General features: G+C 55.1%; 2 protein-coding genes across 2 annotated transcripts; both read right to left on the bottom strand.

The window, feature by feature from the left end:
* Nucleotides 1-3202: 3202 nt before the first annotated feature.
* On the bottom strand, nucleotides 3203-5149 carry MFSD6L (major facilitator superfamily domain containing 6 like). The gene has a single exon (XM_054394003.1). It carries the CDS (start codon nucleotides 5147-5149, stop codon nucleotides 3203-3205), a length of 1947 nt encoding a protein of 648 aa, XP_054249978.1.
* A 6889-nt stretch (nucleotides 5150-12038) lies between these two features.
* On the bottom strand, nucleotides 12039-49226 carry PIK3R6 (phosphoinositide-3-kinase regulatory subunit 6). The gene is made up of 19 exons (XM_054393931.1): nucleotides 49214-49226; nucleotides 43787-43870; nucleotides 43110-43201; nucleotides 38413-38481; nucleotides 37153-37285; nucleotides 34319-34388; nucleotides 32631-32814; nucleotides 31013-31160; nucleotides 29209-29295; nucleotides 28043-28499; nucleotides 27216-27331; nucleotides 25448-25554; nucleotides 23206-23316; nucleotides 19499-19589; nucleotides 18638-18708; nucleotides 18357-18447; nucleotides 17847-17917; nucleotides 15201-15313; nucleotides 12039-12195 (listed from the first exon to the last, which is right to left on the bottom strand). The coding sequence occupies exons 1-19, from the start codon at nucleotides 49224-49226 to the stop codon at nucleotides 12039-12041; spliced, it is 2265 nt and encodes a 754-aa protein (XP_054249906.1).
* Nucleotides 49227-69593: the final 20367 nt, after the last annotated feature.

Below are 69593 nucleotides of genomic sequence, written 5' to 3' on the forward strand. Positions count from 1 at the left end.
TTCCAGCAGCTGATTTTTGTGCTGAAGCAGATAAAACTCACCCTTTTAGCTGGTTTGAAATAAGCAGAGTCACTTCCAGACGAAGAAGTCACCACATTTGAACCCATTTTAACCCATTGCAGCTATTTCTGCAGGGCTCACCTCAGAGAAGCACCCAGGGCTCTGTGAGGTGCCACTTGCAAATGAGTTGCTCAAGACTAAAATGAGACACTGTGTGAGCAGGTAATTAGAGCTCCTGGGGTATTAGATGCTAATAAGGCTGAGATAAATTCTTGACACTTGAAATTGTTCTCAATTTGAGTTTGAATTCCTGGGAGAAGGTAAAAAAACCCTTCCTAACAAGCCCCAGTTATTCTTGGCAGGAGCACAAGTCTACCTCTGGAGTCATTCTATAGAGGGTTCTCCATGGCAGAGTGGAGTTGTGTCAAGGAAAAGATAGAGCTGCAACATTTGATGTGCAGCTAAGATGAAGCAATGCAAACAGAGAGATCGTCTTCAGTGGCATCACTTCTCCTTCACACTCTCTACTGAGTCCAGAACTCATTAGGTGAGTGGGCAGGGAGGTGGTGGGTTGAGAACTGCCTGAATGACAGAGCTCAGAGCGTTGCCAGCAGTGCTGTAGAGGGGAGTTAGCTACAGCCTAGAGTCTGTGGTGTTCCTCAGGGGTCAGGACTGGCTCCAGTCTTGGCCAACATCATCACCAGTGACCTGGATGGAAGGGCAGAGTGGGCCCTCAGCCAGTTTGCTTATAATCCAAAACTGGTTGACACCCCTCAGGCTGTGCTGCCATCGAGTGAGAGCTGGCCAGGATGGAGAGCTGGGCAGAGGGAACCTCATGAAGGTCAACAAGGGTAAGAGCAGGGTCCTGCACCTGGGGAGGAACAACCTCCTGCAGCAGGGCAGGTGAGGGGAGACCTGCTGGGGAGCAGCTCTGCAGAGAAGGACCTGGGAGTGCTGGGGGACAAGAAGTTCCCCATGGGCCAGCAATGTGCCCTCATGGCCACAAGGCCAATGGTGTCCTGGGGTGCAGGAAGAGTGTGGCCAGCAGGGCAGGGGAGGTTCTCCCCACTCTACTCTGCCCTAGGGAGGCCACATCAGGAATTGTGGGTCCAGTACTGGGCTCTCCTTCAGGAGAGATGGGGAACTACTGGAGAGAGTTCAGTAGAGGCTACAAGTTGCTGAGGGGCCTGGAGCAGCTCTGTGAGGAGCAAAGGCTGAGAGCCCTGGGGCTGAGAGCCTGCAGAAGAGCAGCCCCAGAGGGGAGCTGAGCAATGCTCAGCAAGAGCTGAAGGAGCTGTGGGGGGCAAGAGGCTGGGGCCAGACTCTGCTCAGTGGTGCCCAGGGACAGCACAAGGGGCAATGGGCACAGACTGGAACCCAGGAGGTTCCATCTGAAGAGGAGGAGAAAGTTCTTTGTTGTGAGGGTGCTGGGGGCCTGGAGCAGGCTGCCCAGAGAGGTTGTGGAGTCTCCTTGTGTGCAGAGCTTCCAGCCCCCCCTGGGCATTGTGCTCCTGGGCAAGCTGCTGTGGGTGCCCTGCTTGAACAGGGGGTTGGACTGGGTGATCCCTGGAGGTCCCTTCCAACCACACCACGTTGAGATTCTGAGATTCTGTGAAGGCAGCAGGGGGACAGCTTGCAATGCCCTTGGCACATTCCATATTAAAAAGGCCTTTAGATTTCTATTCTGCTTTTTGCAGCCGTCTCATGGCTACCATTAGGAAGATGTTATTAAAATCTATCCCTCTGCAGAGGAATGATGGAGCTCACTGACCAAGGAAGCACCTAAGCACCTGACAGCAGCAGGTGAAAGGCCTATAAGGCTCAAAGGTTCTCTACCAGCCCAGTTTAAGGTCTGCCACATATCTATGAATGAGATCAGGCCACCCATTTTCCACTTGTAAGCAGAGAGGTGTTGAAATCTGTGTGCTTTTGAGGTTAAGGCAAGGCAGATTAGGCATCTTAAGGATCCTTCTGGACTTGGCAGGCCCTGTTCAGGACACAGATAGAGTTCCAAATAGGTTAACACAACAAAAGGGCTGCCCTCAGGCCAGACTGACCTAGCTTCAACCAGATCAACTCAGTCATGCTCCTTCTGAACAGACATTGCCCTGTGTTGCTCTGAGCAGGAGGGCAGGCAACTGAACTTCCTTGTCCCCCTGAATGGGAGGTGCCACCCTAGGTAAATAAAGATGAGGAAGTCAATCTGGACAGCCAGCAGCACTGTGAGCACACAGGGTGAGTGTTTCACAGAATGGGTTGGGTTGGAAGGGACCTTCAGGATCATCTAGTTCCAACCCCTTGCCATGGGCAGAGACACCTCCCACCAGCCCAGCTTGCTCAAGGCCTCATCCAGCCTGAACACCTCCAGGGAGGGGACATCCACAACCTCCCTGAGCAGCCTGTTCCACTGTCTCACCACCCTCACTTGAAAGAATTTCTTCCTAATTTCCAGCCTAAACCTACCCTCCTGAAGCTTCAATTGACTCATTCCATTTCATTTCATTCACTGCTTGAATCCCCAAAACATCCCCAGACAGTAACAAAACTCCATGCTACAAATCAAAGCAGAGCAAATGAACCATTGGGTTTTTTTGGTTTTTTTTGTTTTTTTTTTTTAATTCACATCCCTTATTCAGTGAAAGGAGTTGCCAGACACAGCACCTTGAGGAAGTTCAGTGTGCTCTGAGCGCTGCAGAGTTCTTCACTGGGTTGTGTGGAAGCACAGGTCACAGCTTCTGCTCAGCTCACAGCTTCTGCACAGCTCACAGCTTCCACAGTATCAGCTCTGGGCAGCAAGAATTCCATCCAAGTTTGCCCTTCTTTTCAGCAAATGTGATCCTCAAGCACTTTGTATGATTTTTGGAAGCAGAAATCATGAAGTTCAAAAGGCAAAATTACCACAAGAGTGCTGTAAATTAAGAATTTTTTTCAAGTCCTAAGGGTTTTGTTAAATTAAAAAACCCTTCCCTGCCAGACAGACACAGTTTATATTTAGCACTTCAGACTTAATGGCCATCCCTAGAGGGCTTTAAAAGAGGCAGAGATGTGGTGCTGAGGAGCATGGTTTAGCACCAACCTTGGTGGAGTTAAAAGGTTGGCCTGGAGGACCTGAAAGGTCTTTTTCCAACCCAAACGACTCCCTGACACCACCTTCCCACCCCTGACATTCAAGCCCAGATCAGCTGGTCCCATGCTGTTGTTGTTACCAGCTCCTGTGAAAGCTTTCCTCCCTCATAGCTTTCACCAGCCAGTCCCTCTCGTTCTCCTCATCAGAGTCACTCACATCACTGGAATCAGCAGCCAGCAGCCGAGAATAGTTAATTTTTTTCTGCCGTGGCAATTTGGATTGGACAATTAGGAAGAAGAAGAGCCACAGCACCAGGGCCACGCAGCAGGCCCTGTACAGGACTGCCAGGCCAAAGTGCTCCACGATAAATCCCCCTGCCACGCTGCCCAGGCTTGCTCCTCCACCGTGGAAAAGGTCCCGGAGAACGGCGTGCAGGGACCTCTCCATGCCCGGAGTGCTGATGTCATCCACGGTGGTGTTAACCACCCACCACAGAGCGCCGCCGCTGAAGGCAGACAAGGTCTGGAGAAGGAGAACTGGCCAGGCAGCCCGCAAGAAGGAGTAGCAGAGAAGCTGCACCGCCAGCAGGCTCAGGCTGGCCGCGACGATCTTGCTGCTGGAAAAAGTCCTCAGCAGCTTGCCTTTGAAGAAATAAAGCAGGAGTTCTGCAAGCAGCCCCACGGCCACGGAGAGCCCCATGTACAGCTCGCTGCTGCCTCGGTCCTCCAGCTGCCAGAAGAGGAAGTTGTGCAAGGCAGAGCCGGCGGCGCCGGTGAGGAAGACGGTGAGGGCGCAGAGGAAGGCTCGGCCCTCGCTCCAGAGCAGCGCCAGGGCTTTGGCCGCTCTGTTAACGCGGTCGGGCTTCTTGGGAACGTGGATGGGGAAAAAGGCACTGACGAGCAGGGAGAGCGGTACCAGCACAGCATAGCCATAGAAATGGACAGCCAGGCGGGGGGTGGAGCCGCTGAGGAAGCAGTTCAGCCGATCCACCACCACGGAGATGCTGCAGGCACCTACAGACGCTCCCACGTAGCTCCAGATCCACAGCCTGCCGTACCTGTCGGTCGCGTCGACAAAGTCGAGGTATTGGTAGAGACTCTCGTCCACTGCCCGTTCCAGAGAGGTAGCCAGCAGCTCCCAAACCACCACAGCACCCAGCACCAGAAGAAAAATCTGACTCTCTCTGTCCTGGAAGATGTTTTGCAGTGCCTCGAAGCTGACATCTGCAGCGTCCTTCTGGTGGTCTGAAAGGTTTCTAGACACGTAAGCAGCTCCAAGAGTAGGAAGAGTTGTTGCAAACAAGGAGAGTTCATCCCTTTCAGTCCCATAAGAGCTTTCTTCAGCGCTCTCAGCAGGATCCATTGCAGCAGAACCCAGGCTGCTCACTTCCTTCTCAAGCCCATGCTCTGGAGGTCTGGGGGCAGGAAGCACTTCTGGTTGGTGTGTCTCCCAGTTAACTGCTTTCACAGAAGCTGTCCAGCCGGAGGGGCCATCCAAGTAGCCATTTGTCTTTGCATCACCTTCACCACCCCCTTTTTTCTCAGGGGTATCTGTCAGGCCAGCTAATCCCTGGAAGGCAGCACTGGTTAGCGCTGGCTCCCTGCTCGCTAGCAAGAGGACACCAGCAGTTGTCTCCATTGCTTCTCTGGACGCAGCTCGGGTGCTGCTCACAGCACTCCTGCTTAAAACACCGTCGCTACCTGTGCCCGGACTCGGCCCCGCGGTGGCCGCCGCTCGGTGCCCCGGCTGCTGGCTGGCGTTACAGTACTTGAAGGCCGCGCCGCGGTCGGCGGGCGGGATGAGGGTGAGCAGCAGGCTGGCCCCCGCCGAGCCCAGCAAGGTGCCGGCAACCAGCAGCCGCTGCTTGCTGCGGCCCCTGGGGCAGCGGGAGCAGAGGGGAGTCCAGAGAGCCGCCGCCAGCTGCTGGGCCCCGGCCACGACCCCTACCAGCGGAGCCGGCAGCCCCAGGTGCCGGAGGTACAGCGTCAGGAACGGGGCCGCGCAGGCCCTGCCCGCGCCCTGCAGGACACGGAACAGGCCGGAGAGAGCCAGGGCCCGGCCGACATCCCACTGCTCGTTCATGGCGCCGCAGCATGCTCCTCCCGCGGGCACCGGAGAGGCGGACACGTCCCTCCGGCTGCCCTGCGGGTCGCGGTGACCGTACCTGCCCGGTGCGGGTGTCCGCCGCCGCCCGCCCGGTTCCTGCCCCGGCCGTGCACCTGCCGCTGCCGGCGGAGCCGCGCCCCGGCCCCGCCCCGTTACCAGGACACGGCGGACGGGAGAACAGCGCCGCCTGCCGGCCAGGAGGCGAACGGCCGCGACTGCACTGTTCCCTCTCCACCGGCTCCCCAGCCGCGTGTCCCTTCAGCCCCGAGTCCCTTCAGCCCCGGTCCCTTCAGCCTCGGTCCCCTTCAGCCCCGGGTCCCTTCAGCCTCGGTCCCCTTCAGCCCCGGTCCCCTTCAGCCCCGGTCCCTTCAGCCCCGAGTCCCTTCAGCCCCGGTCCCTTCAGCCCCGGTCCCTTCAGCCCCGGGTCCTTTCAGCCGCGGTCCCCCTCAGCCTCGGGTCCCTTCAGCCCCGGTCCCCTTCAGCCCCGGTCCCCTTCAGCCCCGGTCCCCTTCAGCCCCGGGTCCCTTCAGCCCCGGGTCCCTTCAGCCCCGGGTCCCTTCAGCCCCGGTCCCCTTCAGCCCCGGGTCCCCTCAGCCCCGGTCCCCTTCAGCCTCGGTCCTCTCAGCTCTGATCTCCACAGTCTCGGTCCTCTCTGCTGCCATCTCCTCTGCACGGCCACCTCATGCCTGACCCCCGGCCATGGTCCTTTCTGCCCCAGTTCACTCAGCCCGGGTCCCTTCAGCCCGTTTTCTCAGCCTCAGCTTCCTCAGTCCCAGTCTTCTCAGCGTGGTCACCCCAGAAACAGAGCCTTCAGCCATAAGGCTGAGCCCCGATCTCCTCAGCCCTGGCCTCATGATCCTCCTTCCCCTCAGACTCAGTCCCCTCAGTATGGCCACCTGAGCACCAGTGCTCAGCACAGTTCACCTCAGCTCGTGTCTTGCTCAGCCCCAGTCCTCCTCAGCCCCAGTCCTTCTCAGCCCCAGTCCTTCTCAGCCCCAATGCTCCTCAGCCCCAATGCTCCTCATGAGGCCCAATCCTTCTCAGCCCAGGTGTCCTCAGCCCAGGTCTCCTGAGCCCAGTCCTTCTCAGCCCATGTCTCCTCAGCCCAGGTCTCCTCAGCCTCAGTCCTTCTCAGCCCAGCTCTCTTCAGCCCAGGTCTCCTCAAGGCCCAGACCACCATGGGACAGGACACAGATGCCCATGGGATGCTCATGGTCTTTCCAGGATCTTTCCCTTCAGGCCTTCCCCAGGCAGGTGGTTTGCTCTGGAGCACCCCAGCTGCTGTGAGAAGGAGCAGAGCAGCCCTGCTGCCTCCCACACAAATTAAGAGACTTTTTTTTTTTTTTTTTTTTTTTTTTTTTTTTCCCATAGAGTTTTTCTTTTTTTTCCCCTGAGGTGATGGCAGCAATGTTCCAGCTTGGTTCAGGTCACAGAAGGAGATGTTGTTTGCTGCAGCATTTCCCCATGTGTGGCAAAAATAAAGTTAAACTCTTCAATGCAGAGTTCAGAATGGATTTTGAGAATAAAAGCTTCCATGGTGGTCATGAAGCAGAGAGGAAGAGCTTTCTGTGCTGGGGCACACCCATCCTGGATGGGGCTGAGAAGAACCCAGCCCCAGCTGGACAAAAGAAATTTAATCTGGGGAGGGCTTGGCCCCTCCCCTGCTGGGAGAAGGTGGTCCCCTGACTCAGAGGTGGTCTATTCCACTTCCCCTTCCTGTCCAGCAAGCCTATAAAAAGGGGGGACATCTTGCTGCTCTTCCCTTTTTCCTGCCTCGTCTGCTCGAGAGGACTTCCTGCTGCTGTTGCTGTCTCCTGCACCGGGCCACGTGGCTGGGGCCCTTTCTCTCTCTCAACTGAATCCACGACATCCAGGGGAACACAAGGCCATCCAGGCTTGGGTTTGTATATTTTTCCTTCCCACTTACCCTCATCCCTCACCTCTGTGAGCCCCCCCCCCGTTACTGATATATATATATATGTATGTAAAAAAATTATTTTTTTTCCTTTCCCTTTTGTGTAAAAAGAAAAAAAAAATTTACTCCTACTTCCAAACCGACTTCAGAATATTTCTTTCACGAGGTTTTTTTTTTTTTTTTTTTTTTTTTTTTTTTTTTTTTTCTTCTTCTCTCTCTCTCCACCCTGCCAAGAAAAAAGGGAGAGGGGCAGGGGGAGGAATTTATATCTATTATCATTTGAGCTCCTAAACTCAGAGCTCAAACCACCACAATATTTCTTTTGGCGCTTCCAACGTGAGGCTTGGGAAATAATATTTTTTTTCTTTTGCTTGAAAATAACACCTGATTGGGAAAGAAGGGTTTGGAAGTAGAGATGGTAATTTTACAGACTCTTATGGTTCAAGTTTTTGGATGGGCTGTCGGCTGGATCTTTTGGACACATGTGTATAAACTACTGACTTACCGTGTGCTTTGGTTAATTACAGAGATGCTGCTTGACTGGATAAAAACTCTGCCAATGCAGTTTTGCATGTACCTCTTGAATTCCATCAATCTTACTGGCGGTGGGCACTTCTCAAACTTTTCTGACATAAAGGATTTCTCTGAAACCTATTATGAAACTAAACGTGTGGATAAAAATATTGCTGAAGGAGAATGGGACTATGTAAAAATATGCTCTGTAGGCTTAAATGTAATCTTGATAATCATACTCGCTCTGGCCATGTGGGGAAGGGGGTGCCCCAACCCATTAAGAGCTATCTGTGGAGGGACAATGGGCTTAGGGAATTCTTTGTAAACCTTAATGGCCCAAAGGTGGAGAGCTGTAAGCACTGCAGGCACTGTGATAATGTTTATGAAAACAGGAGGGAGGGGTCTGGCTGCTGTGAATGCTGTCCAGCCCGATGGAGGCTGGCCAAACCTGAGTCCCAGCCCCGAGGGTTTGATCCCCCACCAACAGCTTCACACATAACCCCTGATGCTCCTCCACCTGTAGTTTCCCTAGCATCAGTTACCACACGCAGGAAAAAGATGCAAAAATCAGCTCCAAATACAGATGGTGAAGAAGGCACCTCAGCAGGACCCAGCACACTTCCCCTTTTTCATAGAATCATAGAATTGTCAGGGTTGGAAGGGACCTCAAGGATCATCTAGTTCCAAGCCCCTGCCATGGGCAGGGACACCTCACACTAGATCAGGTTGCTCAGAGCCACAACCAGCCTGGCCTTAAACACCTCCAGGGGCTTTTGATGGTCATGAAACAGAGAGGCAGAGCAGTCTCCTGAGCACCACACACATTCCCAAGCCCATGCTGGGGTTACAGACTGCTGCTTCCACGTTTCTGTTGCTTCCATGTTTCTGCTGCTCAGCCATTTCTGCCCAGCCCTTCACAGGAGACCTCTTGGACCATGAAGTCTTCTGTCCATGAAGGCATCAGCCAGAGAGGGCCAAATGACACTTGATGTCTTTCTATTCCTACCACCTTGCTCCCCACCCACTCCAGCCACATGCACACATCAATCCCCCCAACCAAACTGACACTTTTTCTTGATGGTTTATTTTCTCATTATGCTTTTAATTGGCATTCAAAGGATTGCACTTTCTGCCACAGCTCCCCCCCTGACACCTACACAAATAACTTAGAACCCATCTACAGCATTTACAACTCTACAGAGTGAACTCTGGACACTGCAGACCACACTCCAGCCCAGGACAGAGTCTCTTGGCTTTGTAAGCATTAACCTGGAGGTGCCAGGTTGTGTGAACCCCACAGTGAAGCTCCAAGGTTTGAAAAGCCACTGGGGACTCTTTGAACCTCCTGTTCCCTGATGCAGCAGCTCACAGAGGAAAGCACTTACGGCAAGAGGTGTCTCCTGTCTTGTTTCTGAGCCTTCTGTCTAGCTTCAGCTTACTTCAGGGCCAAAATGTTTGCTGCCTGTCTGGCACTGAGGAGCATCAACTGTTTTTTTTTTTTTTGGCTTCTGAGGTGAAAAACAGCACTGAAGAATCACAGAATCTCAGTGTGGTGGGGGTTGGAAGGGAGCTCTGGGGATCATCCAGTCCAACCCTCCTCCTAAAGCAGGGCACCCACAGCAGCTTGCCCAGGAGCACGATGGCCCAGCTGGGCTTGGAAGCTCTGCAGACAAGGAGGCTCCAAACCTCTCTGGGCAGCCTGCTCCAGGCCTCCAGCACCCTCACAACAAAGAACTTTCTCCTCCTCTTCAGGTAGAACCTCCTGGGTTCCAGTCTGTGCCCATTGCCCCTTGGCCTGTCCCTGGGCACCACTGAGCAGAGTCTGGCCCCAGCCTCTTGCCCCCCACAGCTCCTTCAGCTCTTGCTGAGCATTGCTCAGCTCCCCTCTGGGGCTGCTCTTCTGCAGGCTCTCCCCAGGGCTCTCAGCCTTTGCTCCTCACAGAGCTGCTCCAGGCCCCTCAGCACCTTCACAGCTGTTGCTGAGATCTTGCAGCCTTGTGTCTCCTGTGGGGCTGTGTGAAGGCTCAGGGACTGTGCTTGGCTCAGCTGGGGGCAAGGGGCCACCTCTGCCAGCATTCCAAGGGAATTCCTTCACAAATGGTCATGCCAGAGTTGCCCAACATGATCTTCCTTGGTGCTGGTTTGGGACATAATATTTCTTGGCACCTGAAGGCTTTTTATGCTGTTAATTCCCTCATCACCTGCCAACAGCTCCAGAGTTGCTGTGCCTCCAGTAGTGTATTTCAGAGGTTGTTCTGGACTACAGGGTTGAGAGTCAGGATGGATAAAGCTCCAGCCTGGGAGCAGGAAGGGACAATGGCTGCTGTGCCAGGTGACAGTGCAGGACAGGAGCTTGTGGGCAAGGAGAGGGACCAGGGAAGTCTGAATATTGAACCCATAAAGAAATGCAAGGAAGATTTCCTTGGGGCCTCACCAGCCAAGACAAGCCACAAAGCCAGAGCAGTTCTGGGGAAGGGAAACTCCTCTCCAGCACCCCAGACTGGGATACCTGGAGGTGAGCTTCCTAATCCAGCTGGTTAACCAGGACTGACTTCCATAGCTGCATCTCCCCAGGGCTGGGCTGACCCAGCACAAACAGGACAGGGGGGTGGATTCATCCCCAGCCATCAGGACTAACAGGGGTTCCCAAGTGTCACCTGCAGCACAGAGCTGTCTCCAGGGACCCCCCATCAGTGACAGCCAGAGCTGTGCACAGGTACAGAGCTAAAGGACACTTCCTCTGGGCTGCTGCTCCAAGCAAGCACCCCTGAGTGAAAGCAGCCCAGGTAAGGAGCCAAGAGAGTAAAACCACAATCATGGCACAGAAGGAATGTTCCCTGATCCCCTCCAGTGTGACTGTAGGGAAGACTCTCCAGAAACCAGGGATCCCATCCAGAAAGTCACTAAAGGCTTCCCCTTGTTTCAGTCAATCACAAACTGGAATGAAGCCAGGGTCCTCCTACCCAGTCCTCCACACTGCTGGGTCAGTCTGAGCCTGGGTGGCAGCAGGAGCTGGCACTGCCCAGCCTGGCCCGTCTGGAACTAGGAAAGGGTTTCTACACATGGCAGCAGCAAAGGAAAGGAATGGAGAACTCTTGCAAGCATCCTTCCCATCCATCAATCCCTGGACCAGTGCTACACTCTTCTACACAGCAGACACGGACTGAACCACAGAATCAGCTGTCTGGAAAAGACCTTTAGGACCACCAAGTCCACCCTTAATCCAGCACTGCCAGGGCACCACTAAACCACAGCCCTCAGCACCACATCTACATGGCTATGAAATCCTTTCAGGGATGGGGACTCCACCACTGTCCTGGGCTGCCTCTTCCAGGCCTTGCCAACCCTTTTGGGGAAGAAATTGTTCCTCATGTCCAACCTAAACCTCTCCTGGTGCAACTCGAGGACATTTCCCCTTGTTCTATGACTTGTTCCTTGGGAAAAAGGACCCCACCTGGCTCCATCTTCCTTTCAGGGAGCTGTAGAGAGCAATGAGGTCTCCCCTCAGCCTCCTCTTCTCCAGACTAAACCACCCCCAGGTCCCTCAGCTACTCTTCCCCAGCCCTGTTCTCCAGACCCTTCTCCAGCTTTGTTGCCCTTCTCTGGACATGCCCCAGCCCCTCAATGCCCTTCTTGGAGTGAGGGTCCCAAAACTGAACCCAGGATTCGAAGACAACCTCACCAGTGCCCAGTACAGGAGACAACCACTGCCCTGCTCCTGCTGGCCACACCACTGCTGGTCCAGGCCAGGATGCTGGTGGCCTTGTGGCCACCTGGGTACACCCTGGCTCATGTTCAGCCGCTGTCAACCAGCCTCCCCCCCAGGTCCTTTTCCACAGGGCAGTTTCCAGCTGCTCTGCCCCAAGCCTGGAGCCTCCATGGGGTTGCTGTGACCCAAGTGCAGGACCTGCTGAATCCCCAAGCTCTCCCAGGTGTGGTTAGGCTTACAGTGAGGTTTTGCTAATCAGCCAGGGCAGTAACTGCTGCTTTGCCCAAAGACATCCAGCACCCTGTGCCAGAACAAAGACTTTGCTGTGCACGACTCCACCCAACAGGCCCTGATCTCTGCCAGGCTGTGGCCATCACCAGAATAAATATTACCCACAGCAAACAGCTCTGTGATCCACAAGCCCAGCAAGCACCATCACCTCAGCTGTGTTTTCCCTGAATGGAAGACACTGAAACGTTCTTCCCTGACTTGTGCAAAGGGTTGCAACTCAATTCTTCAGCATGGCTCTGTCCCTGGGCAGGAGATGGCATCTGTAGTCATGGCTGTCATTCAGCAGGGCATGGCTGTCCTCCCTCAAGCCTCAACACCTCTGCTCTTGCAGCTTTTCACACCATCACTGTTGGTGGCTTTTAGTGTGTTCTCTTCTTCCATCTCCTCTGTGCTGACCCAGTGGCACATCTCTTCACCTCAGCTTGTTCTCCTTTTCCTCACTGGATGACACCTGCAAAGGTGTTGATGGGCAACAGCAGAGACTTGGGCATGTACTTCACCAGCCCCACATCTTCTGTTTCATGCAGGCTGAATTTTGTTGTCCTTGTCTTCTGCAAGCAGTAGCTGGGCTCTAGGCAAGGAGACACTTCCATGCTGCAAGAGCACAAGCAGAGTTACTACCTGTGCCAATCTGCTCTTGATGGCCACAGCCTGGTCTCAGATCCAACACCAGGGTCACTCCACTGGCTGCTGAGGGAGGCTGCTGCCGTGTTGAGCTGTGCAGCTGCTTTTATGGCTTTTAAACTGGTTTTGGCTGGAAAGATTCATAAATTTGTAGAATGATTTGGGTTGGAAGGGACCTTAAAGGTCATTCAGTTCCAACCCCCCTGCCATGGGCAGGGACACCTCCCACCACTGAAGCCACTGAAGCTTAGTGAGTAACCATCCAGCAGCAGCAGCTGGCCCTGTGCAGTGCCTGCAGTGATGCCAGTGCAGAAGAAGACATCACAGCCTCATCCAACCTGGACCTTAAAGCTCATCCAGTTCCAAGTCCCCTGCCATGGGCAGGGACACCTCCCACCAGCCCAGGTTGCTCAAGGCCTCATCCAGCCTGGCCTTGAACACCTCCAGGGAGGGGACATCCACAACCTCCCTGGGCAACCTGTGCCAGTGTCTCACCACCCTCACTGCAAAGAATTTCTTCATCATCTCCAGTCTCAATCTCCCCTCCTAAGTTTCAGTTCATTCCCTCTCATTCTATCACTCCCAGCCTTTGTCCAAAGTCTCTCCCCAGCTCTCCTGGAGCCCCTTCAGGTACTGGAAGGCTGCTCTAAGGTCTCCCTGGAGCCTTTTCTTCTCCAGCCTAACCAGCTCCAACTCTCCCAGCCTGTCCCCATACAAGAGGTGCTCCAGCCCTCTGATCATCTTCCTGGCCTCCTCTGGACTTGCTCCAGCAATTTCTGAGTTGATGTGAATTAGATTCTGAGCATGAAACCAGCAATCCTTAGCCTGGCTCAGCTGAGGTCTCCACACTGCTCATTTGATGGCTGTTCCACAGGGACTTTGAACCACCTGGCTGTCTGCAGCCAACACATCATATCTCACTGCAACTCCTGCAGGGACATTGATCCTGCTGCTTTCACAGGGCTGAATTAGAATCATAGAATTGTCAGGGTTGGAAGGGACCACAAGGATCAGCCAGTTCCAAACGTCCTGCCATGGGCAGGGACACCTCATACTAGATCAGCCTGGGTAGAGCCTCATCCAGCCTGGCCTTAAACACCTCCAGGGATGGGACCTCAACCACCTCCCTGCACAACCCATTCCAGGGTCTCATGGTGAACCCCATTCCAGGGTCTCCCGATGGGGAAGAATTTCTTCCTCATGTCCAGTCTGAATCTCCCCACTTCCAGCTTTATTCCATTCCCCCCAGTCCTATCACTCCCTGACACCCTAAAAAGTCCCTTCCCACCTTTCTTGTAGCCCCCTTCAGATCCTGGAAGGCCACAAGAAGGTCTCTTCAAAGCCTTCTCTTCTCCAGACTGCACAGCCCCAACTCTCTCAGTCTGTCTCCAGAGCAGAGCAGCTCCAGCCCTCTGCTCATCCTCCTGGCCCTTCTCTGGACACCTTCCAGCACCTCCAGATCCTTCTTGTACTAGGGGCTCCAGAACTGGACACAGAGCTCCAGGTGTGGTCTCAGCAGAGTGGAGCAGAGGGGGAGAATCTCCTCCCCTGTCCTGATGGCCACACTTCTCCTGAATTCACTTCCCCTACCTTCCTATGCTCGAGATATCCTGGTGAGGAATGCTGTCAGTGGAGAGAGCAGCAGCTCCATTGATTATCTAAGGAGATCTAAGATTAGTTTGTCCCTGGAGGTATCTATCCTTCTACTGTCTCAATGACAGCACTTAAAATGGAAGAACCATTTTGTTTCTCACCCAAAACTACCAAGGTGGGAGAGCTCCATCCGGCCCTGCTTTCTCTGGAGAAGCAAGATCACAGTCTCACAATCTCACAGTATATCAGAGGTTGGAAGGGACCTCCAGAGCTCATCCAGTCCAACCCCCCTGCCAGAGCAGCATCACCCAGGGCAGTCTGCACAGGAATGCATCCAGGTGGGGTTGGAAAGGCTCCAGAGAAGGAGACTCCACAACCCCCCTGGGCAGCCTGCTCCAGGGCTCTGTCACCCTCACTGGAAAGAAGTTTCTCCTCCTGTGGAGCTGAAATCTTCTCTGTTCCAGTTTGTCTCCATTGTTCCTTGTCCTATCACTGTGCACCACCCAGCAGAGCCTGGCCCCCTCCTCCTGCCCCCCACCCCTCAGCTATTGATAGACATTGATCAGATCCCTCTCAGCCTTCTCTTCTCCAGACTAAACAGCCCCAGGGCTCTCAGTCTCTCTTCACAGGGGAGATGCTCAAGTCCCCTAAGCATCCTCCTGGCTCTCTGTTGGACTCTCTCCAGCAGGTCTCTGTCTCTCTTGAACTGGGGAGCCCCAAACTGGACACAGTACTCCAGGTGTGGTCTCAGCAGGGCAGAGTAGAGAGGTAGAAGAACCTCCCCAGCCCTGCTGGACACCTTTCTTGCTGTACCCCAGGATCCCATTGGCTCTCTTGGCCACAAGAGCACATTGCTGTTCCATGCAGAACTTGCTGCCCACCAGCACTCCAAGGTCTGTCTCTGTGGAGCTGCTCTCCAGCAGGGCAGCCTCTAACCTGTCCTGGTGCCTGCTGTTATTCCTCCCCAGATGCAGGACCCTGCACTTGTCCTTATTAAACTCCATGAGGTTTGCCTGCAGCCAGCTCTCAGCCTGCCCAGGTCACACTGGATGGCAGCACAGCCTGAGGGGTGTCAGCCACCCCCCAGTTTTGTATCATCAGAACTTGCTGAGGGGACTCTCAATGTCCTCAGCCAGGTCATTGATAAAGATATTGAACAAAACTGGACCCAGTACAGATCCCTGGGGACACCACTGGCCACAGGCCTCCAAGTTGACTCTGTGCCAATGATGATGACCCTCTGAGCTCTGTTGTGGAGGATGGATCCTTTGTCATCTCTGGGTCAGGATTGGAACTCCCTAAGAAAGAGCTTTGCCCCCCTGGGAGCCCCCCCAGGGAGGGCTGAAGCTCCCCGTGCAGTCTGGCAGCTGTGGCATTCTCACCTGATCACGTTCCTGAAGGTTCTTCTGCTGTCCTTGTCCAGGCACACCGTGAAGGGCCTCTGCTCTGTGCTCCTGATGGTGATGTGCTGAGTCCTCAGCCTGTTTGCCACAGCCTGGGTTGAGAGAGGAGGAAGAGCCCAGTGAGACTCTCACCTCCCTTCCTCGGCTGCCTGGTGCTGGGGGGTGGTGCACAGCAGGTATGAAAGGCACACATGGTGATGTTTCTCTGTGACACCAGGTGACTTCTTCAGGGAGAGAAGAGTCTCTCTTGACCTTCTGCTGTCATCACAACCTGCTCACATTTGGCAAGAGCGAACATTAACTTGCAGAAGGGGAGGCTGAGGGGAGACCTCAGTGCTCTCTGCAGCTACCTGACAGGAGGCTGTGGAGAGGTTGCTGCTGGTCTGTTCTCACAGCTAATTAGTCATAGAACAAGAGGGAACAGTCCCAAGCTGCCACTGGGTAGGTTTATAGAATCATAGAATGGTCTGGGCCAGAAGGGACCTCCAAAGCTCATCCAGTCCAACCCCCTCTGCACTCAGCAGGGACATCTCCAACTGGATCAGGTTGCCCAGAGCAAGCCTCACCTTGAACATCTCCAGGGATGGAGCCTCAACCACCTCCCTGGGCAACCTGTTCCAGTGTTCCACCACCCTCATGGTGCAGAACTTGTTCCTCACATCCAATCTCAATCTGCTCTGCTCTAGTTTGAAGCCATTGCCCCTGGTCCTGTCCCTGCAGGCCTTTGCACACAGTCTCTGTCCATCCTTCTTGTAGCTCCCTTCAGGTCCTGGCAGGCTGCTCTTAGGTCTCCCTGGAGCCTTCTCTTCTCCAGGCTGAACTCCCCCAGCTCCCTCAGCCTGTCCTTGTAGCAGGGCTGCTCCAACCCCCTGATCATTTTCATGACCCTCCTCTGGACCTGCTCCACCAGGTCCATGTCCTTCCTGTACTGAGGGCTCCAGACCTGGACACAGTGCTCCAGGTGAGGTCCCAGCAGAGCAAAGTGGCAGAATCACCTCTCTGATCTGCTGGCAATGCTGCTTTGGATGCAGCCCAGGCTGTGATTTGCCTTCTGTGCTGCAAGCTCATCCTGCCTGCTCCTGTCCAGCTTCTCATCCATCAGCACCCCAAGTCCTTTTCACAGGGCTGCTTTCCAACACCTCATCCCCCAGTCTGTATTGGTAAGGAGGATGGCTCCAGCCCAGGTGCATGGTCCTGCTGAAAGCAGTGCTTTCTGTTGTGCCTGTACTGTGCAATTAAATCTCCTCATTGACCTTGTCCTCCTGGTGACTCTTTATATACTCATCCCTTCCTTGCTAATCTGCTTCTCTTTGCTCACACTGCCTGCTCACACTGTTTGGACTGGACAGTAGGAAACATTTTTTCACTACAAGAGTGGTCAGGGGTTGGAATGTGCTGCCCAGGGAGGTGGTGGGGTCACCAAGCCTGGAGGTGTTTGAAGGTGGTTTGGATGTAGTGCCTGGGGCTATGGTTTAGGGGTGACCCTTGTAGGGTCAGCAGTTGGACTTGGTGATCCTGAGGCTCTTTTCCAGCTTGAATGTTTCTGTGATTCCAAACTGGTGATGGTTGCACAGTCTGCAAGGTTTGGGATGGCTGCTGCAGGGCATGCTCTGTTCTCCAGGCCCAAGGTGTATCTTGGTGGGCAGCATAGGCTGCAGTGTGTTGGGGTTTCCAAAAGCCAGGTGAAAACAAGCAGAACTATGCTGGGCAGCTAAAGATACCAGCTGAGAGGATGGAGGCCTCAGAGCCTAAATGACCAAGCCACAATAATACTTCATGTCATCCCAACTGCAGTGACACATTCCCATGGGGCACTGTCTCCTCTGGGGTCTTCTTGAATGTAAAAAGAAAGAGGACATGAGACCAAGTTTTCAGCCCCAGCTCTTGCACATCCATTTTCTGAGCTCATGATTACACAGTGCCACAGTAGGGCAGGGGTTGGAAGGGACCTCAGGAGATCACAGAGTCCAAACCCCCTGCCAAGGCAGGGTCACCTAGAGAAGGACACACAGGGACATATCCAGGTGGGTTTTCAATGTCTCCAGAGATGGAGACTCCACCACCTCTCTGGGCAGCCTGTTCCAGGGCTCTGTCACTCTTGAATTAAAGAAGTTCCTCCTCATGTTTAGATGGAACTTCTTAATGAGGTTCACTGAAGTTCCTGCTTCTTGTTTCTACTTTGTGAAAATATTTCTCCAGTGGCCTCTATTCTCCTGAGCTCTTGGGATGTCCAAGACACTGCAGCTGGAGGTGTGGAGCTAATGGAGTTGATGACAAAGCTCCAGACCCTCTCCTATACCAAATTGCAGCCACACTGACTGGGGCTAAGTTCTATTTCTTCTCTTTGTCCCTGGGGCCACAGAATAACCCCAGCAGCAGCTCAGTCCCTCAGGGGCTCCCAAGACAGGATTCCATGTGGTATTGATGCACTCAGGGGTGGCATCTGGAGCCCTGGCTCACAACTGAAGACTTCTCCATGGAAAGTAACTGCAGAAAAGTCTCTGAGCAGGGTGGCCCCAAAGCCTTCTCCTCCTCTCAGAGTGTTTCCCCTTTCACTGTTGTCTTATGGGGGTCACCATCCATTGGCCAACCCCTCCAGGGCCATGAGCATCCACAGCTACTTACTGAGAAGGATCGTCCTGACAAGTTGTTGATCCTGATGATTTCAGTGATGGTCACATTCAGGCACTCCAGGTCTGCAACAGAAGCAATATGTTGGCCTTAGACCATGGCATGATCTCAGCTCAGCTTTGGGTGCCAGGGCCCATATCTGGGTGCACTGCCAGGTGTAGGACAGCAGGAGAGGAGGACTCCATGGGCTGGGGGTTGGTGTGGGATCACACCCAGGGTGGAAACCTCAGAGGTTATGCTAAGGGCAGGGAGAAAGAGGAAGGCTGCAGCAAGAGGAAGCCTAGACCATGGTATGCTGAACCCCATGTTCCAGGGAGCCCCAGGCACACCAGTCGCTGCAGAACACACAGCCCCACACTGCTGGCACCAAGCCATGCAGGGCACTGCTTCAGCCCCCACAGCCCAGGCACAACTGGCACTGAGTAGCAGGGTCAGATGTACTCTGCTGAGCAGCAGGAAGCTCAGCAAACCCTTTCCACATGGTTCCAGGCAGGAAGGACCTACCTTCAGCCTCATCAGCAGGGATGGCTTTCATCACCAGCCCTGTGGAGCGCAGGGCCAGGGCCAGCTCCTTTGCTCGGTCGCTCACCACAACCTGCAGGAAGGGCTCTGTTAGTTCACCTTGGACACAGAGGGCAGCAGCTAACAGGCTTTTCAACTTCACCACAGCATCTCTGACCTCTGGAGTGCAAGCCCAGAGGAAAGAAGGAGGGTCAGAGATCTGTGCCAGGCTGGGGATCCCTCTGAGCAGAGGCATTTGGGGCTGTTGAGGGCCCCACGCTTACCTTTGTGTATGTCACTGTAAGATCTATGCCAGGGCCATCCAGGGCTGCTTTCTTCTTGGTCAGGCTTAACTCTGCAAGGAGGGAACCAGGCAGGATTGAGGTTTCACCCACCCTACCTGTCTGTGGTCAACAGAGAGGGGTCCTCCCATGGGGTGAGCTACCCCAGCCATCATCCAGCAGTCATGGTTTGTCACACTGACCCTTTTGAATTGAATCCAGCCAGGGAGGTGAGGTGAGACCCCACCTGGAGTACTGCGTCCAGTTCTGGAGCCTCTGTTACAAGAGGGATATGGACATGCTGGAAGGTGTCCAGAGAAGGGCCATGAGGATGAGCAGAGGGCTGGAGCACCTCTGTTATGAGGACAGACTGAAAGAGTTGGGGCTGTTCAGTCTGGAGAAGAGAAGGCTCCCAGGTGACCTTCTTGTGTCCAAGAAAGCTGGGGAGGGACTTTTTAGGCTATCAGGGAGTGACAGGACAGGGGGGAATAGAATAAAGCTGGAAGTGGGGAGATTCAGACTGGATGTGAGGAAGAAGTTCTTCCCCATGAGAATGGTGAGAGCCTGGAATGGGTTGTCCAGGGAGGTGGTTGAGGCTCCATCCCTGGAGGTGTTTGCAGCCAGGCTGGATGAGGCTCTGGCCAGCCTGCTGTAGTGTGAGGTGTCCCTGCCCACGGCAGGGGGGTTGGAACTGGATGAGCTTGAAGGTCCCTTCCAACCCAACCCATTCTATGACTCCATATATCTATATTGCCTCATGGCATGGCCTTGACTGCTGCAGGCTGAGTGGGAGCTGGAGCTGGCAGCCTCCCCCCAGGGTGGCAGCTGAGGCTGCAGAGCTCAGGGAGGGGGTCACAGACACACCTCTGGGGGAGGTGCTGGCCTGCACCTGGGTGCGCAGCTCCGTGAGGAACACATCCTCGGCTGGCTCCTGGGCTGGGTCGTTGAAGAACATCTGAAAGAGAGGAAAACCTCTAAGAGCAGCTCCTCTGCACTCAGCCTGTGCTGTCACCCTGGCCTTGTGGCTTCAAAAGGGTCTCTGGAGCACCCAGGTGTGACATGACCCAAGGGACCTCAGCAGGGCAGCCGGGGTGCTACAGGCTGCAGGCAGCTGCTCTTGCTCTGCTCTCTGAAGCTAAGGTCACAGAATCACAGGGTCAGAGGATGTTAGGGGTTGGAAAGGACCTCGGAGATCATGGAGTCCAAACCCCCCCTGCCAGAGCAGGACCATAGAATCCAGCACAGGTCACCCAGGAATGCACCCAGATGGGTGCAGAATGTCTCCAGGGAAAGAGACTCCACAACCTCTCTGGGCAGCCTGTTCCAGTGCTCTGTGACCCTCACAGGGAAGAAGTTCTTCCTTATGTTCCCATGGAACCTCCTCTGCTCCAGCTTGCACCCACTGCCCCTTGTTCTCTCATTGGCCATCCCTGAGCAGAGCCTGGCTCCCTGCTCCTGGCACCTGCCCTTCACGTGTTTAGAGATATTCACAGAATCATAGAATCAGCCAGGTTGGAAGAGACCCCCAAGATCCTCCAGTCCAACCTATCACCCAGCCCTAAGCAATCAACCAGACCATGGCACCAAGTGCCCCATCCAGGCTTCTCTTGAACATCTCCAGGGTCTGCCACTCACCAGGTGTTGCCAGGAGGCTGCCGGAGCTGTCAGCAGAGGCGCGGGCGGTGTCCCCTGCCGCTGGGTGTCACTGCGCACTCACAGAGGAGGCTCAGCTTCCCACGCCGGGCTGCGGCTGCTGGCTGAGCCTCAAGGCACCTAACTCCCCTGTAGCTAAACCAGCTGGTCATTCAGACAAGGGAGCATTTGCTGTTCCTAGGCTTGCATCGAGCAAAATGCAAAGACAACGTCCTGGGGAACCTCTCCTGGCCACTTCTAGTCCTACATCCAGCTGGGAGTTGATTCTCACTTCTAGCCAAAGTCCTGCAGAACCTCTCCTGGCCACTTCTAGCTCTCCATCCAACTGGGAATTGATTCTCACTTCTAGCCAAAGTCCTGCAGAACCTCTCCTGGCCACTTCCAGCTCTCCATCCAGCTGGGAATTGATTCTCACTTCTAGCAAAAGTCCTGCAGAACCTCTCCTGGCCACTTCTAGCTCTCCATCCAGCTGGGAATTGATTCTCACTTCTAGCAAAAGTCCTGCAGAACCTCTCCTGGCCACTTCCAGCTCTCCATCCATCTGGGAATTGATTCTCACTTCTAGCAAAAGTCCTGCAGAACCTCTCCTAGCCACTTCTAGCTCTCCATCCAGCTGGGAATTGATTCTCACTTCTAGCAAAAGTCCTGCAGAACCTCTCCTGGCCACTTCCAGTTCTCCATCCAACTGGGAGTTGATTCTCACTTCTAGCAAAAGTCCTGCAGAACCTCTCCTGGCCACTTCTAGCTCTCCATCAGCTGGGAGTTGATTCTCACTTCTAGCAAAAGTCCTGCAGAACCTTTCCTTGCCACTTCTCGTCCTACATCCAGCTGGGAATTGATTCTCACTTCTAGGAAAAGTCCTGGAGAACCCCTCCTAGCCACTTGCAGCGCTCCATCAGCTGGGAGTTGATTTTCCCCTCTAGGAAAACTCTCTGCAGCCAAAGAGGAGCAGCAGAGTAATAATCAGAAAGGCCCAAGAGGTTCAGTGCTCCCAGCACAACCTGCATGACAACAGAGTGGGTTAGCTGCATCTATCTGAACCCCAAATTTGGAGCCAGTTCCTCTTTCCCCTCCTTGAAACACTCACTCTCTTTCTCTCTCTCATTTGATTTTTAACTTGGAGAAGAAATGAGTGAAATAAAAATTCACCAACCCCCCCCCAAACTCCTGAGCCACACAAGCTGAGGCCCAAGATCTTTGTGTGTCCCCAGGCTATGTGTCTTCAGATCTCACTGCTCTCTACAGCTCCCTGGAAGGAGGTTGGAGTGAGGTGAGGGTTGGTCTCTTCTCTCTGCTATCAGGTGATAGAAGCAGAGGAAATAGCCTGGAATTGTGCCAGGAAAGGGTTAGGTTGGAGATGAGGAAAAACTTAGCTGCAAGAGTGGTCAGGGATTGGCAGAGGCTGCCCAGGGAGGTGGTGGAGTCCCCATCCCTGGAGGTGTTCCAGAAGTGTGTGGCCATGGCACTTGGGGGCCATGGTTTGGTGGCCATGGTGGTGCTGGGTTGCTGGTTGGACTGGATGATCTCAGAGAGCTCTTCCAACCCAAACAATTCAATGATTCTCAGATTCTAAGTCCTGCTGACGTTCCAGCAGTATTACCAAAGCTTTCCTAGCTCTTTGCAAGCCACATGGCAGGTTGTCCATGCAGTGGCTGCTCCTCTGCTGCAGTAGGTTGCCACATGGGCTGTGGGCAGATTCAAGGCAGATCTTCATCAGTGCCAGCCTAAGCTTTTAAAGGGGGGAACCTGCCAGAGGAGCAGATGGGTGGGTGATGTTACATGACCACAATGCAGCAGCTCCTTGCTCTCATATCAAATGCCAGGTCTCACTCTGATACCATTTCTGAGAAGAGCTGGCAGGAAATAAATCAGAGGCTGTTTCAGGAAGCCCTGCAAAGCCCCTGCAAGGTACAGGAAGGTTTTGCCAAGGCCACTGAGAAAAATCCTCTTTGCTCACAGCACCGAAAGCAGCAGGAGGTGCCAGAGCTCCTGAGCAACCCCAAATCCAGCAGAGCAGGAAATCTGTGTCCTTGCTGATTTCAAGGCTCACTTTGCTGTCGTGTGTGATCCTGAAATAGCCATTCCAGCACCACTGCCACTGGCTGTGCTACAATGGAGTCACTGGGGCTGGGAGGCTGGCAAGGGGGAGACTCATTGAGCAACAGAGAGGTGCAGGCTCAGATCTGCTGAAAGCCCCTAACCCCTCTTGACTTGGAGCAGCTCTGCCTGCAGTGGGGCAGCAGTGTGCCCAGGTGGCCAAGAAGGCCAATGGCATCCTGGCCTGGATCAGCAATAGTGTGGCCAGCAGGAGCAGGGAAGTCATCCTGCCCTGTGCTCAGCACTGGTTAGGCCACACCTGGAGTCCTGTGTCCAGTTCTGGGCTCCTCAATACAAGAAAGATTTTGAGATGCTGGAAGGTGTCCAGAGAAGGGCAACAAAGGGGAGAGGGTCTGGAGCACAGCCCTGTGAGGAGAGGCTGAGGGAGCTGGGGGTGTTTAGCCTGGAGAAGAGGAGGCTCAGGGCAGACCTCATTGCTGTCTACAACTACCTGAAGGGAGGTTGTAGCCAGGTGGGGGTTGGGCTCTTCTCCCAGGCACCAGAACAAGAGGACACAGTCTCAAGCTGTGCAGGGGGAAGTTTAGGCTTGATCTTAAAAAGAAATTCCTCACAGAGAGAGATATTGCCCATTGGGATGGGCTGCCCAGGGAGGTGTTGGGGTCAGCATCCCTGGAGGTGTTTAAGAAGAGCCTGGATGAGGCACTCAGTGCCACGGTCTGGCTGATTGGATAGGGTTGGGTGATCGGTTGGACTGGATGATCTTGGAGGTCTCCTCCAAGCTGGCTGATGATTCTGTGATTCTGTGGGGGTCTGCATGCCCTGGCAGGGCCATGTGGAGGCACAAGGGCTGTGTCACCTACCTTCACAGCATAGACCTGGAAGCAGACAGGCTGGCTGCCCATGCGAGCGTAGTAAGCGATGACGTCGGTGATGAACAGATCGGTCACGAGATGTTTGCTTGGAGAGGAAGGCTGGGGGGGTGCAAATCACATCTTGGATCAGCCACAGCTTCTCAAGAACACTGCCACCAACCCTCCCACCTTCCCACATGAAGAAGGAGCCAGCAGCTGAAAGGAGGTTGGAGCGAGGTTGGGCTCTTCTCCCTAGTCTCAGGTGACAGGAGAGGAAGTGGCTTCAGGTTGTGCCAGGGGAGGGTTAGGTTAGCTCTGGCTGTGCTCAGTGGGGCATCACGTTGGCATCAGTTGTGACTCAGTGTCAGGAGTGCAGCTCTTTGGCTGAGCCCAAACAGGGATCCAGGTGAGGCTGCTGAGGGCTGCTGAAGTCCATCAGTGTCCTGACACCTGGTTAGGGCTCAGAGCCATTTGCACCTTGTCCTTCTCCTTCTCCCTAGTCTCAGGTGATAGGAGGAGACGAAATGGCCTGGAATTGTGCCAGGGGAGGGTCAGGTTGGAGATGAGGAAAAATTTCTTTGCTGCAAGAGTGGTCAGGGATTGGCACAGGCTGCCCAGGGAGGTGGTGGCATCACCATCCCTGGAGGTCTTCCAGAAACCTGTGGCCATGGCACTTGGGGGCCATGGTTTAGTGGCCATGGTGGTGTTGGGTTGCTGGTTGGACTGGATGATCTCAGAGGGCTTTCCAACCTCCATGATTCTGTGGTTCTATGTTACTTGCTGAGGGCAAAAAGGCAGGAGCCTGATTCTAAGTCCTGGTGATGTTCTCCCAGCAATTATCAAAGCTCTGGTAGCTCTCTGCAAGCCACATGCCAGTTTCTTCATGCAATGGCTGCTCCTCTGCTGCAACAGCTTAATGGTTTAAGGGCCATGGTGCTGCTGGGGTTGCTGGTTGGACTTGATGACCTTTGGGCTCTTTTCCAACCAAAGGGATTCTATGGTTCTATGACTCTATGCCATCCTGCCCCAGCTCTGCAGCACACCCAAGCAACTTTACCATAACTAGTCAAAGGCAAAGGGAGAAGCCAAGGCTTGTGCCGACCCACCAGGCTGTCCTGGAAGCTGTGGAGGGTGGCTCAGAGTGCCCAGAAAGCAGAGCTGGGGGGATTTCAGGAACTGACTCATTTACATTTGCTTTCTTGAAATCTGCCATTTCCTGTCCCTTGGTCAAAAAAAAACTCTTCACAGCAAATGGCTCTTGTGGGCTGGGGCAGTGTTAACCACAGGAACCTTCCTGGCTGCCAGGGCTGCTGGGGTGACTTTGTCAGAACCATAGAATGGTTTGGGCTGGAAGGGACCTGGGAGATCATTTACTCCAACCCCTTGCCATGGGCAGGGACACCTCCCAACTAGACCTTGTGGCTCAAGGCCTCATCCAGCCTGGCCTTGAACATCTCCAAGGAGAGGGCATCCACAGCCTCCCTGGGCAGCCAGTGTCTCACTGCTGAAGAACTTCTTCCTCAGCTCCAGTCTAACCCTGCTCTCCCTCAGCTTGAAACCATCTCCCCTTGTCCTGTCACTGGACCCCCTTATGAAAAGTCCCTCTCTAGACTTCCTGTAGGTTCCCTGCAGGTATTGGAAGGCAGCTCTGAGGACCCCTTATGAAATGTCCCTCTCTAGATTTCTTGTAGGTTCCTTGCAGGTATTGGAAGGCAGCTCTAAGGTCCCCCTGAAGTCTTCTGAATAGACCCAGCTAACCTCAGCCTATCTTCATAGTAGAGGTGCTTCAGCCTTTGGATTATCTTTGCAGCCTCCTCTGGACTCATTGCAACAGCTCTGTGTCCTAGGGACACCAGAACTGGAGGCAGGATTGGAGGTGAGGATTGGAGGCAGGATTGGAGGTGAGGATTGGAGGCAGGATTGGAGGTGAGGTCTCAGCAGAGCAGAGCCCAGGGGCAGAATCCCCTCTCCTGCCCTGCTGCCCACACTCCTCTGGCTGCAGCCCAGCACACAGCTGCCTGCTGGGCTGCAGGAGGGCACTGCTGGCTCCTGGAGAGCTGCTCAGCACCCAACACCCCTAAGTCTCTCTCTTCAGGGCTACACTCTGCACCCAGCGTGGATTTGTGCATTTGTATTTTAGGCTCTATCTGGGGCAGGGAGGAGCCCAGCAGGGCATGAGCTTGGCCCCAGATACAGCAGATGTGTCTGGGAAATGGGCCAGGCTGGCAAGGTGGGAAGGTTTCCCTCTTACCATGGTGGCCAGCTTGGGAATCATGTGGCACAGAGTGTTGATGTTGCTCTCATACCATGGGTCAGCTCTGCCCAGGTACGTGGCCACCTCACAGAGCTCCTCCTGGCCTGTGGCAGGCTGGTCCTGTTGGAGAAAAACACAGCTCAGCATGGTCCTGGCTCAACAGCAGGAGCCAAAGAGGAGGCAGAAGGAGCTGGGGCACAAATGCCATGTGAGCAGCTCCCCTATACCTCCCCCTGGCAAAACATTTCTGGCAGCACTCATCTAGCAGGTGCTCAAGAACAAAAACCAGTTGAAGAATGAAAAGAAGAATATCATCCCTGAATCCCAGCATGGTGGAGGGTGGAAGAGACCTCTGGGCATCACCCAGTCCAACTCCTCTGCTCAAGCAGGGCACCCACAGCAGCTTGCCCAGGAGCACAATGGCCCAGCTGGGCTTGGAAGCTCTCCACACAAGGAGACTCCACAACCTCTCTGGGCAGCCTGCTCCAGGCCTCCAGCACCCTCACAACAAAGAACTTTCTCCTCCTTTTCAGGGAACCTCCTAGGTTCCAGTTTGTGCCCGTTTTACCATGTTCTATCACTGGGCACCACTGAGAAGAGCCTGGCCCCAGTCCACCAGAAATGCTCCTTCTCACAATGACAGAGTTGTCAGGACTCACAGCCAGCTCTGGGCCAGCTGCAAACGTTGGGAAGACTGCAGCTGTTTGTTTATCACAGTCCTGAGGCTGTCAGAGGGGATGAGATGTGCTCAAGACAAAGTGTGAGGTAGTGACTGCACAACTAAAACTGGGGCCACAATCAAGCAGGCAAAGCCCTCAGCAAGAGGTGACTGCTGCTTGCTCTGTGCCTCTAGGAAGTGTGAAAAGCATCAACCCTTTGCCAAAGCTCCCCAGATGCTCCTATAGCTGGAACGTAGAAGCAAAACTATGAGCTATCACCTTGGAGCAACCTGAATGTCTCTGGATCTGACAGATCTCATGGATTCATGGAATGGTTTGAGTCGGGAGATCTTAAACCCATGGCAGGAGGGTTGGAACTGGATGAGCTTTAAGGTCCAGGTTGGATGAGGCTGTGATGTCTTCTTCTGCACTGGCATCACTGCAGGCACTGCACAGGGCCAGCTGCTGCTGCTGGATGGTAACTCACTAAGCTTCAGTGGCCCAAATCCCTTTCAATATCTGACTGCAGGGGGGTTGGACAAGACGAGCTGGAAAGGTCCCTTCCAGCTGGATGCAGTCATTGATTCTGTGAGTCTGGAGGTGTCTTTCACACTCTGTACCTGAGGGGAGAGTTGCTTGCAGCACTAGCAGAATATTTCTTAAAAGCACAAAATTTTTCCTTGTGCACAGAAGCTTCTGTAGGACTCCAGCACTTACAGAAGCATTCAGAGACTCACAGAATGGGTTGGGTTGGAAGGGACCTTCAAGATCATCCAGTTCCAACCTCCCTGCCATGGGCAGGGACACCTCCCACCAGCCCAGGTTGCTCAAGGCCTCATCCAGCCTGAACACCTCCAGGGAGGGGGCATCCACAGCCTCCCTGGGCAACCTGTGCCAGTGTCTCCCCAACCTCTCCCTAAAGAATTGCTTCCTAATCTCCAGTCTCAATTTGCCCTCCTCAAGCTTTCAATTCCCACAGCCAGCCTGCAACCTGATCCCCACCACCCTGTCCTGGCTCCCATCCTCCTTGTTCCAGAAATAGGGCATTTCCTGTCAGCCCCCCCTGCTCTTCCTCCAAAAATCCCCTCAGCCGCTGGCAGCCGCACCCAGAGCTGCCCAGCCCAGTCTCACCGAGGTGCTTGGCTGCTCTGCCACCACTGGGATGTAGTAGAACTGCAGGTTCAGCCTGGGAGTCAGGAAAGCTCTCCGTGTCTCTCTCTTCCTTGAGATGGGAAAAGAAATAGCTGAGTCACATGGGGAAGGTGGAAGAACGTGGCTCTTGGCCAAGGCTGGCAGTGCCAGCAGGTGCAGCTGCTCTGCCATAGGGGCACAGGTCCTCCTCACCCTCCTCCTTCGCCCAGTGTGAGGGGATGGCTGTAATACCCCTGGGTCCCCACATCAAGTAGAAGGAGATGAAGTGGGCAAGGGGTGTGCAGAGAATCACAGAATGCCAGGTTGGAAGGGACCCCAAGAATCCTCTGGTCCAACCTGTAGACAAGCTCTTGGCTGGGACTGGTTGTCCTCTTAGCACCAAACCTGCTCCCCAGGCTGCTGCCTGCACAGCAGCCCAGCCCCAGCCCACACTGCTCTGCTGGCCCAGGTGAACCAGCTGGGAAGATCCATCTGGGAAACAGCTTTGCTTTAGGATTTTTAGCTTTTGACAGGAATAATCTCTTGCCTCATTTCTTGTTCGTTGACCCCATCCCATGGGCAGAAGGGCAAAGCTCACCCTGGGCACCCCTTGGGCCAGCAGAACCAAACCCTTCCCTGCAGTCGGTCAAGTCAGAGGCATTGAGGTGCACAACAACTGAGCCCCAGCTCGCCCCAGGGCATGGGGTGAGGATGGGCTCCCATCTGGGCTGCTTCAACAGGCTGAAGAGCAAAGCCCCCACTCTGTGCTGCCTTCCCCCAGTGCCCAGAGCCACCAAGGTACCTCAGAGAGTGGTAGGCTTGTGCCAGGCGCCCCAGGACGCGGTCGTCCCCCAGCAGCAGGATGCGGGCAGTGTGCAGCCTCTGGAGCAGGGCTGCAGGCCCCGGGGGGGTGCCAGGTCTCCTCTGCAGCTTGCCTGGGGGCTTCAGCCCAGCAGCGTTGCAGCCAGCCTGCAGGAAGGCCACGCTCTCCAGGGGAGATGGCTTCTTTTTGATGCCCCCCTTCCTGTGCAGCCGGGAGTGCTCCGGGTCCGTGCCGCACGGCGGGAGGGACTCCTCGGCTGGCAGGGGCAGGTCTCTCTCGATGCCGCTGTCGGTGGAGAGCACGGAGAAGCGAGGCTGCCGGCAGCACTCGCAGCCAGAGAGGATGTCCTGCGTCTCAAAGGTGTCCAGCTCCTGGCTGAGGCACTCAGGCTCGCAGCTCTGTGCCACTGGGCGGATGAACAGCACCAGCTCCTTCCCTGCACGGAGAGGGCAGCCTCAGAAATGCAACCAGAGCCAGGCTGAGCCCCAGTCCTGCTGCAGCTCCCCTCTGCTTATGCAGACCCTAGGGCCAGCACCTCCAGCAGCAGCTCTAAGAGTCAGCTCTTCAGTCCCATTCCCCATTACAGCATGAAGAGAGCTTCACTGTCACTGAGATCAGCTCCTTTGGACAAATCCTGCTGCAGCCTGCCCCACACACTCCTCTCCACATCTCCTTCACCTCCCCACTGCTGCCCAGAGACAAGACAAGGGGCAATGGGCACAAACTTGAACATAAGAAGTTCCATCTAAACAGGTGGAGGAACTTCTTTGATTTAAAGTGGCAGAGCCCTGGAGCAGGCTGCCCAGGGAGGTGGAGGAGTGTCCATCTCCAGAGACTTTCAAAACCTGTCTGGATGTGTTCCTGTGTGACCTTCTCCAGGTGACCCTGCCTTGGCAGGGGGTTGGACTCCATGATCTCCAGAGGTCCCTTCCAACCCCTACCACTCTGTGGTTCTGGAATGCCCAGGTCTGAGCCCAACCCCCCACAAGAAGAAAGGTTGCTGCAGTCAGCAGGAGCCTCCTTGAGCTTGGCCCTTGGCTGATGTGAAACTCACAGCTCAAGAACCAAGGCTCAATGACAAGTTTTGCACAGGCTCCCCAGCTCAGGAACCATCCCAACCCCCCACAGGCCCCCTGGGCACTCACAGAGCTGCTCATCTTCTGTCCAGAGGTGAAAGCTGATGTTGGGGTTGGGCAGAGGGGTGCCCTGCAGCCCTCCCAGGGGAGCATTGCCTGCAGGAACAAGGAAACTTGAAGACTCTCAACACTGTTTTCACATAGTTCATTCTGCTCTCTGAGACCACACCTGCAGCACTGCATCCAGCTCTGGAGCCCACAACACAGGGAGGACATGGAACTGCTGGAGAGTGTCCAGAGGAGGCAACAAGGATGATCAGAGGGATGGAGAATCTCTTCTATGGGGACAGGCTGGGAGAGTTGGGGCTGTTCAGCCTGGAGAGGAGAAGGCTCCAGGGAGACCTTAGAGCAGCCTTCCAGTACCTGAAGGGGCTGCAGGATTGCTGGGGAGGGACTTTGGACAAGGCTGGGAGTGACAGGATGAGGAACAATGGCTTTGAGCTGGCAGAGGTGAGATTGAGACTGTAGGTGAAGAAGAAATTCTTTCCAGTGAGGGTGGGGAGAGACTGGCACAGGTTGTCCAGGGAGGCTGCAGACTCCTCATCCCTGGAAGTGTTCAAGACCAGGTTGGATGAGGCCTTGAGCAACCTGGGCTGGTGGGAGGTGTCCCTGCCCATGGCAGGGGGAGTTGGAACTGGATGATCTTCAAGGTCCCTTCCCACTCAAGCTATTCTGTGGTTCTATGCACACACAGCAGCAGTTTCCCTGCACAGATGCCCAAAGCCCTCTCTGGTGCTGTGCTGAGACAGCCCTGCTGAGCTCCAGGGGCTCTGCTACCCTGGCTGCCTTCTGGTCAGATGTGAGGATGGAATCACAGAGCTCTGCTGTCAGACTGAGCCACAAGGAGGTACCTGCACCATCAGGGGAAGGCAGAAATGAAGATGAGGAACCTCAGCTATGGGCAAGTGAAGGACTTTGCCACAGACAGCAGAGGGGTTACAGAACAAATGGAACTCTTCTAGCATTGAACCTCCACCACCCATGGGAGGACCTCCCTTGATGATCTCAGCTGGGATGCAAGGGAGCCCTCTGCCCCCACCATTGCTGGCTCTTTTAGACCCCTTTTGGCTCTTGGAGAAGCACTGAGACAATTTGATAGCTCTCTGCCACCAAAAGGAATTGGTTCCACTCCTCTGCCCTGCACTACTCTCTGCTTCTTGCCCCAGGACAGTCTCCAGCTCTTTTGGGAGATGGGGTTGGGCTGTAGGGACCTTCCTCCAGGAGCAGCCATGAAGAGAAAAACATGACCCCCATTTCCCTCTGGGAAACACCTCGGAGTTGTGTGAGGAGCTGGGATGGATGGAGATGTTTGGTACAGTCAGTGCAGGCCTGGTGACACCATCCTGGGACAGAGGACTGAGAGGGGTGGAAGGAGATGGTGGTACCACTGTCCACCAGAGCAGTCCAAGGAGGTTTCAGGGAGTGGTGCACAGTCTAGGCCATGGCAGGAGGTATCTTACACCAGCAGAGCACTAGAGAGTCTGTTCAGCCTCTCCTGGCTGACATCTATGGTCTCCTTTTCAAACAATGAAGGTCTGTGGGCCTCAGGGCAGCTGAATTAGCAGCAGAGATTGCCACAGTCCCTTTTGTCAGGGGACAAATCTGCCTTCCACTGCCAGGTGCAGTCTGGCATCCTGCACCAGAGGCCACTGCAAGGAGCCAGGCTGAGATGCCCTGATCCCGGTGATGAGTGCTGCTGAAGTGGAGGCAGATGGGGATGGATGGACAGCTGTGGGAGGGCAATGGGGAGGACACAGCAGAGAGGCAGGGCCCTGCCAGCTTGTGCAGCAGCCTCAACCCACCAGGAGCTCACCTGCCTGCAGGGAGCTGAGGACATCCTGGTGAATCTTTCCCAGCCTGGCTGCGTGCTGGCCGCGGTCTGCGCTGGCCTCGTGTCCTGCAGACTCCACTGCTGCCACCACCTGCTGGAACCAGTGCTCCACCTCGCTCAGGGGCATGTCCTGTGGAGAGGAGCAGCCATGAGCACCTGTAAAGAGGACATGCTCCACAGGCAGGGTTGTGGAAGAGGGCAGAAAGAAGGCAAATGAGTGCTGCAACAGGGCACACAAATGCTCTCCAGTCCCCAGGGCAGGCTGGAGGGGGAGAGGTGTTGGCTCTGCTGTCTTCTTTACATCCTTTTCTGGCAGGTTTGCAGCAGGTGGACACTGTGCAGGTTTGCAGCAGAGCTGGCAGGTTTGCAGCAGAGCTAGCAGCTCAAGTGGTCCTCAGGAGGTGGAGACAGCAGACACACAAAGGTGTCCTTGGAGTGGGAAGCACCGAGACCCCCTGCCAAGACCCAAACTTTGGTCTTACTGTGGTCTCACAGCTCCTTACAGGAGATTTTGGAGCTAACCAGTTGAAACATGATCTTAGAAGTCCCTTCCAACCAAAACAATTCTATGATTTCCACTGAGATGTTTTTGCAGTGTGCTGGTTGTTTTTGCAGAGCCCAACTCTGCTGTGCAAAGCTGAAGACTCAGCCTGAAGATTCTGAATCCCCTGGCTCCTGCTCCTGCAGCTTCTGTGTATGTGAAGGATTCTTTCATGGAACACCAGCTCTGTTCCTGGCCCAGCCTTGCAAGTATCTCTGGGGCTGCTGGGGATGGAGACCACCAGCAAGGAGCTGGGGATGTCTCCACGTGCCATAAAAGCTTCCCTTGCTCCAAGGTGCTCAGCAGGAGCAGGACCATTGGAGCACCATCCGTGGTGGTGCAGAGGTGCTGCTGGTTACCTGTTGCAGCCATTGTTCTGAGGGCAGCTGCTGGCTGTGTGCAGAGTGCAGGATTCCTTAGCTGACCAATTCCTTAGCACACTGTACAGAGCAAGACAGTCACATCCCATGGGTGCCAGGAGCAAGACTCTCACCTTGGCACCCTTGGATTGGAACATGCTGCAGAAGCCTCCTCCCTGACATGCTGGCACCTCTCACTGGGAAAAGATTTCAGCTTAGATGTGTGGTTGGGTTTTACTGGTGAGGTGATGAATAGCAAAGGGAATAGAAACAGCCACTCTGAGCAATAGGGACCTTTGGTTAGGGACCTTGGGGTTAGGGACTTAGCTTAGGAATGGCTTGGGGGGGTTATGGCTGCCAGGGACTTCTGCTTCTGTCTGTTAGCTACTTCTGGCCAGGGCTTTGGTGTGGGGATGCTGCTAGGGATGTGCTCAGGTCTTCTGTTAGCTGCTGGGTCTGCTAAGGGCTTCTGGGACTTGGGTTAAGGACACTCTGAGAGTCTGTAACACTGGGGATTCTACAACACAGCGATAAAGGACTTCTGGGAGGACTTCTGAGCTTCTCTGCTCTCTGCATGTCTGGACCCTTGTTGCTATATGGCAGCAGGGTGCCTGCCTTCATTCCTCGCGCAGTGGCCCCTCGTTAGAAGGGGTCTACAACTGCATTCAGCTCCCCCTGCACCAGGGGGGGTGATAGTTACCTGCAGGCTTGCCTTCAGGCCACTGCTATCACAGCCTTCCCCCAGGGCTGCCTGCATGGCATGGATGATGACAGAGCACATGCAGGCCCGGGGGCTCTGCGACACCTGAGCTGCCTCCGTGTCGGTGACCAGAGCGTTGCAGATGGCTTCAGAGAGCAGCTCAGGATCAGCAAAGATGAAAATCCTGTGTGGGGCAGGAAGGGTGAGAAAAGAAGGAGGTGAGATGAGGAATCCTCATGACTGACACCAGGGCTGGCACAAGCAGCTTGTGTCTGCATTATGCTCTGCAGAGAAAGGGAAAGAAAGACACCGAGGTGCTGGAGCAGGTCCAGAGAAGGGCAATGAAGCTGGAGCAGAGGTCTTGGAAGGAGCAGCTGAGGGAACTGGGGTTGTTCAGCCTGGGGAAAAGGAGGTTGAGGAGAGACCTTCTGGCTCTCTACAACTCCCTGAAAGGTTGGAGCCAGGTGGGGCTTGGTCTCTTCTCCCAAGGAACAAGTGATAGAATGAGGTGAAATGGCCTCAAGCTGCCCCAGGGGAGATTTTGGTTGGACAGGATTAACACTTTTTTCCCCCAAAAGGGATGTCAAGGCCTGGAAGTTGTGAAGTTCCCATCCCTGGAGTGGTTTCAAAGCTGTACAGATGATGCTGAGGGACATGGTTTAGCAGCAGGTTTGATAGTGTTGGGTTAATGGTTGGACTCAATGACCTTAAAGGTCTCTTCCAGCCCAAAGTATTCTGTGATTCTATGATACTGCTGATATTCCTCTCCTTTTCTGCCCTGTCTCCCCACCTAGGGAAGCTCCTGCCTCCCAGCATCAAAGAAACCAGCTGGGACACAGGGGAGGAATGCTCCTTCTAATACAAAGCTCATTAGAGCCAGCTGCTGGATTCCATCAGCTTGTGTCTCCCATACCCACAAAGAATCACAGAACTGTCAGGGTTGGAAGGGACCTCAAGGCTCAGCCAGTTCCAACCCCCCTGCCATGCCCAGGGACACCTCACACTACAGCAGGTTGCTCACAGCCACATCCAGCCTGGCTGCAAAAACCTCCAGGGGTCAGACTTCCACCACCTCCCTGGGCAACCTCTGCCAGTGTCTCACCACCCTCATGGGGAAGAATTTCTTCCTAACATCCAATTTGAATCTACCTACTTCTAGTTTTGCTCCATTCCCCCCAGTCCTATCACTCCCTGACACCCTCAAAAGTCCCTCCCCAGCTTTCTTGGAGCCCCCTTCAGATACTGCAAGGCCACAAGAAGGTCTCCTGGGAGCCTTCTCCTCTCCAGACTGACCCCAACTCTCTCAGTCTGTCTCCAGAGCAGAGCAGCTCCAGCCCTCTGCTCATCCTCGTGGCCCTTCTCTGGACACCTTCCAGCACCTCCAGATCTTTCTTGTAATAAGGGCTCCAGAAATGGACACAGTGCTCCAGGTATGGTCCCATGAGAGCAGTGTAGAGGGGGAGAATCCCCTCCCTGGCCCTGCTGGCCACACTTCTCTTGCTGCAGCCCAGGATGGGGTTAGCTTTCTGGGCTGCAAGTGCTCACTGCTGGCTCATCCTGCAGCCTGCTTCATACTCAAACTGTCTGCTCCATCTGGCATTAATTGAGAGCACAGGCAAAGGAGACATTGCACTGGGAGACAATGAAAGAAATGAAAGGCAGAAGACATTCAGAGAGGTGCTACTCACTTCTCCTGGTAAGGGTAGGGGTCACTTTTGAGGCTCTGTTCAGAAATGACCATTCTTTGGTACAAGGTACCTGGCAAAGGCAAGAGGACAAAGACACAGGGATCAGAGAACTAATGCCACAGCTCACTGGAGTTGCTCCCTCTTGCAGAGGTTGATGGTAGGTCTGCCAAGTCAGCAAGCAGCCATTGCTGGAGAGAGGATGAAAGGAGCCAAGAATGGAGCCCAGAGTTAAATATAGGCAAGGACAAAAATAGGCCATGCTACATAAAAAGAAGCTCCTTTCTATTCAGGGATCATTTCCTGTGTTTCCCTTCCTTTGTTTAGAGGATTATGAGCTTGAGAGCAGTGTCAGAAGCAGGAGGAAGAGCCTTGCTCCCAGCCTCTGTCCCCAGGTCCACAGCAGGGACAGCATTTGGGTGGATATGAAAAGCAGAGCACACCTCTGAGCCAGGAGAGATGGGTTTTGTCCTCACCCACCTCTGGTGGCCTGGGTAAGATACCTCTGTCCTGCATTGCTCAGCTACAATCCCAGAATTCCAGCATGGTGGGGGTTGGAAGGGACCTCTGGAGATCATCCAGTCCAACCCCCCTGCTAAAGCAGGGCACCCACAGCACCTTGGGCCTGCCTCCTCGTCATGCTGAGGTTGTGAGCAGTGTGTGTCCTGGTGACAGATCCACTCTGCCCGCCCTGGTGTCCTGGGCTAGCCCTGCCCCCTTCCCTGGCACTGCCTAGGTGGAGGGGGGTGCCCAAAGCTGTCCCAGCAGGGCTGAAGGGCTGGCTACTTGCTTCCCAATGAACACCTTCAGTGCCAGGAGGAGGAGAAAATACAAGAGGCTGCAGACAGAGGACAGGGAGGGCTCCCTCCCCAGATACAGCCCTGGGGAAAGAAGCCTTGAGTTGGGGAACCAAAATCAAAGGAATTGATACCAAACCACCACCAATGTATAAGTGAACCAGAGCAGGACAGTGCTAAACACAACTGGATCTGAAACACAACCTTTCCCCCAGCCCCTCCCTTCTTCCCAGGACCAGCTCTGCCTCTCCTCCCCACCAGGGGTGGAACAGAGGCAGGCAAAGGAGGTTCTGGTCAGCCCCAAGCCATTCCATGTCGTTTCTGCTGCTCCTTCCTCCTCAGGAGGAAAACTCCTCACAGTGCTCTCCTGCAGCATCGGTGCTGTCCCTGCCCCAGGAGCCAATCCTGCACACTCTGCTCCCGCAAGCAGCAGTCCCTGCCGTGGGCTGCAGTGCCCTCAGCCATGGAGGCTCCAGCAGCGCTGTCCTCTCGGAGGTGCTGACTGGCTCGGCCTTGGCCAGAGGCAGCTCCAGTCTGGAGCGGAGGAAGCTTCTGGAAGCTTCTTCCCTGAGCCATGCCACAGCCCCAGCCTCACTCCCCAAGCCCTGCCGGACACAAGCCCAACACTTCCATCCAAGCACAGAAGTCTGCTGGATCCCTCTTGAGGGGCATGGAAAAGTTCCCTGATGTCCCCCACGGAGCTGCAACTGCCTGAGGTGCTGTGCCCCTGCCCACTGGGCAGCCAGGAACGGAGCCTGGCAGCTGCCCCTGCCGGCACCTGGCAACGGGCACCACACAGCCCCTGTGCCCTGCTCCCGGGGCAGCCTTTCACTGCTGCTGCTGGCCCAGCCCTCTGCGCCCAGTGCCTCAAACCCAGCCCCAGCCCTTCTCTCCCAGCACCTTCCCATTTGCCTGCTGACATCCCAGCGAGTGAGGGAGAATGGGAGAAAGAGGAAACTTGCACTGCCGGAGGTGGGCAGCCTGCAGCTGGCTAGGCAGGCCTGAGCATGCCCCCTGGGGATGGCATGGGCTGGGGACCCTCCTCTGGGGCGATTGTGGGGGCAGGAGCCCTGAGTGCCCCGGGCTGATGGCACAGGGCTGCTTGCCAGGAGCAGCTGCCTGCTGCCCACAGCCTGAGCTGCTGCCTTTGCTGCCCCTTGCCAGGCTGGGCCCTTGGCATCCTGGGCTGCTGGCCTAGGGCACTGCCTGTGACAAGCTTCACCAAGACTGCTGGGACTGTGTCCTCAAGCTGGGGGAAAACATGGCCAGGACAGATGGCATCGAGCTGCAGGGGCTGGGGTTGGAATCTCTCCACACAAGGAGACTCCACAACCTCTCTGGGCAGCCTGCTCCAGGCCTCCAGCACCCTCACAATAAAGAAGTTTTTCCTTCTGTTCAGATGGAACATCCTGGGTTCCAATTTGTGTCCTCTGCCCCTTGTGCTGTCCCTGGGCACCACTGAGCAGAGTCTGGCCCCAGCCTCTTGCCCCCCACAGCTCCTTCAGCTCTTGCTGAGCATTGCTCAGCTCCCCTCTGGGGCTGCTCTTCTGCAGGCTCTCAGCCCCAGGGCTCTCAGCCTTTGCTCCTCACAGAGCTGCTCCAAGCCCCTCAGCAGCTTTGCAGCTTCCAGTGGCCTGTCTTCAGTAGTTCCCTGTCTCTCCTGAGCTAGGGAGCCCAGAATTCCCAAGCACTTGGCCAGCTCCCTGCATCAAACTCTGCCACTGCTCACTACATAAGGCAAAGGCCAGCCCAGTCCCTCAAGCCCCCACTACTATCACAGAATCCTAGAATCAGTCAGGGTTGGAAGGGACCTCAAGGCTCAGCCAGTTCCAACCCCCCTGCCATGGGCAGGGACACCTCACAATACAGCAGGCTGGCCAGAGCCTCATCCAGCCTGGCTGCAAACACCTCCAGGGATGGAGCCTCAACCACCTCCCTGGACAACCCATTCCAGGCTCTCACCACTCTCATGGGGAAGAACTAATGCCTGGAGGAGCCAAGCCATGCACCATGCCATGCACAGGCATGGAACCTTCATACCTGGTGCTGCTCTTTCCATCTTCAGCCTGGCAGCATAATCCAAACCAATTGTGCAGAAGGGCTTGGGCAGGGTAAGCAGCTTCTTACAGAAGTCATACACCCTGCCACAGAGCTCATCTGAGACACAGGGAGCCTGCAGGGAGAGAGGGGCACATCAGGAGATGCTGCAGGCAGTGATCACTGATGGTGCTACCCCCACAACAGAGAGAGCAGAGAACCACCCCAAACCCAACAGGGGTTCAGATGCCAGATCACAGAATCATAACATCCCAGCATGGTTTGGGTGGCAAGGGACCTCAAAAGCTCATCCAGTCCAAACCCCCTGCAGCCACCAGGGACATCTGGAACCAGAGCAGGCTGCTCACAGCCCCAAACAACCTGACCTGCAATGCTTCCAGCCATGGGGCAGCTCCCACCTCTCTGGGCACCTGGGACAGGCTCTCACCATCCTCAGGGTCAAACATTTCTCCTTCTCTCCACTCTCAATCTCCCTCTTTCAGTTTCAAACCATCCCCCCTTGTCCTGTCACATCAGGCCCTGCTCAAAAGTCTGTCCCCAGCTTTCTGCTCAGCCCTTGAAGCACTGCAAGGCCACCTGAAGGTCTCCCTGGAGCCTTCTCCTCTCCAGGCTGCCCAAGCCCAACTCTCTCAGCCTGGCTCCCAGCAGAGGGCTTCCAGCCCTGCCAGCATTGCTGTGGCCTCCTCTGGCCCTGTTCCAACAGGTCCCTGTCTGTGCTGTGCTGAGGGCTCCAGAGCTGCCCCAGCACTGCAGGGGGGGTGTGAGCAGAGCACAGCAGAGGGGCAGAATCCCCTCCCTGCCCCTGCTGCCCACACTGCTGGGGATCAGCCCAGGCCAGGCTGGGGCTGTGCTGGCAGTGCTTGGTGCCAGCTCATCTCCAGCTCTGCACTCCCAAGTCCTTCTCCTCAGGGCTGCTCTCCAGCCTTTCATCCCCCAGCCTTCAGGGGATCCTTCAGGGGCCTGCCCTCACCCAGGTGCAGAATCAGAACCTGAAGCAGACTCAGGCTCACTGTGGACACACATTTGGCCAGGTTGTAATCTCCTGCACCTAAACTCCACCAGCTGAAGTGGTCAGCTAGAAGGACCTCCCCTCACTCCCAGTCATGCCACAGATGATAGAGTTGCATCCAGCCATGGCTGTCCCATGGCTTTGCTGGGCTGCTGCTGGGACATTGCAGCACAGAGCTGGGTGCTGAGGGACTCTCACTGGATCCTGCCCCAGCAAAGCCCACTGGAGGTTACCTGTATCAAGGTGTACATCAGTGTGTGCAGCAAGGGGATGATGTAATGCCTGAAGTCACCTCGCTCTGCCTGTGGAAAGAAAAGGCTCCATCAGTGCAGGCAGAGCCTGGCAGGGTGCTGGGATGGGCAGCAGCACTGGGAGCAGCAGAGACCAGAGCTGGAGAAGCCACTGGAGCTGCCAGGATGTGCTGGGTTCTGTCTGCCCAGCAGCTCAGACACAGACACTGAGCACAGGCTTCATCCTGGCTTAGGGGTGATGCTCCTCAGGTCAAGGTAGGGTTTGGGATCCCTCCACAGGTCTTCAGGGTGGGCAGGATGTCCCTGGGACAAGCAGGTCCTGTGTGGTGAGCATCCCATGCAGGAAGGGTGTGGGGGATGGACCATGCTGCCATGGACACTGATGGATGTCCAGGAGCTGCTCCATGAGCACAGAGCCATGGAATCAGTCAGGGTTGGAAGGGACCACAAGGATCAGCCAGTTCCAACCCCCCTGCCATGGGCAGGGACACCTCACACTACAGCAGGCTGGCCAGAGCCTCATCCAGCCTGGCTGCAAACACCTCCAGGGATGGGACCTCAACCACCTCCCTGGACAACCCATTCCAGGCTCTCACCACTCTCATGGGGAAGAACTTCTTCCTCATGTCCAGTCTGAATCTCCCCACTTCTAGTTTTGTTCCATTCCCCCCAGTCCTGTCACTCCCTGACACCCTCAAAAGTCCCTCCCCAGCTTTCTTGGAGCCCCCTTCAGATCCTGGAAGGCCACAAGAAGGTCCCCTGGGAGCCTTCTCCTCTCCAGACTGACCAGCCCCAACTCTCTCAGTCTCTCCTCATGCATGGTCTGCACCCCCAGAGCCCTGCAGCACAGAGACAGGAGCCATGGCAGGTCCAGGAGCTCAGGGCTCTCCTTCCTGTTGCAAAACCTCATGTGGAAATCCAAAAGCTCAGGAAAGGGCCTGTCTTGGTGGGTGTAGGACAGGACCAGGGTGAGCAGGCAAGAGAGATGCTCTTGTGGCCACATCCTGGCCCATGAGGAGCTGGATGGATGCTCAAGCTGACACAGCTCCAGCTCTTCCCTGCAGTCTCTTCCCTGCAGTCTGGTCTGGCTCTAACAACAACTCCAGTGACAGAGACTGAGACAAATTTGGCCTTTTTAGCCTGGAGAAGAGAAGGCTGAGGGAAGAAGACCTCATCAATGCTGATCAGAATGTAGGAGGATGGGACCAGGCTTTGTTCAGTGGTGCTCAGAGACAGGGCAAGGGGCAATGGCACAAACTTGAACAGTTCCACCCAAACATGAGGAGAAACTTCTGCAATTGAAGGGTGGTAGAGGCCAGGGAGGTGGTGAAGCCTCCATTTTTGGAGGCATGAATGTTTCCATCTCTGAAGACATGCCAAAGCCATCTTCCTGTGTGACCTTTTCAAGGTGAAGCTGCCTTGGCTGGGGGTTTGGACTCAATGATCTCCAGAGGTCCCTTCCAACTCCTACCATTCTGTTATTCTGTGACAGGAATGGATAAAAACCTGGGAAAGGTATTTCCACCCCAAAGATTCTCCCTGCACCTTTCTCCAGGGCTGTTGTGCTGACGGAGCTGAGGTAGATGGAAGTGGTGGCAGCAACATTCAAGAAACAAGCAAGAAAATGAATACTGCTGGTTTGTTGACACCAACTGAGCTTTGCCCAGGGCCCTAGAGGAGCTCAAGCATGAAACTGGTGAATTATCATCAGAGGTTGATACTGACTGCTCAGAGCTGCTGCAGCACCAGAGGAATGAGAAGTGACACTGATTTACCAGAAGAGCTTCAGGGATGAGTCACAGAATCAGAGAATTGTTTGGGCTGGCAAAGCCCTCTGAGATCATCCAGTCCCACCAGCAACCCAACCCCACCATGGACACTAAACCAAGTCCCCAAGTGCCATGACCACACATTTCTTGAACACCCCCAGGGATGGGGACTCCACCACCTCCCTGGGCAGCCTCTGCCAATCCCTGACCACTCTTGCAGCAAAGACATTTTTCATCTCCAACCTAACCCTTCCCTGGCACAATTTCAGGCCATTTCCTCTCCTTCTATCACCTGAAAGGAGGGAATCTAACATGGGAATGAAGGCAGAAGGAAGGGAACTGTCACCTGAGACAAGGGAGAAGAGCCCAACCCCCACCTCACTGCACCTCCTCCCAGGGAGCTGTAGAGAGCAAGGAGGTCTCTCCTCAGCCTCCTCTGCTGCAGTGCTTCAAGGGCTGAGCAGAAAGCTGGGGACAGACTTTGGAGCAGGGCCTGTTGTGACAGGACAAGGGGGGATGGTTTGAATCTCAAAGAGGGAGATTCAGATTGGAGAGAAGCAATAAATACTTGACCCTGAGGGCAGTGAGACCCTGGCCCAAACTGCCCTGAGAGGTGGGAGCTGCCCCATGGCTGCAACCATTCCAGGGCAGGCAGTGTGGTGGTGATGACACTGATCCCAAAAACAATCCCATGTGGATGAAACAACTCAGAGCAGGCAGTGTGTGTCTGGAGCTCCCTTAGGACCTGCTTAAATTGCTCCTTGCTTGAAGCCATTCCATGCAGGTGGGACCTGCTCAGCAGCTGCTGCTCCTTGGCAGCTCCCTGGGCAGTCTCTTCCAATTCCTGACCACTCTTGCAGCAAAGACATTTTCCCTCATCTCCAACCTGACCCTCCCCTGGCACAATTCCAGGCTATTTCCTCTCCTTCTCTCACCAGAGAGTAGGGAATCTAAGATGAGAATGAAGGCAGAAGGAAGGGAACTGCAGACCAAGAGGCTTGACAGCCCTGCTGGGCAAGGGGTGATGAGAGCAGCAAAGTGATCACAATGAGGAGGGACTGACATGGCTTTGGCAGACCCCAAGGCCTCTGGAGGACTCCCTGCACCCATAGCCAGGGGTGCTGGGGGTGTTCCTGGCTGCCTGGATTTGCAAAAGCCACTTGGAAAGGTCCTTCCTCAAGGCACCCATGGAAGGCAAACCCCCACAGCCTGAGTGAGACAGGCTGGGGGCAGCCTCAGAGCTGCCCAGAGGCAGGAAATAGAGGTTAGGAAAAACTGCTCCATGTCCTCAGCCCTGTGATGTGTGCACACAGAGTGGTGATGGGGGAAGGGGACAACCTCTGCAGAGGGTGCTTGTCCACCCAGGGCTGAGCAGCAATTGGCTGGTGGCAGGGAGCTGGGCAGCACTGAGTGAGGTGGCTTCATCCTTCCAGGTCAAAAGGAGAAATAGCAAAGATGCAGAGAAAAATGCTTCTGCCAAGTAACAAGTGACAGGAGGAGAGAAAATGGCCTGGAATTGCACCAGGGGAGGCTAAGGCCAGGCTGGATGAGGCTCTGGCCAGCCTGATCTAACGTGAGGTGTCCCTGCCCATGGCAGGGGGGTTGGAACTGGATGATCCTTGTGGTCCCTTCCAACCCTGACTGATTCCATGATTCTATGATTAGAAGAAACTTCTTCCCTGGAAGGGTTCTCAAAGCCTGGCACAGGCTGCCCAGGGGGGTGGTTGAATGCCCGTCCCTGGAGTGATTTACAAGAGGCAGAGATGTGGTGCTGAGGGCCATGGTTTGGCAGCAGCCTTGGCAGAGTTAGAGAACTGTTTGGGCTGGATGATCTGAAAGGGCTTTGCCAAGCCAAACAATTCTGATCTGTGGTTTGTGGGGCTTGGGCTCTTCTTACAACAAGAGAAACAACCTCAAGTTCTCCTAGGGGAGTTTAGGTTGGACATGAGGAACAATTTCTTCTCCAAAAGGTTTGTCAAGCCCAGAAAGTGGCTGCAGTGGTGGAGTTCCCATCCCTGGAAGGGTTTCAAAGCTGTGTAGATGTGGTGCTGAGGGCCATGGTTTGGTGGTGCCCTGGCAGTGCTGGGTTGGACTGGATGTAGATCTCTTCCAACCATGACTCTAAAAGGGTACAGGGAGGTTTCTGCACCAAGCATGACTAGCAGGTGGGGGAGGAGGAGGTGAAGGAGGAGGTGAAGGTGGACCATGGGCTGTTCATCCCTGCACTGGAATCAGAGGGCACTGGGTAAGATGAGGCAGGCTCAGGAGGAAAGGGGGAAAAATAAAGGTGCTATGACAGATGACATCTCACCCAACCACAAACCAGAGCACCCCAGGGAGCTGAGGGTGCTGAGGGTTTGCAAGAGATGAGAAAATGACAAGAGAAATCCATGAGACAGAAAATCCCCCAAGAAGTTTCCATCAGTTCCTCTCAGGACAGGATACTGCTGTAGGTGTTTCTAACTTGGGGTGGAAATGAGTGACATGAACCAGAGGCCACCCACCTGCTGGGGTGGAAATGAGTGACAAGGAGGAGAAATTTCCACTGCCTGTGGCCAGAGCTGGCTGAGGTGAGGTGAGGGAGGTACAGGGGTGGTCGGAAGTGTTTGGCACCATGCTCTCTGCAGGCTGCAGAGGTTGGGTTCCTTTGCCTGCTGGGGCAGTTCCCTGCTCTGCCCATGTCCCTTTCAGGGCAAGCCTTGCTGTCATCAGCTGGGGTCAAGCTCTGTCCCACACTTTTTCACTCTGTGCTATGAGTCACAGTCCCCAACCAAGCTCAAGGTTCCCAGAAACATCTCTTTGAGCTGAGCTGAGTCCCCAGCCCTCTACTCCTCCAGGTCCTGCAGCAGGGTGCATGCTGCAGAGAGGCCAAGCTTGGTGCTCAGAGGGCATCACTGAGGTAACACTCACCCTCTCCAGCTCCTTCACCAGGATCCTGACCAGCACAGAGCTGTCGCTGGGATTCTGGTCAATCTTTTTGTGCAGGGTCCAGCGCAGCATCCCTGAGGAGTGAAAGCCAAGGAAGAGGTCAGGCTGCCAGGGAAGAGGTCAGGCTGCCAAGGAAGAGTTCAGGCTGCCAGGGAAGAGTTGAGGCTGCCAGGGAAGAGTTGAGGCTGCCAGGGAAGAGGTCAGGTTATCAGGGAAGAGGTCAGATTGCCAAGCAGAGCAGTGATGGATCAGGGACAGGGTGCCAGGGGGGGATCAGGAGAGCTGGGCACTGCTGCTGCAGAAGTCCCCCCTGGGATGCTGCACTGCCACCCCTGTCAGAGCCAAACCCTCAACTTCTCTGCCCTTGTCTCCAGTCACTGACCCCCTGCAAGGGACAAGCCATGCTGCAGCCCTGTTCTGGATCAGCTGCAGAGGGTGCAAGGTGGGCGCCAGAAGCTTGCCAAAGATTTAGCATCTCCCAGAGCAGGTTAGGAGAGCAGAGCAGTGCCAGTGGGGTGAGGCCATCCCGTGTGCCCCCATCCTGTCACCAACTGAGAGAGGGGAGAAGTGGGGGGTTTGGAGCCAAGCAATGCCCCAGCAGGGCAGCACAGGGCACTGTGGGTGCCAGCCCCGGGGAGCATGGCAGGGATCCAGCTTACCTCGGTCACACTGGCAGGCAGGATGGTGCCCGTCCAGCTCGCGCAGCAGGGTGCGGACACGGCGCAGGATGTCTGACTCCACCTCTGTGGGGACAAAGAGGGCCTGAGCAGCAGGACAGCACCCCTGGGAGATGGGCACCCAGGGACAACCCCAGGGCAGAGGGCACCACTTTGGGTGAGCACAGGGACTGCACCATCACCACGTCATAGGATCATAGAACTGTCAGGGTTGGAAGGGACCTCAAGGCTCAGCCAGTCCCAACCCCCCTGCCATGGGCAGGGACACCTCACACTACAGCAGGTTGCTCACAGCCACATCCAGCCTGGCTGCAAAAACCTCCAGGGATGAGGCTTCCACCACCTCCCTGGGCAACCTCTGCCAGTCTCTCACCACCCTCATGGGGAAGAATTTCTTCCTAACATCCAATCTGAATCTCCCCATTTCTAGTTTTGCTCCATTCCCCCCAGTCCTATCACTCCCTGACACCTTCAAAAGTCCCTCCCCAGCTTTCTTGGAGCCCCCTTCAGATCCTGGAAGGCCACAAGAAGGTCTCCTGGGAGCCTTTTCTTCTCCAGACTGCACAACCCCAACTCTCTCAGTCTGTCTCCAGAGCAGAGCAGCTCCAGCCCTCTGCTCATCCTCGTGGCCCTTCTCTGGACACCTTCCAGCACCTCCAGATCCTTCCTGGAACAGAGGCTCCAGAACTGGACACAGAGCTCCAGGTGTGGTCTCAGCAGAGTGGAGCAGAGGGGGAGAATCCCCTCCCTGGCCCTGCTGGCCACACTTCTCCTGCTGCAGCCCAGCCTCTGCTTGGCTCCCTGGGCTGCAAGTGCTCACTGCTGGCTCCTGCTGAGCTTCTCTTCCCCCAGCACCCTCAGGATGGTTGTCTCTGTAGCTTTCAAGCCTGAAGGACCCTCAGTGAGAACTGGGCAGAGATCTCCCTGGGGCTTCTGGAGTTGGAGTGAATGCCACCATGGATCCTTGTGAAGAGAGACTGAGAGCCCTGGGGCTGTTTAGTCTGGAGAAGAGAAGGCTGAGAGGGGATCTGATCAATGTCTATCAATAGCTGAGGGGTGAGTGTCAAGATGAAGGTGCCAGGCTTTTTCTGATGGTGCCCAGTGATAGGACAAGGAGCAATGCGCACAAGCTGGAACCCAGGAGGTTCCACCTCAGCAGGAGGAGAAAACTCTTTGGTGTGAGGGTGCTGGAGCCCTGCAAAAGGCTCCCCAGAGAGGTTGTGGAGTCTCCTTGTCTGGAGATTTTCAAGTCCTATCTGGATGTGTTCCTGTGTCATCTGCTCTAGGTGATCCTGCCCTGGCAAGGGGGTTGCACTGGATGATCTCCAGAGGTCCCTTCCAACCCCTCCCATTCTGTGATTCTATGAGTGGTGGTCCCTGGAGCCATACTGGAGAGCAAAGTGCTCCTGCAGGAACGTGCTGGAGAAGCTCTGCAGAGGATTGCTCCTGCACGGGCTTGGCAGAGCCTCTCTCTTCCTTTGTTCAATAAAGAAATCAGCCATTCAATAAAGGAATTAATGAAATGAAACCACAGCCTGGCACCATGAAAGAGCAGAAACCCCTCTGCATTTTGGCACTGCCTCAAACCCATCACAAGGATCACTGCTGCAACAAGGTCAGCAGCTCACCCCTCATGGGAAACCCAGGCAGAGCCATCAAGCTGGCACCTCACCTCCTGCCTTCCACCCCAAACCCCTCACAGCCTCTCCTTGATGTGCAGCCACTCACTCCTGAACCCTGAGCACCTTCTGCTCCCCCAGGCAAGGATCCAAGGTCAGTGCTTCTGCCTGGTAACCACCACAGAATCACAGAATGTGAGGGGCTGGAAGGGACCTCCAAAGCTCATCCAGAGCAGGATCACCTGGAGCAGGTCACACAGGAACACAGCCAGGAGGGTTTTGGATATCTCCAGAGAGGGAGACTCCACAACCCCCCTGGGCAGCCTGTTCAGAGCTCTGACACCCTCATAGTAAAAAAAAATTTCCTCCTGTTTCCATGGAACTTCCTGTGCCTCATCTTCCACCACTGCCCCTTGTGCTGGCATTGGGCATCACCCAGCAGAGCCTGGCTCCAGCCTCTGGGCACTCCCCCTGCACATCTTTTATCACCTCTCAGGCTCCTCCTCTCCAAGCTACAGAGCCCTCAGCTCCCTCAGGCTCTCCTCATCAGGAAGATGTTCCACTCCCTGCAGCATCTTTGTGGCTCTGTGCTGGACTCTCTCAAGCAGTTCCCTGAGGTCCTTCCTGAACTGAGGGCCCCAGAACTGGACACAATATTCCAGATGTGGCCTCACCAGGGCAAAGTAGAACAGGGGGCAGGAGAGCACAGGGCTGCACAGCTTTCCCCCCCCCCCCCCCCAAAAGACCTGCTGCTCTCAGCTCATCATGAGCTGGTGCAAACCACAACACCCCAGAACCCCTAGGCTAGGTGAAACACATCAGACACAGACTGAGCAACACAAAGAGATCTGAAGCCATGCAAGAAGGCATTGGGCAGCACCACGTGCACCTTGCACATGTCAAAACCAAACTGCAGCCTGCTCCTGGCCAAAAATAAGTCAGACAACCTCAAGCCCAGTTTGTGGTGTGACTCCTAAGTGGGGTGAGGGCTTGTCATCACCAGTGAGCTTAGATGACATCTGGCTGGCTATGAGCACCAGCACATCACAGATGGAAAATGAAAGTCAGCCCTGAAAGCAGCTGGGGTGTTGGCCAGGAGAGCTGCAAGGTGCTTTTACTCCACCCCAGCCTGTCTGTGTCCTTCCTTATGCTGGGCTGCTCTTCCCTGTCAGCAAAATGATTCTTGCTCCTGTGTGATACAAACCCAAGCACTGTCCAAACAGGTTGTTTAAGGTGATGTCCTCCTCCTGCAGGAAGCTGTAGGCTTGGAGCAGACAGAACATGGCCTGATCCAAGGGAGGATCTCAGGTGTTTGTGATAACCATATCACACAGAATCACAGAATCAATAAGGTTGGAAAAGACCTCAAGGATCATCAAAGTCCAACCTGTCACCCTAGAACTCACGACTACTAAACCATGGCACCAAGTGCCACATCCAATCCCCTCTTGAACACCTCCAGGGGTGGTGACTCCACCACCTCCCTGGGCAGCACATTCCAAAGAATTACATTTCATAGAATCACAGAATGGGTTGGGTTGGAAGGGACCTTCAAGCTCATCCAGTTCCAACTCCCCTGCCATGGGCAGGGACACCTCCCTCCAGCCCAGGTTGCTCAAATCCTCATCCAGTTTGCTCTTAAACACTTCCAGGGGTTCTTTCCTGGGGCAGGTTCCTGCCTCTGTTCACTGGTGGCATCCAGACCAGCAGCAGCAGCTGCTGAGCAGGTCCCACCTGCATGGAATGGCTTCAAGCAAGGAGCAATTTAAGCAGGTCCTAAGGGAGCTCCAGACACACACTGCCTGCTCTGAGTTGTTTCATCCACATGGGATTGTTTTTGGGATCAGTGTCATCACCACCACACTGCCTGCCCTGGAATGGTTCCAGCCATGGGGCAGCTCCCACCTCTCAGGGCAGTTTGGGCCAGGGTCTCACTGCCCTCAGGGTCAAGTATTTATTGCTTCTCTCCAATCTGAATCTCCCTCTTTGAGATTCAAACCATCCCCCCTTGTCCTGTCACAACAGGCCCTGCTCCAAAGTCTGTCCCCAGCTTTCTGCTCAGCCCTTGAAGCACTGCAGCAGAGGAGGCTGAGGAGAGACCTCCTTGCTCTCTACAGCTCCCTGGGAGGAGGTGCAGTGAGGTGGGGGTTGGGCTCTTCTCCCTTGTCTCAGGTGACAGTTCCCTTCCTTCTGCCTTCATTCCCATGTTAGATTCCCTCCTCTCAGGTGATAGAAGGAGAGGAAATGGCCTGAAATTGTGCCAGGGAAGGGTTAGGTTGGAGATGAAAAATGTCTTTGCTGCAAGAGTGGTCAGGGATTGGCAGAGGCTGCCCAGGGAGGTGGTGGAGTCCCCATCTCTGGGGGTGTTCCAGAAACCTGTGGCCATGGCACTTGGGGTCATGGTTTAGTGTCCATGGTGGTGCTGGGTTGCTGGTGGGACTGGATGATCTCAGAGAGCATTTCCAACCCCAACAGCTCCCTGATTCTGTGATTCCAGGGGAAGCTTTTCCTGAGCACTGGTGTAAACACTGCCCTCCACTTCCAAACCAAAGCAACCACCATGGTGATGCACTGGGTTTCTTCATGGGGAGCAGAACATCAAAGCAATCCTTCCTCCACAAACAAGAGGCACTTTGATCTAAAAACAGTCTCAACCCACCAGTGACAAACAGAAGTGGCTGAGAAATGAAACAAAACTTTTCAGCATTCATATCCTGACCTCAGGCTGCTGGGAGACCAACAGCACCTTGTGAAACAATGAGAACTACACCACAGATGGGGAGGGGAGGAGGGGGAAATGGGCACAAAAATACAGTAAAATGTAAAACTGCTTTAAAATGCAAATCTGAAAGGGGTGCCAGACCTGGGCCTTCTGAAGAGCCCTTTCCTTGGCTGCCCTTCAGCTGTTTCATGCCTCACTTCCCATCAATCCAGCAGAATCCTCCAATGCCTTGCAATGAGCAAGAATGCTCCTTCCATCCACTTATTTCATATGTCCAGGTTGGGAAGCAGCTCCACAGAGAAGGACCTGGGAGTGCTGGACAGCAAGTTCCCCACGAGTCAGCAAGGTGCCCTTGTGGCCAAGAAGGTCAATGGTGTGCTGGGGAACAGGAAGAAGAGTGTGGCCAGCAGGGCAAGGGAGGTTCTCCTTCTCCTCTACTCTGCCCTAGTGAGGCCACATCTGGAGTCCTGGGTCCAGTTCTGGACTCCCCAGCTCAGGAGGGACAGAGAACTGCTGGAGAGAGTGCAGGAGAGCCTACAAAGCTGCTGAGGGGCCTGGAGCAGCTCTGTGAGGAGCAAAGGCTGAGAGCCCTGGGGCTGAGAGCCTGCAGAAGAGCAGCCCCAGAGGGGAGCTGAGCAATGCTCAGCAAGAGCTGAAGGAGCTGTGGGGGGCAAGAGGCTGGGGCCAGACTCTGCTCAGTGGTGCCCAGGGACAGCACAAGGGGCAGTGGGCACAGACTGGAACCCAGGAGGTTCCACCTGAAGAGGAGGAGAAAGTTCTTTGTTGTGAGGGTGCTGGAGGCCTGGAGCAGGCTGCCCAGAGAGGTTGTGGAGTCTCCTTGTGTGGAGAGCTTCCAAGCCCAGCTGGACATTGTGCTCCTGGGCAAGCTGCTGTGGGTGCCCTGCTTTAGGAGGAGGGTTGGACTGGCTGATCTCTAGAGTTTCCTTCCAACTCTCACCATGCTGGGATTCTGGGATTCTGTAACTGAGGCACAAGGAGGTGGATGAGATGGGTTCCTTTGGTAAGGTTTCCCCTGACTCAGCACCCCAGGGGCTCAGCATCACCCACCTGTGCTCTCCATGACCAAGCTGAGCTGCAGCAGGGTGGCTGCAGAGTGTGTCTGTTGATGGGGTGAGTGCACAGCTCCTCCTCACACAACATGGGCATAGCCTTGGGTTCTGTGTCTCACCTGCAAAGAGAGAAGGCACTCTTGTATTGGGCTGGTGGTGGAGATGAGGATCAGCCTGAACCTTGGGAGGGAGGACAAAGCCACCAGGGCACCATGGGCATGGGACCCCAGCAGGGAGGATGCCCTCCAGGGAGGCAGAGCCCTACAAGTGAGCACAGCATGGCTCAGGGGCTGTGTTTTGCTTCACCTTGAAGCTCAACTCATCTGAACACTTGGCCCTCAAAGCCTCCTGCAGCAAGGAGGCCTCTAGGGCCAAGCTTCAGCACCAGAGCAAGGCAGGATTGGGTACCTCATCATCTATGGGTGAAAATGAGTCTGAAATGCAACACTTAACCAGAAAAAGAAGAGGCAAAAAGAGCTCAAATTTCCATGAGGCTTCCAGGCTTGGTGTCCTCATCCACTGCCATCCTGATCCAGCATCCCAGAGAAACAAACCCTGAGGAGAGCTTGGGAACTGGTTATGCTGCAGAGGAAAGCCAGCCTGGAGCCAGACAGCTTCCCTTGTCCTCAAGCATTGTTCTCTCCAAAGAAAGAGGAAGAGAAAATAATCCTGAGGGGAGGAAGGAAGGTGAGAGGACTGCAGGCCAGCATGGGGCACTCCAGGGGGGAGCAGAGCAGATGCCACCACTGTGATGCTCAGCTGTAGGGATCTACCCCACAGCCAGATCCCTCCCAGCCCACAGATCCAGCACCTCATGGTCCTTCCCCTTCAGTGCCCACAGCAAGGGATCATCTCCCCCAGTGTGTTGCCCTCTCCCTTCTCCCCACCCATGGGCACAGCAGCAGCTGCAGGACTGTGCCTGAGCGAGCTGCAGGAAGCCTCTCAGTGCTTCTAGGTGGAGGCTTTTCTAGCCTGCAGGTTTTGTCTTCTCTTCTTTTGGTCTTGCCTTCTCTGAATTCGAGGTGTCCAGTTGTGGCTGGCAACAGGGAGCCCACCTCCAGCTGTCCCCAAACCACCCCAGTCCTGTCACTGCTCTGTGCCCCTCCAAGCACAGTTGGGCCATCAGCCCAGAGAAATGTAGACTCAGACTCATAGAAACACAGAATCAGAGAAACACAGAATCAGACAATTAGAGAATCAGAGAATCAGAGAATCAGAGAATCACAGAATCAGAGAATCAGAGAATCAGAGAATCACAGAATCACAGAATCATAGAATCAGAGAATTAGAGAATCCTAGAATCAGTCAGGGTTGGAAGGGACCACAAGGATCAGCCAGTTCCAACCCCCCTGCCACGGACAGGGACACCTCACACTACAGCAGGCTGGCCAGAGCCTCATCCAGCCTGGCCTTAAACACCTCCAGGGATGGAGCCTCAACCACCTCCCTGGACAACCCATTCCAGGCTCTCACCACTCTCAGGACATTGAGCAGCGCAGCAGAGGGGGGCTGCTGCTGACAGCAATGGCAGAGCAGTCCCTGGAGAAAGGGGAGGAGAAGGCACCAGAGCCCCCCCACAACAGACATCCTCTCTGCCTGCCTCACCTCTCCTGAAAGGACTGATCCCTGCTGCTAATAGGGAGATATTATCCCCATGCCTGGGGATGGGCTCTGAGCTGGTCCTAGAGCCTGGTGGACTCTAGAGCTGCAAGAGAGCTGCAAGAGAGAGGGTCACAGGCTTGGGCCTGGGAATTCTTGTCCCACTCCCCTGAAGGCTTGGGATATCATATCATATCATATCATATCATATCATATCATATCATATCATATCATATCATACCATATCATACCATATCATATATAATATCATACCAATCATATATCATATCATATCTATCATATCATATCATATATCATATGATACTATACCATATCATATTATATATCATATCCTATCATATCCTATCATATCCTATCATATCATATCATATCATATATCATATCATATCATATCAGGTTAGAGGCTGCCCTGCTGGAAAGCAGCTCCACGGAGAAAGACCTTGGAGTGCTGGTGGACAGCAAGTTCTGCATGGCCAAGAGAGCCAATGGGATCCTGAGGTGCAGCAAGAAAGGTGTCCAGCAGGGCTGGGAAGTTCTTCTACCTCTCTACTCTGCCCTGCTGAGACCACACCTGGAGTACTGTGTCCAGTTTGGGGCTCCCCAGGTCAAGAGAGACAGAGACCTGCTGGAGAGAGTCCAACAGAGAGCCAGGAGGATGCTTAGGGGACTTGAGCATCTCCCCTGGGAAGAGAGACTGAGAGCCCTGGGGCTGTTTAGTCTGGAGAAGAGAAGGCTGAGAGGGATCTGATCAATGTCTATCAATAGCTGAGGGGTGGGGGGCAGGAGGAGGGGGCCAGGCTCTGCTGGGTGGTGCACAGTGATAGGACAAGGAACAATGGAGACAAACTGGAACAGAGAAGATTTCAGCTCAGCACAAGGAGAAACTTCTTTATAGTGAGGGTGGCAGAGCCCTGAAGCAGGCTGCCCAGGGGGGTTGTGGAGTCTCCTTCTCTGGAGCCTTTCCAACCCCACCTGGATGCATTCCTGTGCAGACTCCCCTGGGTGATGCTGCTCTGGCTGGGGGGTTGGACTGGATGAGCTCTGGAGGTCCCTTCCAACCTCTGATATACTGTGAGATTGTGAGACTGTGATATCATAGCATATCATATCAATCATACCATACCATACCATATCATATCATATCATACTATAAAATATCATACCATATCATATCTCATATCATATCTCATCTCATCTCATCTCCCACCACAGTCCGTTCCTGCACCATCTCTGCTACAAGTGGAACCAGAGAGACCATCCCAGGAAGGACCCTGCCCCAAACTGCTCAGCTCTGGGCTGCACTCACCTTCCCCTGTGTCCTTCCAGCTCCCAGGATCACAGCTCCCTTCTGGGGACAGGATGGTCCCAGCAGGCACATTGTAAGGAGGAGGAGTAGGGAGGAGGAGGAGGAGGAGGAGGAGGGAGAAGGAGGAGGAGGGGAGGGAGGAGGAGGGAGGAAAAGGAGAAGGTGGATCAGGCAGTAGTTCCTCAGCCAAGGTTTGGCAGGTGGGAGTTAGATGGCAAAGCAGTGATGCCCTTGGCACTGGCACCACCCTCAGTGCTGCCCAGCACGGATGAGGCTCACTCCTGCTCTGGGTGCATGTCTCTGAGCCCAGAGGTGACCACAAGCCTTCTACCCAGGAACAGGAAGGGCTCCCAGGCCCCAGCCAACACACATGACCGTGGGGAGATGACAGATGAGCTGAGGGGAAATGTGACAGTGCAGGGTGTAAAAGCAAGCCCTGAAAAAGTGCTGGTGAGAGACACAAGCTGCTCAGTTCCCCAGACTGCACCCACAAAGGCTTCTCTGCTTTCTGTCCCCCTTCCTCCCACCTTGGATCTCTTCCCTCCCCTGCAGCAGCCACGAGACACATTTCATCCCCTAACTGGTTATTTTGCTGTCTGCCAGCTCAGCAAGACCAGAGCCTTCTCTGCATTCAGCCCACTTCTGTGCAGAGCTGCAAATCTCTCTGCAGTTCTTAAAATACCCCTGGCATCAGCTGCAGGCAAAAACGAAAAGGAAAGGCAAGCAGGGAAGTCCCATTCCCATCCTGGGTCTGCAACAGCCAGGAGGGGTTGGCTGAGAAGACCTTAAGTGAGTCCAAAGTCAGCTCTGCAGGAGTTTGGGGTGGTTTATGGGAACCACCTGGCTCTGTGCTCTTCAAAGTGAAGAACTTGGCAGTGAAAGCACAGCTCACCCCAGGAACTGGGAGATAAGAGCATGGCTTGAAGGGGCTTGCAGTCTCATCCTCCTTTCCAAGCTGCTGGTTTGGTTTCTAGGGTGCTGGAGAAAGCATGAGCAGAACCTAGGCACTGGAACAGGTTGTCCAGGGAGGCTGTGGATGCCTCCTCCCTGCAGGTGTTCAAGGTCAGGTTGGACAAGGCCTTGAGCAGCCTTGTGGAGTGTGTCCCTGCCAACCCCAGGGGGGCTGGACATGGATGGTCTTCAGGGTCCCTCCCACCCCAAAACCATTCTGTGTATCCTTGGGGGTTGAGCACTCCCTAAAGCCAAGCTCAGTGCCCCTCCTCTGCAGGGCAGCAGTCCATGGGGAGCCAGAGGTGGGGAGCAGTTTGCTGGCTGCTCTCTTTTGGCCAAGCTAATAGAAGCTGAAGTGCAGTCACAGAATCAGGCACAGAATGGTTTGGATGGGAAGGGACCTTAAAGATCATCCAGTTCCAACCCCCTGCCACCAGCCCAGGTTGCTCAAGGCCTCATCCAGCCTGGCCTTGAACAGCTCCAGGGAGGAGGCATCCACAACCATATGGAGATGAAGCCTTTGGGGCTGGAGTCCTTCAGTTTGCCTCCCTCACCTCTCCATCCTCCCACTGCTCATCCCACTGAAGTCCTTTCCTCTTGAGCAGGGGTCCACTCTTTGTTTCATGCTCTGGTTCAGCCCTGCACAAGGAATTGGTCCCCTTGCTTCAGCATTGTCCTCTCCTCAGTGCTTACAGGAAGGCATGGTAGGGAGAGTACACTGAAGCCCTCTCTTTTCTCTGAGGGTGGTCATTAGCAGGGCAAACACCAAAGCCACTGTCCAGAGCAGGTGCAGAGGAGGGCCATGACAATGCTCAGGGGGTTGGAGCAGCTCTGCTATGAGGACAGGCTGAGGGAGCTGGGGGTGTTCAGCCTGGAGAAGAGAAGGCTCCAGGGAGATCTAATAGCAGCCTGCCAGTACCTGAAGGGGGCTGCAAGAAGGCTGCAGAGAGACTGTGTGCAAAGGCCTGCAGGGACAGGACCAGGGACAATGGCTTCAAACTAGAGCAGAGCAGATTGAGATTGGATGTGAGGAAGAAGTTCTGCACCATGAGGGTGGTGGAACACTGGAACAGGTTGCCCAGGGAGGTGGTTGAGGCTCCATCCCTGGAGATGTTCGAGGTGAGGCTGGACAGGCTCTGGGCAACCTGATCCAGTTGGGGATGTCCCTGCTGAGTGCAGAGTGGGTTGGACTGGATGAGCTTCCAGACCAGACCATGCTATGAGTCTATGATGAGGTGGGTTTCAGCAGATCACTCATTGTCCTGTTTGCTTTTTGGATGTGCCAGGAAGGTCCCAGCTACAGCTGGATGGACACCAGGAGGCTATACAGACAGAAGGTCAGAAGTCCCTGCTGCAGGCAGAGGCCAGGCTGGGCTGCATCAGCTGCTCCTGTCCTTCATGAGGGAGGATCTGTGCTCACTCAGCCCTTGCCAGACTGTTTGGTTTACAAGCCAGGCTGACACCCTGCTGGGTGTCAGGATGTGTCACCTGCAGTCCCAGAGGGTCCTGGATGAGGCTCAGCACTGTGTGGTCCCATACCAGAGGAAGGGTCACCTGGCCAGCAACCTCCACACAGCACTGAGCTGCTGCAGCCTGAGCAGGGACAGTCAGAAGGTGTCAGCAGAGTCACAGCCTCCCCACCAAGGGAGCTGGGGGACTGGCAGAAGCACTGCCAACACACTGCCAGCAAACACCCAGGAGCCTCTCTGAGGTGCAGGGCAATCAGTCTGACCAGGACTACAGCTGACTTCCAGGAGACCACTCAGGCCATGTCCCACCCCACAGCAGCCTCTTTCAGCCTTCCTCAGCCTGGTCCATTCTGCTGACCATCAAAGTCCTGCCAGGTGAACTTCCCAGTGAGCACATGGCACAGCACTGGGATTGCTCCCAGAGCCTGGGGAACCTGCTGGAGGAAGAGTCCAGATCTGCAGGAATGTACCTCCTGTCCTCAGGAAAGGATCATAGAAAGATCCAGGCTGGAAGGGACCTCCAAAGCTCATTCAGTCCAACCCCCTCTGCACTCAGCAGGGACATCCCCAACTGGATCAGGTTGCCCAGAGCCCTGCCCAGCCTCACCTTGAATATCTCCAGAGATGGAGCCTCAGCCACCTCCCTGGGCAACCTGTTCCAGTGTTCCACCACCCTCACGGTAATGAACTTCTTCCTGATATCCAATCTCAATCTGCTCTGCTCTAGTTTGAAGCCATTGCTCCTTGTCCTGTCCCTGCAGGCCTTTGCACACAGTCTCTCTCCATCCTTCCTGTAGCCCCCTTCAGGTACTGGCAAGCTGCTGCTAGGTCTCCCTAGAGCCTTCCATTTGGAACACCCCCAGCTCCCTCAGCCTGTCCTCATAGCAGAGTTGCTCCAACTCCCTGAGCATTTCCTTGGCCCTCCTCTGGACCCTCTCCATCAGGTCCATGTCCTTCCCATATTGAGGTCTCCAGAAATATACACAGCACTGCAGGTGAGGTCTCAGCAGAGCAGAGGAAAGTGCCAGATATTCCCTTTTAGCTCCAATCCATGGCAGGAGTCCTTTTTAGGTCCTCAGTATGTGAGGACCCTAGGGTTGGGTTGAAGTCCCAGCACAGAAGAATGGAGATGTGTCCATTCACATGAATCACCTCACCCTCACTGTACTGAGAGAAATGGCCCTGCCTGTCCCCTTGGTGACATTCACAGAACCACAGGATGTGAGGGGCTGGAAGGGACCTCCAAAGCTCATCCAGTCCAACCCCCTGCCAGAGCAGGAGCACCTGGAGCAGGTCACACAGGAACACAGCCAGGAGGGTTTGGAATATCTCCAGAGAGGGAGACTCCACAACCCCCCTGGGCAGCCTGTTCCAGGGCTCTGTCACCCTCACAGTGAGAAAAATCTTCCTCTTCTTTCCATGGAACTTCCTATGCCTCATCTTCCACCACTGCCCCTTGTGCTGGCATTGGGCATCACCCAGCAGAGCCTGGCTCCAGCCTCTGGGCACTCCCCCTGCACATCTTTATCACCAGCAATGAGGTCACCTCTCAGGCTCCTCCTCTCCAAGCTACAGAGCCCTCAGCTCCCTCAGGCTCTCCTCATCAGGAAGATCTTCCACTGCCTTCAGCATCTTTGTGGCTCTGTGCTGGACTCTCTCAAGCACTTCCCTGAGGTCCTTCCTGAACTGAGGGCCCCAGAACTGGACACAATATTCCAGATGCAGCCTCACCAGGGCAGAGTAGAACAGGGGGCAGGAGAGCACAGGGCTGCACAGCTTTCCCCCCCCCCCAGAAGACCTGCTGCTCTCAGCTCATCATGAGCTGGTGCAAATCACAACACCCCAGAACCCCTAGGCTAGGTGAAACACATCAGACACAGACTGAGCAACACAAAGAGATCTGAAGCCATGCAAGAAGCCCCTTTGATGGTGGAAGCTGGGCTAGCAGCAGATGAGTGGGCTCAGCTCAGTCAAGAAATAGGTTGCCCAAGGATGTGGTAGAGTCATTGTCCCTAGAGGTGTTCAAGAAACCCTTGGCCATGGCACTTGGGGCCATGGTTTAGTGCCCATGGTGGTAGTGGTTGATGGTTGGACTCAATGCTCTCAGAGGACTTTTCCCACTAAAACAATTCTGTGATTCTATGTCAGGTATCTCCAGCCCTCCAACACACCCAAACATCCTCCACTGCCCAGCACCACCTGGCCTGAAGCCCAAACATCATTTTCTGGAACTCTGGTGACCACAGCCAGCCCTGGGGGACGTCTCCTCTGCCACCTCCCCATTTTGCCCAAGGACAGCAGTGACAGCGGAGGACACAGCCAGCCTGTGGTGCTCACATGGTTGCTTTCTCCAAGTTATATTTAGTCCCTCTCCCAGGCCAGGCCCTCCAAGCCCTCCTGCAGCCCTGGGTTCAGTTTCAGACTGGCTGCAGGAGCAGGGCTGAGGTTTCCTGGGGCTGTTATCAGCTCAGCCACAGACGCTCGTGAAGAAAAACCTCCGCACGGCGCAGGAGCCAAGCGTGGAGGCTGCTCCCCAGGCCATGTTCCTCCTCTCCCCTCTCCCACCACCACTTAGCAACTCATTCACACATTCACAGGTTGCATCCCGTTGGAGGGAACCTTCAAAGGTCATCTTGTCCAACCCCCTTGCAGTCAGCAGGGACACCTCCAACAGGCTGCCCAGGGCCACATCAAGTCTGACCTTGAATGTCTGCAGGGATGGAGCCTCAACCACCTCCCTGGGCAACCTGTGCCAGGGTTTTACCATTCTCATTGCAAAGAACTCCCTCCTGATGTCCAACCTATATCTTCCCTCCTCCAGTTTCAAACTATTGTCCCTCATCCTCTCCCCACGGACCCTTCTGAACAGTTCCTATCCAGCCTTCCTGTAGCCCCCTTCAGTACTGGGAAGCTGCCAGAAGGTCTCCCCAGAGCCTTCTCTTCTCCAGGCTGAACAGCTCCAATTCTTTCAGCCTGTCCTCACAGGAGAGGTGCTCCAGCCCTCTAAGCCAACCCCAACTCTTCCCATTCCTGAAGAAAACTGCCTTCCCCCAACCCCTGCACCCTCCACCCCCCTCCAGCTGGCTCCCCATGCAACTCAGGGTCATAAAAAACATAGAAAAGCAAAGCCCTCAGGGCAAGAGCAGCAACTACTGCACCAGCAGACAGACATGGCTTAAAGAGGAGGGGGCAAAGAGGATGTCTAACCTGCTCTGAGGGACTCCCCTGGATGATTTTGCTGCAGCATCAGTCTGCCATGGTGCAAGGGATGGTGGTGGGTCTGGATGAGGCATCGCAGAGCTGAAGCACCACGGGCAGCAGTGAGCTGAAGGAGGCACAGCAACTGCTTGGCATGGGGGACACCCAGGAGCACAGGTAACTCCCAGTGGCTGCCCTCCCCCTTCTCCCTGCAGCTGCCCTCAGGAGAGGCTGGTTATGAAAGCAGCACATCAGAGGCTTTGTCTAAGGTTACAGCCCTGGGGGGCGGCTGCCCAGCCTGGGTTACCTTCTGGCTCTGGTGAGAGTGGCTGGAGCAGATGTGCCAGGGCTGAGCTGAAGGGGGAATTCCTTCACTGCAGGAGCTGAAGGGCTGCTTTCAGAGTCTCACAGTATATCAGAGGCTGGAAGGGACCTCAAGAGCTCATCAGGTCCAACCCCCCTGCCAGAGCAGCATCACCCAGGGCAGTCTGCACAGGAATGCATCCAGGTGGGGTTGGAAAGGCTCCAGAGAAGGAGACTCCACAACCCCCCTGGGCAGCCTGCTCCAGGGCTCTGTCACCCTCACTGTAAGGAAGTTTCTCCTTCTGTTGAGGAGAAGCCAACCTGAGGATCTGACCTTGCATCCTCTGCACTGCTCCCAAGGGCAGCTGACAGCCCCCAAAACGCTGTGCAATGGCTCCTCTGGACCCACCACCATCACTTGCACCAGGGCAAAATCATCCAGGGGAGTCCATCAGAGCAGGTGTGACATCCTGTTTGCACCCTCCTCTTGAGCCATGGCTGTCTGCTGGTGGAGCAGGCTCTGCTTTTGGCCCTGATCCTGATCTCCAGCCCAGCTGCACAGCTCAGCTAGAGGAAAGGAGGATGAATGCAGCTTCCCAGCCTCCAGCCCTCCTTACTGTCCAGGCAGCAGCTCCAGGCTCCCCTGAGGACCTGAACTAAGAGCCAAGGGCAGGGGCAGGCTCCATCTCACCTTACATCAGCCACTCCAGAGCAAAGTGTCTCAGATAAACTGAAAAGGAAGCAAAACTTTTGGTATGAAACTCAAACCCCACATCAAGGTCTCCTGCCTCACTTCTGGCCTTGTTCAGACTGGATGCCAGGGTGGAGAGACCTGGAGAAGAGGTGGGAGGGGAACCAAGTATGCTGGGGACCAGCCTGGAGCTACTTTCTGGATTGATTTTCAGTTTCAGCTCCAAACCTGGCGGGGTTTGTGGCTTCAGACAGTTCTGATATGAAACCAGCTGCTCTCCCTCAGGCTCTCACTGCCAAGGGAACTCATCTCAAGCTCAGACTCTGCTTTCCAGCAACACTTTTGCTGCACCATTGCCTGCTGGCTGCTCTGGCAAGGCACATCCCTGCCAGAAGACTCATGTTCATGGAGAAGAAGGTGAGAATGGCTCTTACAGCCATTCCACTAGCAAAACACCTTCACAGCTCACACTGCAGGATTTCAGCTGCCCATCAGGACTCAAGGAGTCCCAGGGCCCTCTGCTAAAGCTGCTGTGGAAGTTGAGCAGCTTCCTGGACACTAATGACTCTTTGGAGACTTCCTCACCAACGTCACTTTTCATTCTTTCTGAGGAAAGAAATCAGTTTGCAGGAAGCATCAGCTCTTTGGATGGAATGTCTCTTTCCATTCCCAGAGCTGGCTTTAAGGGGGGGGGGGGGGGGGAATAAAAGAACCACAATCAAAGGGGAAAACTAAATGAGTTTTGAAAACCTCTGCCAGGTTTGCTGGCACAAACAGCCCAGGCAATGCTGCCACCTGAGGGGAAACACAAGCACGGGATCATGGAGCTGCTGAGCTTGGAAGGGAGCTTTGAGAACACCAAGTCCAACCACTCACCCAGAGCTTGGAAGAGAGCTCTGAGATCACCAAGTCCAACCACTCACCCAGAGGTCACAGTCCCACCACTGCTGCTAAGCCACTTCCACTAAACCCCCTCCCTCAGCACCACACCCAGGTGGGATTGTTTGGGCTGGCAAAGCTCTCTGAGATCACCCAGTCCAACCAGCAACCCAACACCACCATGGCTATTAAACCATGGGCCCAAGTGCCATGGCCACAGGTGTCTTGAACACCACCAGGGATGGGGACTCCACCACCTCCCTGGGCAGCCTGTGCCAGTGCCTGAGAACCCCTTCTGATAATTAATAGTTCCAAACATCCAACCTGAACCTCCCTGAGGCTGTTTTCTCTTCTCCTGTCACTTGCTGCCAGAGGAGACCAACCTCCCCCATGCTCCAATGTTCCTTCAGGGAGCTGCAGAGAGCAATGAGGTCTCCCCTCAGCCTCCTCTTCTGAAGGCTAAACCACTCCAGCTCCCTCAGCTGCTTCTCTTGGCTTTGGGGAATGAGCAACATGACAGCTGCTGACAGACTAACACAGAGAGCAAAGAGAAGCAGATTAGCAAGGAAGGGATGAGTATATAAAGAGTCACCAGGAGGACAAGGTCAATGAGGAGATTTAATTGCACAGTACAGGCCCAACAGAAAGCACTGCTTTCAGCAGGACCATGCACCTGGGCTGGAGCAATCCTCCTTACCAATACAGACTGGGGGATGAGGTGTTGGAAAGCAGCCCTGTGAAAAGGACTTGGGGGTGCTGGACAGGAGCAGGCAGGGTGAGCTTGCAGCACAGAAGGCAAATCACAGCCTGGGCTGCATCCAAAGCAGCATTGCCAGCAGATCAGAGAGGTGATTCTGCCACTCTGCTCTGCTGGGACCTCACCTGGAGCACTGTGTCCAGGTCTGGAGCCCTCAGTACAGGAAGGACATGAACCTGATGGAGCAGGTCCAGAGGAGGGCCATGACAATGCTCAGGGGGTTGGAGCAGCTCTGCTACAAGGACAGGCTGAGGGAGCTGGGGGAGTTCAGCCTGGAGAAGAGAAGGCTCCAGGGAGACCTGAAGGGGGCTGCAAGAAGGATGCAGAGAAACTGTGCAAAGGCCTGCAGGGACAGGACCAGGGGCAATGGCTTCAAACTAGAGCAGAGCAGATTGAGATTGGATGTGAGGAAGAAGTTCTGCACCATGAGGGTGGTGGAACACTGGAACAGGTTGCCCAGGGAGGTGGTTGAGGTCCTATCCCTGCAGATATTCAAGGTGAGGCTCAACAGAGCTCTGGGCAACCTGATCCAGTTGGGGATGTCCCTGCTGAGTGCAGAGGTAGTTGGACTGGATGAGCTTTGGAGGTCCCTTCTGGCCTGGACCATTCTCTGATTCTATGAGCATCCCCCCAGTACCAGCAGAATCACACTAGAGACTCACAGGCAAAACTCAGTCCAGCACAGATGACACCCAACAGCAGCTCCCTGGGAGAGCTCCTGCCCAAACCATGTTTGATGGACAGTGCTGCCTTCAAGGCATGTCACACCTCAAAATAGAAAGCTGTGACTCAGCCAGCATGGCATCTGCCTGCAGAGCAGCCACCAGCACCACCAAGGCTCACAAAAGAGAGAAAGCCACCAGGGAAGCAACTTCTGACAGCCCCCAGGCCTGAGCAGGAGATGTGGTCAGTGTTGGGAATGCAGGACACAACCAAACCAGGAGTCCAGTCTTGGGGCAGCTCTTTCCCAAACAGCTGGAGTAGGGGAGGTCTCATTTTGTGGGAAATCAGAGCTCTGCCAGTCCCCTGTGGGTGCTGGGGAGGGGAATGCTGCTGCCCACATCCCAACAGCCAGGTGCAAACCCACACAAAGGGGACTGACAAAAGGACACTCTGGCCCTGCCACAACAGCAGCTGTGCCCACCCCCTGGAGCAGAAGGTGGTGAGGAGGTGGGAATCCATCCCAGTGAGATGGTGCAGGGGACAGTCACTGCCAAAGGGGCCACAGGCAGGTCCCTGTCACCAGCGCAGCAAGACCAAGTCCAACACAGACCACAGGCAGGTCCTTGTCACCAGCACAGCAAGACCAAGTCCAACACAGACCACAGGCAGGTCCTTGTCACCAACAGAGCAAGACCAAGTCCAACACAGACCACAGGCAGGTCCTTGTCACCAGCACAGCAAGACCAAGTCCAGCACAGACCACAGGCAGGTCCTTGTCACCAGCACAGCAAGACCAAGTCCAGCACAGACCACAGGCAGGTCCCTGTCACCAGCAGAGCAAGACCAAGTCCAGCACAGACCACAGGCAGGTCCCTGTCACCAACAGAGCAAGACCAAGTCCAACACAGACCACAGGCAGGTCCTTGTCACCAACAGAGCAAGACCAAGTCCAACACAGACCACAGGCAGGTCCTTGTCACCAGCACAGCAAGACCAAGTCCAGCACAGACCACAGGCAGGTCCCTGTCACCAGCAGAGCAAGACCAAGTCCAGCACAGACCACAGGCAGGTCCCTGTCACCAGCAGAGCAAGACCAAGTCCAACACAGACCACAGGCAGGTCCTTGTCACCAACAGAGCAAGACCAAGTCCAACACAGACCACAGGCAGGTCCCTGTCACCAACAGAGCAAGACCAAGTCCAACACAGACCACAGGCAGGTCCCTGTCACCAACAGAGCAAGACCAAGTCCAACACAGACCACAGGCAGGTCCTTGTCACCAGCAGAGCAAGACCAAGTCCAACACAGACCACAGGCAGGTCCTTGTCACCAGCAGAGCAAGACCATGCCCAGCACAAGCAGCACTGCTCTGAGATAGCCCTCACAGAACTCTCAGAGGGAACCATCTGACTGTGAAAGTGGAGAGTGCTGCACTGGGGATGTGCAAGCTGGTGCCTGGAGTGGGGAGCAGGGACCAGTCACCCTACCCCACAGCCCTTCCATGCAGCAGGGCTGATTTGTTCTAGCAATAAAACACCCAGTGTCAAGAATTATTCTCTTCTGGCTGATTTGAGGCCCTCTGGCCAAGAATGTCCATCCTAGAATGGTGAAGCAGCAACAGAGAGTGAAGTGGGAGAAGAGAAAGAGGTCAGTGTGAAACTCATGAGGTTCAACAAGGGCAAGTGCAAGGTCCTGCACATGGGGCAGGGCAAGCCCCAGTATCAGTGCAGGATGGGGGATGACTGGCTGGAGAGCAGCAGGGAGGAGGAGGAGGATTTGGAGGTGCTGGGGCTGCAAAGCTGGAGATGAGCTGGCACTGAGCACTGCCAGGCCAGCCCCAGCCCAGCCTGGGCTGATCCCCAGCAGTGTGGGCAGCAGGGGCAGGGAGGGGATTCTGCCCCTCTGCTGTGCTCTGCTCACACCCCCCCTGCAGTGCTGGGGCAGCTCTGGAGCCCTCAGCACAGCACAGACAGGGACCTGTTGGAGCAGGGCCAGAGGAGGCCACAGCAATGCTGGCAGGGCTGGAAGCCCTCTGCTGGGAGCCAGGCTGAGAGAGTTGGGCTTGGGCAGCCTGGAGAGGAGAAGGCTCCAGGGAGACCTTCTGGTGGCCTTGCAGTGCTTCAAGGGCTGAGCAGAAAGCTGGGGACAGACTTTTGAGCAGGGCCTGATGTGACAGGACAAGGGGGGATGGTTTGGAACTCAAAGAGGGAGATTGAGAGTGGAGAGAAGGAAGAAATGTTTGACCCTGAGGGTGATGAGAGCCTGGCCCAGGTTGCCCAGAGAGGTGGGAGCTGCCCCATGGCTGGAAGCATTGCAGGTCAGGTTGTTTGGGGCTGTGAGCAACCTGCTCTGGCTGCAGATGTCCCTGCTGAATGCAGGGGTTGGGCTTGGATGAGCTTTAAAGGTCTCTTCCAACTCAAACCAGTCTTTGGTTCTATCATCCTAAGCCTCATAGCTCTACCTCTTTAGGAAGCAGGACTAAAGGAACCAAATTACACAGCAGCTATTTCTGGGATCAACACCATCACAGCTGTTTGCATTCCTCCAATAGCTGATGCCAGGACAGCCCAGCACCACCACTGGAGCCCCAGCACCTCCCAGCTGTGGGGAGAGACTGCAGGGCAGAGACTGTGAGCCCAGAGCTCATGAGGACAACTTGAGGCTTTGAGGGCTCCCAACTATTTTCTCTGCTCAATGAATATTTGAGGGAAAGTGCTGCAATTGGAACAGATTCCTGTGACAGTGCCAGAGATTTCTCCATGTTCCCTTCCACTGCAGATGTAGGACACACCTTAGGACGTGCAGTGGGCTGGTAGATGTTCACCCTCAACTGTGAAGGCTGAATTAACATCTCATGAATGTGAACCATCCACAGAGGACCTCAGAATGTGGCTGAGAAAGCCTTGGGAGACTTAGTCACTGCACAACCAAAATGCCAAGCAAGTGCACACCTAAAAGCCTGTGTAATACTCAGAGGTGCTAAATCAGTCCTTGAAGCCCAGAGGAATTTGTTTGTGCTCAGGCTTAGTCAAGAGACAGAAATAAAAGCTGCTGCCCAGCTGCATGGGCACTGGGATTGCTCCCATGGGAAGGCAACAGCATCCCAAGGAGAGATTGTGGTTGGATGGCTCAGGGAGGTGCCTCTCATCCAGCCAGAGGATGAAGTGGAAAACATTCAGCAGGGAAGAGGAGGAGGAGGACTAGAACTTGCCTGTTGCACAGAGTTGGATCAGCTACATCTCTTTGAAGCTCAGGCCCCAGCACTCCCCTCTGTGTTTCCTCCCTGGCCCGGGTTGCTGCACTCTCCTCCTTATCACCGCTGCCATCGCTCTTTATTGCCATGTCACAGGGCCCCCGGGGACCCACAGGGCCCCGGGCCAAGGGGAGGGGAACATGGGCAGCCACACGACTGCACAAACAGCCAGTGCCAGAGCTGGCCCCCATCCAGCAAAATCCAGCGCACAGCCTCCCCCAAGAGGGGAGCATGAGCTCTGCCTGCCCTGCAGGGCAAGGAGTTGGAAGTGGGGTGCCCCAAGCACCGCCAGGGCAAGAGGTGGCCAGGAGCGGCTCTGGGCAGGTGACTCCGTGCCCTGCCACTGGGAGCGGTTTCAGAGAGAGCAAAATGAACAAGCATGAGAAGTGCTGAAACTGCCCCAAGGCAGTGATGTCAGCCTCAGCCCATCTGGGCTGAGCAGCAGCAGTGGTTGCTGGCTGCGGGCTGCGCACAGGGTCGCGAATGCAGTGGGTGGCCGGGGGCCTTGCGTGGGTGCCAGAGTGGTGACAGCACCAAGCCACCCGCCGCTGGTCCAGGGGTGCAGGCAGCAAACTCTCTGTGCTCCTCCCTGCCACTGGCTCCAGGGAAAAGCCTTTTTTTCCCCCACCGAGATCCAGCTCACTGTCGGGAGAAGCTTGCACAGCTATTCCCTTCCCGCAGAGGAGCAGCATATTCCCCTTCGCCTGCACCACCGCCGCCCCCTCCCCTAATTCACCTTGAGGAAGAGCAAATTGACCCCATTCAAAGGCTTCGAGGGTCTTTCATCCACAGAGGTGCAGTTGTCGAGCACACACTGCGAGCTTCTAAGACACAAAACACTCCTCGGTAAAGGGGCAGCACTGGGGACCAGCAGAGCAGCAGGACCCTCTCCGAGGAGCAGGGGGAAGAGAAGGCAGAGGACGAGCACTGCACCTCCCCATGCACAGACCCAGGAGCAAGCCACCCTCCAGGACTCTACCTGATCCTTCAGGGCAGGCAGCGAGGAGCCCAGGGTGTCACACATCCCCCCGAGGTCCCATCCAGCGCGAAAGGAGCAGAGCGAGGTCCTGGAAGAGTCATCGCAGGGTCCGCTCCGGGCAGCAGGGAGGTCAGGGTGTGCCGGGGGAGCGCCGGGGCAGCTGCCTGGCTCTGCAGCGCACTTCAAAGTCTGCAAAGCTCAAAGGGAAGCGCCGGAGTTATTTCAAGACAACTTCCTCTTTCAGAGAGAAGTCCGTCCAGGAGAGAGCTGTCCCCACGTGGGTCATGCTCTCTCGCGTCTCGCCAAGACGTGCAGGAGCAGGCGAAAGAGGATTCGGCTGTGCCCTGCCTCTAATCCCCCTAAAACCAGCCGTGCAGGTCAGGCTGCTCTGGGACGAGGAGCAGACGCAATCAACCCTGGCACCGGGACGGCCTCCACCGTGCCACCAACCGTCCCACACAGGAGCAACTCCTCTGGTGCTGCCATCTCCCAGCCCAGGCAGAGAGAGTGCCCGAGGCTGCTGCACACCCAGCCCCTCGAAATAAACCAATGTTGCTACGAGAGACAAGGAGGAGGCTGTCCAAGGAGACACTTTTCCAGCTCCCCGTTCCAAGCACCGTGTTTTGTGCCAGCTCCTCCCGCCCACAGCATCTCCCAAACATCTGCTTTTGCTCAATGCCAGCTCCTGCAGCTGCCCAGAGCAGCTCCTGCCTGCCCTCTGCCAGCTCGGGGATGCAGCCTGGGCAGGGGATGCCCAACCCCTTCTGGAACGTTGTTCAGAGAGAAATGTGTGCTGGCAGAGGTGCAGGCTGCGTGCTGGTTGGAGCAGCTCTGGCTGTGCTCAGTGGGGCATCACGTTGGCATCAGTTGTGACTCAGTGTCAGGAGTGCAGCTCTTTGGCTGAGCCCAAACAGGGATCCAGGTGAGGCTGCTGAGGGCTGCTGAAGTCCATCAGTGTCCTGACACCTGGTTAGGGCTCAGAGCCATTTGCACCTTGTCCTTCTCCCTAATATCAGGTGATAAGAGGAGAGGAAATGGCCTGGAATTGTGCCAGGGGAGGGTCAGGTTGGAGATGAGGAAAAATTTCTTTGCTGCAAGAGTGGTCAGGGATTGGCACAGGCTGCCCAGGGAGGTGGTGGCATCACCATCCCTGGAGGTGTCCAAGAAACCTGTGGCCATGGCACCTGGGGAGGTGGTTTGATGGCCATGGTGGTGTTGGGTTGCTGGTTGGACTGGATGATCTCAGAGGACTTTCCCAACCAAAACAATTCTATGATCCTACAAGCACAGGTTGGCACATGGGGGATGTGTAGACCAAGCAGATCCATCCCACATCCTTGTGGGATATGGGTGCAGGGCTGGGGTGAAGCCACCAGCTCTGCCAGGGCAGCCAGCTGATGGAGCACACTTGCACACCTTAGGCTTCACTGTGTAGAGTCATAGAATCATAGAACTGTTTTGGTGGAAAAGCCCTCCAAGATCATCCAGCCCAACCAGCAACCCATCACCACCGTGGCCACTGAATCATGTCCCCAGGTGCCATGGCCATGTATTTCCTGACGTCCTCAGGGAACCTCAGCATTGGCCAAGTCCCATGTGGGGACTGCCACAACCAGTGCTGCCCTCACTTCTGGCCAGAGCCCTGCTCAGCATCCCAAGTGTCACCTGGAGCAGCACTTGGGGCTTTGAGGTTTTTTGGGAGGAAGTGGGCTGGGGGGAGAAAGTCCTCAGCGAGGGAGTGTGGGAACTGCAGGTGATGCAGTCACACTTCCCCTCTGATTTCAGAGCAGCAGAAGCTGTAGGTGCAAGGCCATACCTGGGCCCCAGATGTGGAAAGAACCTAAAAATAACTGACTTCCTTCCTGCCTGGGAGAGAAAGGCAGGGGGAGGCTGCCAGCACCGCTCCCGTTGGGTTGTGCCGGTGCCAGGTCGCGGTGCTGAGCAGTGTCCCCTTCCCTGGCAGCCACCCGTGGGCAGGAAGGCTCTGGGGAAGCAGCAGCAGGCAGCTGATGACCTCCTGGTTTCCCCTCTCCTGTTTTCAGGCACATTCACTCCCATTCATGAAGGACAGGCACACACATACACGGTCTGGCCAGGATTGCTGGTGGCTACCAGCCCAACCTTCTGGCCAGCATGGATGTGGCATGCACACAGAATCAGGGAATGGTTTGGGTTGGAAGGGACCTCCAAAGGTCATCTAGAGGCATCCCCAACTATACCTAAAGGGTGGCAACCAAGAGGATAGAGACTCCCTTTGTACAATGAGTTCCATGGAAAAGACAAGGGGTGATGGGGACAAGTTATTGCTGGGGAGATTCCCACTGGGCTCCAGAAGAAAATGTTTCCTCATGAGCACAATTGGATATTGGAATCATCTCCCAGGGGAAGTGGTGGAGTTCCCTATGCTGGACAGTTTGAAGGCTCAGCTTGACAGGGTGCTGGGTCAGCTCATATCAGCTCCACAATCAACTAGAAATGTTGGACCAGGTGATCCCTGGGGTCCCTCCCAACCTGGCATTCCATTATTTTGTGCTATCAGGTTCCTTAGAGCTCCATCAAGCCTGACCTCGAATGTTTCCAGGGATGGAGCCTCCACCACCACCCTGGGCACCCTGTTCCAGTGTTCCACCACCATCTCAGTGAAGAACTTCTTCCTGACATTCAATCTGAACCTGCCCTGCTCTAGTTTCAAAACATTGCCCCTTGTCCTATTGCCTTGTAAACAGTCCCTCCCCACATCACCTGGAATCATCTCCCAAGGGAAGTGGTGGAGTCCCTTATGCTGGACAGTTTGAAGGCTCAGATTGACAGGGTGCTGGGCCAGCTTGTTTCAACTACATCATCACCTAGAAAGGTTGGACCAGATGACCCCTGGGGTCCCTTCCAACCTGGCATTATGTGGTTCTTCAGGTACTGGAAGCAGCTGTGAAGTCTCCCCAGAGCCTTCTCTTCTCCATCAGGCAAAAGTGGGTCCCACCTTATTAAACAAGGATGAGCAGAGGGCTGGAGCACCTCCCCTGTGGAGACAGATTGAGAGAGTTGGGATTGTTCAGTCTGGAGAAGAAGAGGCTCTGAGGAGACCTTCTTGTGGCCTTCCAGGATCTGAAGGGGACTACAAGAAAACTAGAAATGGGGAGATTCAGATTGGATGTTAGGAGGAAATTCTTCCCCATGAGGGTGGTGAGACACTGGCAGAGGTTGCCCAGGGAGGTGGTGGAAGCCTCATCCCTGGAGGTTTTTGCAGCCAGGCTGGATGTGGCTGTGAGCAACCTGCTGTAGTGTGAGGTGTCCCTGCCCATGGCAGGGGGGTTGGAACTGGATGAGCCTTGAGGTCCCTTCCAACAATTCCATGATTCAGGGTTTTGGGCACTGCTGTTCAGTAACTTTACTGTCCTGTGCCTGTGCATCATGATCACAGAATCAATCATTTGGGTTGGAAAAGATCTTTCAGATAGATTCCAACCATTCTCTAACTCTATCAAGGCTGCTGCTAAACCTTGGCCCTCAGCACCACATCTCTGTCTCCTTGAAACACCTCCAGGGATCTCAGCCACCTCCCTGGAGGTGGACCAGGTACAGCCCAGCTCTTTGTCCCTGCAGACCTGCAGGAGCACCACAAAGGGCCATGTCTGTACAAGGTGGTGGAGCCACCATCCCTGGAGGTGTTTAAGAGCTGTGTAGATGTGGTGCTTGGGGATGTGGCTCAGTGGTGGACTTGGTAGAGCAGGGCTGAGGGTTGGACTTGGTGTTCTCAAAGGTCTTTTCCAACCTAAATGATTCTCTGACTGTAAGGTTCTGTGCAGGAATGAGATCCACAATGGTTTTGAACTGCTCTGAACCCCCCTCGTGGGGAAGAGGTTTATCTCCTGAAGTCAACAGAGAGAACTCACCTGAAGGACTAATCCAGGAGGGGCTTTCCAGTCTGCAGAGGAACTTAGTGCCCTGAAAGGGACTTTCCTGCCACGGGAGCAGCACACAGCCCTCTCTCCCCCTGAGATACTACAGCCACCAGCACCTCAACTGCTGTGCTCAACAGCACATCCCCACTGAGGGAATGCTGCACAACCATCAGGTGGTGACACAGAATCACAGAATCAATAAGGTTGGAAAAGACCTCAAGGATGATCAAAGTCCAACCTGTCACCCGAGACCTCCTGACCACTAAACCATGGCACCAAGTGCCACGTCCAATCCCCTCTTGAACACCTCCAGGGATGGTGACTCCACCACCTCCCTGGGCAGCACATTCCAACATCTAACAACTCTCTCTGTGAAGAACTTTCTCCTCACCTCCAGCCTAAACCTCCCC

Source organism: Indicator indicator, chromosome 29, assembly GCF_027791375.1.
Source record: "Indicator indicator isolate 239-I01 chromosome 29, UM_Iind_1.1, whole genome shotgun sequence".
Classification (NCBI taxonomy): Eukaryota; Metazoa; Chordata; class Aves; order Piciformes; family Indicatoridae; genus Indicator; species Indicator indicator.

Coding starts and splice junctions, on each gene's coding strand:
- MFSD6L (XM_054394003.1), bottom strand. CDS start 5,149: ATGAACGAGCAGTGGGATGTCGGCCGGGCCCTGGCTCTCTCCGGCCTG.
- PIK3R6 (XM_054393931.1), bottom strand. Junction 34,389..37,152: donor GATGGAAAGAGCAGCACCAG/GTATGAAGGTTC, acceptor TGCCTTTGCCAG/GTACCTTGTACCAAAGAATG. Junction 18,709..19,498: donor GGCCAGCACCTCCCCCAGAG/GTGTGTCTGTGA, acceptor CCCTCCTTGCAG/AGTTAAGCCTGACCAAGAAG.